This window comes from Pyrus communis, chromosome 10 (assembly GCF_041283825.1).
Source record: "Pyrus communis isolate YQ-2024b chromosome 10, ASM4128382v1, whole genome shotgun sequence".
Lineage (NCBI taxonomy): Eukaryota > Viridiplantae > Streptophyta > Magnoliopsida > Rosales > Rosaceae > Pyrus > Pyrus communis.
Genome location: NC_142574.1, coordinates 14,535,175 through 14,607,263, shown reverse-complemented (window position 1 = coordinate 14,607,263; position 72,089 = coordinate 14,535,175). Strand labels below are relative to the sequence as shown.

Genomic DNA, 72,089 nt, shown 5'->3' with positions numbered 1-72,089 from the left:
AAGTTTTTCAAGGCTTAGATTGAGTATGTTGAAAAGACTTTTCAGGTTATGCAGCAACAGGGGAATTTTCTAGCAGAATGATGGGTCGAAACAACAATGTGGTTTTTTCATAAGGGAGCAGAGTCATGGTGGGCTCATGAGTCATGCCCGTTCTCTGCATAGGATGCCATGAGCTGGGATGCTTTCATGAGCCTATTTGAGGCCAAATTCACACCTCTTGAATACAAAGATCGAAAGAGAGACGAGTTTACAGAGTTGAAACAGGGTAAAATGTCAGCAACAGAGTATCACCAAAAGTTCACTAATTCATCTCGTTATTGTCCTGCTATTGCTGAGAATCCTAGAGAGATGCTTCGCCAGTTTAAGAAAGGGACACATAAGCGACTTCGTTGTTTGGCGGCATCTAATCCATTCTCCACTTATTAGGAATTCTTTGAGATTCTGCTTCGTGTTGAAGTTCTGAAAATGGCCCCGATGACGATGATGATGAAGAGGATAATAGTAACACTCAGAAGAATAATAGAGGGCAGTCATCTTTTGGTCCTTGAAAAACTTAAACTTTCAAGAGAAGTGGTAACAGTTCTGGATTGTCTAACAAGGGTTCAAATTTGAATACAACTCGAAGGGGCGATAGATCCACTAACAATTCACGTTTTCATAATCAAAGGAACTCCAACAATTCTGGTGCTCAGTTCTGTCATAGGTGCAATAATCATCACTACAATGAATGTAAGAGGGGAAATAGTGGATGTTACACATGCAGTCAAATAGGGCGCAAGTCTAATCAATGTCTTCAGAATTAGAAAAATTAGCCTTCTACACTACCACCTGCAGTTCTTCTATAGCAGAAATTACTCACGGAACCTAGTGCCTACATGCAGACAGGTTATAGTGGTGATTTCCACTACCAGGCGACGTATCGAGCGTACCAATACCCATATGACGTTCCATATTACCAAGGCGGCCATCAATAGTACCAGGGAGGTTATACACCATATCAGAGTAACGGAGTACAGTGGTATACTGGAAGACAATATCAAAATCTGAATGTAGCTTTTAGCAGTGGTGACTCGGGTAGGCAGACAGATCAAACCAACCAGGGTTGAGGTATCAAGGATGTGGCAACCAGAATTAGGCAAACAAAGGTCGTGGAAGCAGGTAACAAGTGCAGGGTTGCATCAACAACATCACCAAACAAAATGCTCAGAGTAATCCCGACTTAATCATGGGTACGTTGAATGTTCTAGGCCACTTTGCTAGAATTTTAATTGACTCAGGTGCTACTCACTCAGTTATTTCCTATATGTTTGCTAAAAAAAAGACTCAACCTTACCCTACTCCTCTCGGTTATGATTTGGAGTTCTCGATGCCTAGAGGTGAAATTTGCTATGTTAGCTGGGAGTATTGAGGATGTCCCGTTCTCATCGAGGATGTAGTAATGCTACCTAATCTTGTTCCCTTGGATATCGTTGACTTTGATGTTATCTTAGGCATGGATTGGTTAGATTACAATTATGCCATGTTGAATTGTTGCCAGAAAATTGTTACTTTTCATCGACCAGACATGCCTATTGTAACTTTTATCGACGAACATAGTGGTTTCAAACATGGAGTTATCTCTGCCATGAGGGCAAAGTGAATGTTGAGAAAAGGTTGTCATGACTACCTAGCTCATGTAATGATGAATGATGATACTCCTACATGTATGGAAGATGTTTGAGTAGTTAAACATTTTCATGATGTTTTTCCTGATGATTTACTTGGCCTACTACCGAATAGTGAAGTAGAGTTCACCATCGACCTAATTCCAGGTACTGACCCTATCTCTTTAGCACCTTATCGTGTGGCTTCTGCAGAGTTGAGAGAATTGAAAACCCAGTTGCAAGAACTTGTTGATAAGGGGTTTATTCAATCGAGCACTTCCTTTTGGGGAGCTCTAATCTTGTTCATGAGGAAGAAAGACAAAATGTTGATGCTATGTATCAATTACAGATACCTGAATCGAGTGACGATTAAAAATCGTTATTCGTTGCCTCGTATCAATGATCTCTTTGATCAGTTTCCTGGTGCTTGAGTTTTCTCGAAAATCAATTTAAGGTCCGATTATTATCAGTTGAAGATTATAAGTGATAATGTTCCAAAAACAGCCTTTCAAACTCGATATGGCCATTACGAGTTTCTTGTGATGCTATTCGGATTAACAAATGCTTCAACAACTTTTATGGACCTGATGAATCGAGTATTCCGTCTGCATCTTGACAGGTTCGTAATTGTCTTTATTGATAACATTTTGGTATATTCTAAGAAAAAGGCTGACCATGCTAGACATTTACGTTTAGTCTTGAAGAAGCTAAGGGAAAATCAATTGTATGATAAATTCAGTAAATGTCAGTTCTGGTTGGATTAGGTGTCATTCTTGGGACACGTGATATCAGCTTAGGGTATTCTCATGGATCCTCATAAAGTAGCAGCAGTGGAAAATTGGGAGCAGCCTCAGACTTGCACTGAAGTATAGAGTTGTTTTTGTCTTACTGGCTACAATCGATGCATTATGAAAGACTTTTCAGCCATAGCACTGCCTCTAATAAGGTTGACCAAAAAATGAGTTAAGTTTGAATGGAATGATGATTGTGAATGGAGTTTTTAACAGTTGAAGTACTGTCTCACTCATGCACCTGTTCTAACATTTCCCGAATAACAGTGGGAATTTTGAGATCTACAGTGACGCCTCTCTAAATGGTCTGGGCTGTGTGTTGATGCATCATGGAAAGGTGATCGCGTAGGCTTCATGGCAATTAAAACCCTATGAAATGAGTTACCTTACTCATGATCTTGAATTGGCAGCTATTGTTTTCGCTCTAAAAACATGTCGAATCTTCACTGACCATAAAAGCCTTAAGTATATCTTTACTCAGAAAGAACTTAATCTTCGGTAGCGTAGATGGATGAAATTGATCAACGATTATGATTGCAATATTAAATATCACCCTGGTCGTGCGAATATTGTAGCAGATGCTCTCAGCAGAAAATTTCACGGTCAACTCAATGCTTCTTATGCATGTCGTGTTCCTCTTCTGACCGACCTAAGATCTACTGGAGCCATTTTAGGAGTGGATCACCAGGGAGCCTTACTAGCCAACTTTTAAGTGAGACCAGTTTTATTGGATCATTTTCTCGAGGCTTAGATGATTGACTCAGAGTCCTAAAACTTAAAGCAAGCAGTGTTGAATGGCAATAGGGAGATCTCAGAAATCAAAAGCCTAATGGTATATGCTCATGCAAGGTGACCGAATGTATGTACTGAACGTGGAAGAACTGAAGAAAGAAATCTTTCTTCTCGATGAAGCACATATCTCAGCTTATGTGATGTCTCCCAGGAGTACTAAAATGTATCATATTATCCAACCTTTCTATTATTGGCCAGGAAAGAAAAGAGAAATTGAGGAGTATATGAGTCGTTGTCCGATCTATCAACAAGTTAAAGCGGAAAGAAAGAAACTGTTCGGGCTACTACAACCATTTCCTATACCCAGTGGAAATGGGAAGACATTACTATAGATTTCATGTACAAGTTGCCTCGCACACGAAATGGCTATGACGGTATCTGGGTGATTATAGATTGGCTTACCATGTCAGCGTATTTCTTACCTGTTCATGAAAACTACCTGCTAAGTCGATTAACCAAACTTTTCGTCTCTGAAATTGTCAAGTATCATGGTGTTCCAATTAGTATTATTTATGATCGGGACCTTAGATTTACATTGCAATTCTAGGTAGCTTTTTAAGAAGCTATAGGTTCGAAATTACTCTACAGCATTGCCTATCATCCTCAGACTAATGGACAATCCGAGAGAACTATTTAGACGCTGGAAAATATGCTGAGATCTTCAGTCCTGTAGTTCGAAGACGAATGGCACAAATGCATACCTTTGATAGAATTTTCCTATAACAATAACTTTCACTCCAACATTAGTATGTCACCATTTGAGGTGTTGTATGGGAAACCTTGTCGTACATCGTTATGTTGGTCCGAGGTAGGCGAAAGAGTTTTGGTGGATCCTGAAATTGTAGATGAGACGACGCGGAATATTCAAGTTATAAAGGATAACCTGAAGGTAGCATAGGATCGACAAAAAAGTATAGCAGACAGACATTCGACATACAGGGTATATGCGCTTGTAGATTAGGTATTCTTAAAGTTGTCACCATGGAAAGGCGTACATTTCAGGAAGAAGCGAAAACTAAGCCCTCGTTATATTAGGCTATATCAGATTATTGAGTGTGTTGGTGAAGTTGCCTACTGCCTTGATCTACCGTCAGAATTGTCTAGAGTGCACAATGTGTTCCACATGTCTATGCTACGGAGATACATCTCTGATCCATCACATGTGATTTAACCTCAGCCGTCAGAGATTAGGCTAGATTTGACTTATGATGAGGTTCCAATGACGATTCTTGATTGGAAAGAAAAAGTTCTCCAGAACAAAACCATTCGTATGGTGAAAGTTTTATGGAGAAACCACTATGTTGAGGAAGCTACCTAGGAGACACAGGAGCATATGTAAGATCTTTATCCACGTTTTTTCTTTAACTATGATCTTCACCCGAAATTTTCTTAAGGGGGGGTTTGTTGTGACGACCCATGCCTAATTTTCCATATAATATCCTTCCTGACTGTATAAAATGATGATTATGCCCTTGTTGGCAGAGTAGAACATAACGTGGACGTTGTTATTTGTCTTTTAATTTAGTTTTCCTATTACTATAGTTAAATAGTGCTCGTTGTTACAAATGTGTGAACGCGAGTTAGGCCCGAATCTGATTTGTAAATATAAAGTTACGCTTAGTTAAAGTACGTTAACAACGGGTAGAATTGTACACGTGTGTGCTAATTATTTAGTCTTAGAAACACAATTTTTGATAAGGAGACGGATTTTGTGTACATTTTATATTGTATAAATATGATCTCTTTCCATTTTAAAAAAGGGACCCATGACCTTGTCTCATCCACCAATCAATTCATTCCCTCACTTTTCTCATCTAATTAGAAACCGTCTCTCTCTCTCTCTCTCTCTTCTCCTTCTTTCCTTCACGGCGAGTCTCTCTCTTCCCTCTGCAACAACTAAGAACACTCATCAAACCTCATGGATCAGACCTCAAATCACCACCATCATACCAACTCGGAGCTCCGAATTGGGTGTAGGTTCGACAACATTCTATTCGAGTTGCAAGGTTTTAGAGGGTCTAGATGCAACTACACAACTCCTTGAGGTCCTTAGCCTAAGTTTGAATCAAGCCAATGTGTAAACATGTGACTTTGGAACGTTGGAAATAAGGCCGAGACTTTCAAGGCATTTTGAGTACATTTGTCCACTTTTTGGACTTTTAAACGGTACAAACTCGTTCTTCTTTTCCCAAGTTTCAATTCCATACAAATTACGTCAAAAATGGTTGAGAAATGAGGAAGATATGAAGTTTTAAAGTTTTTACAAAAATCAAGCTAAATTTTCCATAATCTAATGAACCAGACGGCGACAGAGGTCTATCGGAGAAGAAGGAGGAATATTCCATTAAGTTAACGGAATATTCTGACGCCATTAAGGTAACGCCGTTAACTGACGTTGTTATATTTAACGAAATATTCCGTCAAATTTGGCAGAATATTCCCTGGGGATCTGTCAGCGCGTGCGTATGGCTGCGAGCTGGTAGTGTGTGAAGGCACGTTAGGGTGTATAAGACCTCGTGGCGGTGCGTGGTCAACGTGTACAGGTCCATTACGTTGCGTAGAATTTTTTTGTATATTTAAACCCTCCGTTTGAGCAAACTATGGGGGATTTTACTTGCCTTTTCGTGTATGTCCTAATTAATTAATTAATTACTATAGTTGTCTCGCATATAGGACAGAATCTCAAGGAGGTACGAGGACAAGAAAGGCTAGGAAGCTACAACCCCAGTACGTATTAGTGAGCGGGCATTTGTTTTTTTTATTTTATATATATATATATATATAATATATATATATATATATATTATATATATATATATATATATATTATATATGACACACCCCAATCGAGATCGGAGCATGCTGGCCGTCACATGGAAGTGACGTAGCCATGTGCACAGTGCGGAAGCTAAATAAAATAATAATAATAATAGTACGAATAATAAAAACTAGCAACACAAAGTAATAAAACAAGTGCTAGCGTAAGTAAGATACAAGTTCAGAGCATAAGCCTAAAGCAGTCCAAATGAAAATGTTGCGGCAATAGTACACCCGAAGGTGGCCCTACGCTGGTGATCGTCTGTCAGAAAAGCCGGAAAAGTCCTCTGGGGAAACCACAAAACCTGCTAGTCAACTAGAACCTGGAGGGGCGCAAAACAAAAGCGTGAGTGGGCAAAAACAAAGCTTTTCGAAAACCATTTAATAAATACTTTCTAAACCCTCGTCGTAAAACCTGTATACATCCCAGAAAGTAGACATATGTACATAAATATGTGTATACGAATCATGCACCAGGATATGGCATGCCAAAACTCAATATGAAATGCAAGTGCTCAGGTGAAAATCATAACAATAACATATAAACTGGCAGCCAGAGTCACCTAACGTGACCTGTACGGCTGCATCTAGAGCTCAAATCTCAATATCACAAACTGGACCTGCACACGAGTCGGAACCACCTATAGTGGTCTGTACGACAGGCCTGGGTGTAATACATATATACGCTCTAGTGCTACGATCACGTGAAGGTTGTGCGAATAATCGCGGGTCACCTACGAGTCGAAACCACCTAATGTGCTCTGTACGACAGGGCTGTGCACCTAACTTGGATCCAAGCTGAGCGTGTGGTGCGGGAGGTGAACATCACGTAAAGGACTGTGCCCTACTCTGGGCAGGAGCACTAACACCGGGGGTGCAGGTTATGAGCTCTCTAAACATCTCAAATCACTACTGAATATAAGCATGAATCACACTTACCTGGCACTTACCTGTGCGTCCACAGCACTCAATATGCGTATGTATATGTATGCAACTAGTAATGCGACTAATGGTGCATAAACAACGATAATATAATGCATGGCATATGGCAAATAACAATTCAAATCGATTTCTGGGAAAATATAAGTATATAGGTATATACGGAAAACCAAAAGTCCACTCACTAGTATGTGGAAGGATCGTAGCCCCCCTGCCTCGAGTGACCACGCTCGTCCTCGGGATAGGTATCACCTATATGCGAAACAACTACAAAAACGTCACTTTTAAAGCACATAAACAAATCTTTTGAAATAACTTCTCATACAATGCTCAAATGGGGTGTATGAATACACCAACGTGATCTACTCAACCTCAGGAACATCCCCATATTTTTAGAAAAATTTTCCACCGCCGCACGCGCCCCCACGCGCCGGCCAAGGCACGGCCACACGTGCCTGGCACGCTGACGGCGTCAACTGACACCGTAGGGAATATTCTGTCAGTTTTAACAGATTCCGTTAACGGCGTCAGGAATATTCCGTCATCTTCTCCGGCGAGCCTTTGGCGCTGTCGCCGGCGCCGGAAAATCGGGAATTTTTTAAACGTTGATATCTTCTTCGTTTTTCATCCAAATTTCACAAAATTGGTACCAAAATGAAGCTTGGAACTAGAGGAACACAATTATACTACTTTCAAGGGTTAAAAACCACGAAATCTCACCTGTAAATTCAAGCCAACTCCGGCCAACTTCGAAACTAGTGATCCCAACATCCAAATCCTTCAAACGAACCACCCCGAGCCTCCTAGGGACCTCACCAAGCTACCTACAAGCTTGAAATTCCCTAAAACGTGAGAAATCACGTGTGCATGAACAGTACTCGAAATCGGACATCGTGGATTCGACGTGAAAACAATGGTGTTCTTACCTGAAAATGGTATGGTTGGACTCCTACAAGCTTCACGAGTTCGAATATGGTCTTAGTTTCCTCGATCTGTGGAAGTTTAATGGGTTTTAGGTGTGTGTCCATACGTTGTATGGAAAATAGGAAGGGAAAGGGAGCTCGGGATAAGGGTACAGGACAAGGGAAAGTGTGTGGGTGTGTGGGAGTATGTGTGTGGCTCAAAACAGGCCAACAAAACCCGAAAACATAACGCAAAACGTAAAGAAATCGAACTAGGGGCAAAATAGTCTTTTCACCCGTACGTTTTAATATTTCCGGGACGGGCTGTCACAATATATATATATATATATATATATATATATTATATAAAGTTTTATAGTATCCACAAATGCTTTTGGAATGATATTATGCCTATCATGCCATGTTTTATTTAATTTTAAAAAGTGCTATTATATTGTTGAGATTTATAAATTGTCATGGCATCTTCATATACATTTTACCTACTCATCATGCATGCTTGCACCGGTGTAGTACTCGCCCCGGGCCAGGGCCAGGCTTCACGTGTATGTTCACATTGCATTGCATGCTCACCTTGGATCCATTGTAGGTGCCAGTCTTATCCTAGGTTGCAATAGGCAACTAGGACTCGTATGTGATGCGCCTATCTGAATGGGCTTATCTGAATGGGCTTATCCTAGGTTGCAATAGGCAACTAGGACTTATCTGAATGGGCTCATGTGTTAGCATAGATTAATGAGCACTTGATTTTCTTATGCCACAATTGAATTATTATTATTGAATTCCATTTGATTTCCTACTTATACGTAGTATGATTTTCTAAAAACTATACTTGTTTTACAATGAGGGGTTAGTATGTTTAGAAAAATAAAACCTTCAGTCTTTCACCCTTCCAAGACTTAGTTAGCTGAATCTTCTGTGGCGTACGAGGGCTCTTTAGCAATTCTTACATTCCGCTAAATAAATGTAGGAGCTTATTTTCGGTTATGTAAAAAGTACCTTAACTAGATTTGACTATTCTACTTATGTCGTATTATCATCTATGCTCTTACTACTTATGTTTATGGGTTCTTCCGAAAATTGTGCACTCTCTTTATTAGCTTAAATAAATGCTAGCTTTCGTTTAAATTTATCCATATTTTACACATCACCTTTCCTTTGGCTATGTCACCTTTGGGTGTTGGCCATCATGCCTCGATTCTGGTTGGGGAGTATTATCTCAGCTCTTTCTGCTTTTTAGAAATAATAAAATTGAACTTTTAAGCACCATAATTAACGTCTTTATTATTAATCCATTTTTCATCATCTGCAAAAGCAGAGTTAAATCACATTGACTACTTGGAAGAGATCAAGGTTATTGTAGTATAAATAGTTTAAGCAAAGTCGATCTCCACAATTTATGCTTAAATACAGTTCTTAGATAACTATTTAATAGAAGTTTTAAAAAGTTGGAATTTTGAATGGAAATAACAAGTGCAAATAAGTTAAAGTATTAAAAGCAAATGTAATAACAATAAAGATGTGTGTAATGGGATTCGGTCAATGCTCCTTTCTGGTAATATTTTTCGGAAAATTAACTATACCCATGTTACATTAATGTTAAAAGTCAAAGATGCTACGATGATGACTCAACTTCGCCCTATTAGTTTGTGCAATGTGTTGTACAAAATAATGGCAAAGGTCCTCAAAAACAGGTTGAAGCTTATTCTTTCGCAGGTTATCTCTCCTACTCAAAATGCTTTTGTTCCGGGGCGCTTAATCTTAGATAATTATTTGGTTGCTGTTGAGGTTGCTCATTATATGCATAAAAGGTCCTCGGGGTTTAATGGTCTTATGGCTTTAAAATTAGACATTAGTAGGGCTTATGATCGGGTGGAATAGAAGTTTCTAGAGGCTATGATGCAAAGGTTAGGATTCGCTGAAGGGTGGATCCATATGGTCATGTTGTGTGTTACAACAGTGACTTATTCTTTCAAGTTGAATGGGGATCCGGTGGGTTATGTGCACCCGAAAAAAGGAATACGCCAAGGGGATCCTCTCTCCCCTTTCTTATTTGCGTTGTGTGCAGAAGGCTTATTGGCACTTTTGTCAAAGGCTGAGATTGAAGGGGAGTTACAGGGGATTAAGGTGTGTCGTGCAGCTCCTAGTATCCATCATTTGTTTTTTGCTGATGACAGTTTTCTCTTTGCTCGAGGTACTATTAGTGAATGTTAGGGTATTAAACAGGTGTTGTGAAAGTATGAGATGGCTTCTGGACAAGCGGTTAATTGTGAGAAGAGTTGCGTTTCGTTTAGTCCCAATCTCAATATTTATGATAAGCAGTTATTGGCTAATAGTCTTGGGATGAGGAAAGTGGATTTTCATGATAAATATTTGGGCTTGCCAGTTTTGGTCCGAAAATCGAAGAAAGAAACCTTTGCGTATGTGAAAGGTAGGGTGTGGAAAAAGTTGCAAAGTTGGCGAGGTGGCCTTCTTAGTAGTGCAGGTCGTGTGTTGTTGGTGAAGACGATGGCACATGCTTTACCTACATATTTCATGCAGTGTTTTCTACTCCCTAAATCTTTTTGCGAGGAGTTGAATATGATGATAGCTAAGTTTTGGTGGAGTGGAGATCTAAGGAAAAGGAAAATACATTGGCTTAATTGGCAGGTGTTGTGTAAGCCTAAGAAGGAGAGAGGTCTTAGGTTTAGAGATCTTTATGCGTGTAACTTGGCTTTATTAGCCAAGCAGGCATGGCGATTCCTGCATAATTCAGGGGCTTTGGTGTTTCGTGTGTTCAAGGCCCGGTATTTCCCTAATACATATTTTCTTGAAGCTCAGGTAATATCTAATAGCTCATATGTCTGGCGTAGTATTGCTGCCTAAAGACCAGTTATCCACAAGGGACTTCGGTGGTAGGTGGGTAATGGGAAGACGATTTGTATTTGGAAAGACAATTGGGTGCCAAGGGAGTCCTGTCTTCGGATTTTGACCCCGCTACCCTTACATTGGACTGGGGAAGCCAGGGTGGAAGGATTGATGAGGGAAGAAGTAAAGCAGCGGAATGAGAGTTTGTTGAATGCACTTTTTCCTCAGGATGAAGTGGAGTTAATTTGAGGGATTCCACTTAGCTTGCGTGATATTACTGATTGCAGAGTTTGGCATTATGATCGTCATGGGAGGTTTACCGTCCGAAGTACTTATCATGTTGCTCGAGGGATACTTGTAACTAGTGGGAAAAAGGTTGCTGGCTCACACTCGTGAACTACTAATAGTGAGGAGAAGCTATGGAAGAAGTTGTGTATGGCTTGTGTCCCTGGGAAAGTAAAGATTTGTGTGTGGTGGGCATATTTGGATTCTTTGCCTACAAGGTTAAATCTTTGTAAGCGAAGGGTGCCAACTGAGAATGCATGTGTCGTGTGTGGTTGCTAGGTGGAATCCGTGGAGTATGTTTTGTGCGATTGCCATGTTGCTAGAGCGGTATGGTTTCGTGGCTTTGGTTTACGGGTGGATAATGGGCATGGTGTGAATTTATTGGAATGGTTGGCCAATTTGCATCCACAAGGGTCTACTGTGGGATTTGAGCTTGGGCTAATGCTGATTTGGTTATTAGGGCAACACTGGAATGAAGTTTTATGGAATGGTAAGCACTTAAACCCTGATGAGCTCGTCCTTCGGATGGAAGGGTGGTTGCAGGAGTTCCAAAAGTGCCATAAGACGAACGTAAGGAAGGGGACACATAAATTGTAGAAGTGGAAAAGACCCGTGGAGAATTGGGTCAAGTGCAATTTACATGGAGCATGGAATCACCGTCAGCACCGGGGTGGATTTGGAATAGTTTTACACAATCACATGGGGGGATTTCTAGGTGCTACAACAGGTCTCATTGACTACTCCACATCTACCTTGCATGCGGAGTTCTTAGCAGCTAGGCATTCTGCACAGTTGGTCAAAAGGTTATACTCAGCCGATGTCCAAGTTCAATTTGAAGGAGATGAGGTCATGGTATTGGCTGCAATGAAGGGGCAAGGCGAGGATAAGTCTACTTTTGGCCCCATTATTAATGACTTGCGGTGCTTCTGTATGGAATGGTCGAAATTGATGGTGAGTCATGTGCAATGGGAAGGAAATTCGGCAGCACATCGGCTTGCTCAGTTAGGGCTTACTTGTACCCAGGAGTTAGTGTGGTTGGAGGAACTTCCTGATTTAATTCATGATATTCTGTTTAAGGAAGGTTTGTAAGTTTGTTTGTTTATTTGAGGGTAGATCTACTGTTGTGCAGGACTGTTGACTCTAAAAATTACAAAACCTACGTGGCGCGCAGGCCGAGTAACTAATAAGCTAACTACGTCCTTCGGTCGAATGCGGGGCGTGCCAACTCGTCGGCCGAGCCTGGCCGAGGAGTAAAATTTGTTGATGTAGCTTTGAGCGCGTCGTTAATTTCTCTATCTTGCGATTGCGACCGAGGAAGGAACACTCTCGGTCTCTGGGTTCTACAGCCTAAAGACAAGGCTGCTAATTCTGCGGAGTTCACAAATCGTCCGAGCCCGATTCGGTCACTGTGATTATATTCGTAAGAGTATAAGCACGTCGAATCGAGACCAAACTATATGGGCACAGGTACTCAAACGTGATGTATGTCTTGATGGTAAACGTAGTTCGGCCGTCGGAATGCCGAACCCTGAAACTCACTTGTGAGTATCCAATCATAAAACCACTCGGCGTCCAGTACGCCGAGCAACGCAATTCGTAACACCTGACTATGCCGAGAAGGCTAGCAAGGTGACCTCTGCCAATAAAGGTTCGAAAACCCCTCTCGGTCGAGACTTAGATAGATAACCGGTCAACCTCGACGCAGTGATGTTTATCCAAACTGAAGGTGCTTCTCGGTCGGCTGATTCTGCGGCAGCAGTGCTGTTTATCCAAACTGAAGGTGCTCGCCGGGTGCTTCCACAATGCTGTTTATCCAAACTGAAGGTGTGTCGGCAGGAAAAGAAAAGGAAAAATCTCAAGGTGTTTGAGAGGTTTTGCGCAGGGCAATTGTATGTTGATTTGAAGGGGTTTTTCTGTTGCATGATCTCTTGTATTTATAGTGCCCCATTCCTTGAAACCAATTCTGATTTGGATTGGGAGTCCTTGTCCAATTTCACCTTTAACTCGAACAAACCTACTCCTACTGGGATTCTGAATTTTCCTTCTTTTCGAGACTCCATTCCTTGCCGGTCGAGAATCCTGGTCGCACTAGGACTTCCTCGACCTTTTCTATTCATCCGGACTACTTGGGATAGGATTTGGCCGACCCTGCCAGCTTGCCCGGGAGTTATTATTCGGCCCATAGTATTTATCATCACCTTGGGCCGAGCACATCCTGCTGCTCGGCCTAACAATAATATTTTGGGCCCAAACATTGCCCCCTCGCTTCTGAGGTCGCCAACTGTTAACTCTTGGTCGGGCCTCGGCCTTAAAGAAGCGAAAACGTTTATTTCTTTTTTGGACTTTACTTCCTTAATGACCGTTATTCCTGCGCATTTATAAGACATGATTGCACTTTCCTCGTTACCCCCAACGCGTGGCCACGTGTCGTTTCTCCGCTACTGTTTTTAAAACTCACTCATGGGCCTCGAAACCGTGCACTAACTGAAACGTTTTATCCTCATTAATGCATTAAAACTGACGCCGCACGCAATCGTGCGTCCTGGATTTTCGACTCCTCGATCCCATCTTCGCAGGTTCCCAAAATATCCGAAATGATTGGGGACTTTCCCGGTTAAATTTCCCCCCAATTTGAACCAGTGCTTTTCGAATTCCAGACGTTTGATCTTCATTCTGAAAAGCCTATAAATACCCACACTCTTGTCATTCGCATCTTATGCTTTCAGAAATTCTAAAATCTCAAATTCCTCATCCTTGTTCGTTCAAATCAAACCTTCCAGTTCTTCCTTCTGCAATTATTTTCTCCAGTGCTTCCAAATTCTCTCCTACCATCTCTATTAATGGCCTCCTTTATCTCGAAACTCTCTGATGAAGTCAACAAATGTAAAGATTTCATTGATCGGAGCGCCGTCAAGACGCTGCAATTCGAAAATGACATGGCCACCACCCACCAGATTCTGGGTCCCCTCTTCAGAGACGCAGTGCCGTCATCTATCACTAACCTGCTCAAGGAGCAGTGTTTAACACCCCTGCTGCAGGGGTTCGACTGGTCGAAGTGGACTCTGGCGCGGCCTCAGGGAGCCTGGCCCTCGACCACCACGGCTTGGGCTGCCTGGGTCGACCGAATGAGCACATTCTTCTCCAAGGAGTGGAAGACTCTCGGCATCTACGATGCCATTATTCTGTCAACCATGGAGATTGCCATGGATAAGGAGCTGCTTATGGCGGCCCTGAGTTTATGGTGTTCGGCCACCAACACCATGGTCCTGCCTTTCGGCCTTCTTGGCCCCACAATCCTCGACGTCTCGGCCATCCTTGGGACTTCCCCGACCGGCCTTCCTATTGACGCCGCCCTTTCCGGATACCCTTCTCCTCTCGACCTGAAGGCACTATTCGACGAAAGGGTCGTCGAAACGCTAAGCCGGGGTGATCGGGAGCCCTCAAGGGAAGAAGTTCAGAAGCTCCACAAGAACTTCTTCAACTACAACACTCTCATCCTTCATTTCGCTGGCCGAGGCGAAGAAGGCCTTAGGAAGGGAGAGCACGAGGCCTTTCTCTTCTACTGGTACAACAAATTCATCTGTTGTACCAGGTCAAATAAATGCCTGGTGGAGAACATGCCGGTGGCCCAGGCACTGGCTAATGGTTGCTCGCTGGCGCTCAGTCTAGCCATACTCGCCAACCTCTACCGTTGCCTGGCCGAGGCGACCATTGGCAAGATTGACCCGCACCAGAATGGACCCCTCTGGGTGTTCCAACTCTGGTTGCAGGTTTACTTCTCCACCCTTCGACCGGAGGTTCCTGCCTTCCAGCGAACGGCCGCCCTCGGCCTTCAACTGGCCTCTCGACCGGCGCCACCTCACCGAGCCGACGAGGTCTTCAAACACTTCCTCAGCCTCGACGTCTTCTCAGATGACGAGTTCCTGGTATGCCGGCGCCAGGAGTACCCTTCCTCGCTCAGGCTCCCTACGGCAGCATGGGCCGAGTCCGAGGATGCGGGCATCCGTCAGTGCTGGGGGTCGTTCGTTCTGGCTCGCGACCTTCCTCTTGGTTACAATGCCCGCCGAGCCAGCTGGGAGGTCTATCACCCCCATTTTGTCGCCCGGCAGCTCGGCGATCTTCAAGGCTGCCATGTCCCCCTGCTTGCTTCTCGGTCTCTCCTGAGTCGGGGGCGTCTTACCGGTTCCTCTGAAAGGGAATGCAAGACGTCGGACCAAGAGTTCCAAGAGAAGTGCAGGAAGTTTCGGCTTCGGCCGACAGTTCCTGAATCGCTGGGAACCGACACCTTCGGGAACTGGTGGGAGGAGTACACCGGCGACTTCTTCGGCACCTCGGCCGAAGATCTGGTGAGGAAGATCTTCGGCGACCGTCCCCAGTCAACATCCTCGGCTCAACCTAAGGAGTCGGCCCAAGGTAGTCTTTCCGCTTTTCTTTCCTCTCTTTTGTTTTATTTATTATCTTTGTTATTAATTACTTTGCTCTTCAGGGGGTCGCGGGTCGAGGACGGTCGAGGTGGTCGCTGCGGTGGCAAGGGTGAAGAAGGCGCCCACGAAAAGGACCCTTGTCACCGAGCAGGCGATCCCTGCCAAACCCCCCCACCGGGGGGCCGAGCTGGAGGATGATGCCCCTCGCCCTTCTAAACGCGTCAAGAAATTGGCGAAGAAGGGCGACCGGGAGATTCATGTCGTCCCCAGTGACACTACTGGGACGCCTGCTCCTGCCGGTTCTCCTCTTAGGCCGGCTGCCCCGGCTTCTCCAAACCCGACTCCTCCAACCGTCTCCCTTCCTGAGGCCACGGCCGAGCCATCGTCGCACCAGCTCCAGCTTTAAAGCCGGTCGTGGCGCCTGCCGTGGGGAAGTCGGCTGCACCTATCGAGGCACCATTTACTCAAACGGTCGTTTTGGAGGTAAAGTTCTACTTCCACTCTTGTTTCTTTAGGTTTCTAGTCGTAATGCTAAATGTACTCTTTTTGTTCAGGATGTCGAGATCGAGAGTGACGAAGTCCCGTTGGAACGCCGTCGTCGACCAGTCAACTCTCCTCCCGTCCATCCTCCTCCGGTCGTCGAGGCTACCGCTCGACCATGTCCTGCGGCGGATCGTGGCAAGAGACCTATGGCCGATCCTGAGGCCACGGCCAAAACGCCGATCCACCCGCAGGACGAAGACCCTCCCATTCTTCCACAGGAAGTCTCTTCGGCCTTTGTAAGTCTTGTTTCTTTTGTGTTGATTTTCTTTCGTGACACATGTTTTTTTTTTAAAAAAAAAGACTATTAAATGTCAGGTGCCCGAACATTCATTTCACCGGCAATTTTATGCGCCGATGGGCGTTGTCTATATTTCCTGGCCGCCGTCGTGGCCATCAAATGTAGATGACCTCCATCGGCCGCGTGAATTGCGTAGCGGTCTAAGGCACTAGGCTCAGCCATTAAGTTTCCTAGGTTCGAGCAATGACCCAGAGGGCATGGACGAAGTCTCCTCTCGGCAGGTCTAAAACAATCCCCTTTTTTCTTTATGCGCTATATCACGACGTCTTACTTTCCTTCACAAAGTTTCCCTTTCATGTGCAGCCATCGTGGGAAGTGGAGCTCGACGCTCTTCTTCAAAGCACGACCGGTGAGGCCGGTTCTTCTGCTGCTTCCGTCGAACCAGCCGGCGCCGTGCCCGAGGCCGAAGTCTTCGTGAAGCTACACGAAGTCCTGTCTCTTAATGCCTCCCAAGCTCTCCGATGCAAGGGCCTTGACTCTGTTAGAGAGTGTCTTAATGACCTCGCCAGCGATGGTCACCTGAGCCCGGAGGGTATCTCTTTCCTCACCGATCTCCTAGAGCGGACTCAGCAACACTTTCTCATCTTCGAGCGAGCCTTACAAGCCGATGACGACTTGAAGGTGGCCAAGGTCACGCATGAGGCTAGCCGAGTAGAGATGGAGGCAATCAAGGCGAAGAAAGCAAAGCTGACCGAGTTTGATCGTCAGATCTCTGACCTCCAACGTCAAATTTCTGATCTTCAACGACAAAGGTCGGCTGCTGCTTCCGAGCTTGAGAAGGACTTTGAGGCCAACAAGGCTCGGCTGACGGCCTTCGCTGCCGGCGCACGGCGTATCCAGCAACTGCAGTGCAACAAGAAGACGCGGCAGGCTGAGATAATTTTGAGCGAAGCGAAGTGGCTGGAGCTAAAAGCTGCCCTTGAGACTTTCCTCCCCTCGACCCCTTAGGAATTTATCATTGTATTTGTATTTGTTCTATTGTAATGATTCTCTTGTTATCAATACAATGGTTATTTTGCTATCAATACAATGGTCGTTTTGCTATCAATACAATGGTCTCACTCTTGCATTTCCCATGTAATTGGATAGTACTTCTTTAAAAACTTTCCATTAATTGGCAATTTATGAACTGAACCCGTCCGATCTCTTAGATGATATGCCTCATTGCCGAGGACTTTGTGAACGATGAATGGCCCTTCCCAATTTGGCGACCACTTGCCAAATCTGGGGTCTTTAATCCCAACAGGCAACACAGTTTGCCAAACCAATTCTCCTTCGCCGAACGTTTTTTGTCTTCCACGCTGATTATACGCTCGCTCGGCAATTTTCTTTTGTGCTACCAATAAGTTACCCGCGTCGATTCGACTTTCTTCTAAGTCTTCTAACTCTTGTCGCATCGCTTGACTGTCTTCAATACTGCACAAATCACTCTGCTCGATTACTCGCAACGAGCTTATACTCAACTCGACCGGTAACATAGCATCGTGTCCATAAGTTAACGCATAAGGAGTGGTTCCAGTGGCCGACCGGGGTGAAGTTCGGTATGCCTATAATGCTTCATTTAACTTCAAATGCCACAAACCAGGTTTCTCTTTTACCATTTTTTCAAGGATGCCAATCAACACTTTATTGCTTGCCTCGGCCTGCCCGTTTGCCTGTGGGTAGTACGCGTAGATTGCTCGAGTCGGATATTCAAACTTGCCGCGTATTCCTTAAACCTATCGGCCGTAAATATGGTGCCATTATTAGTTATGATCGTTTCTGGCACGCCGAATCTGGTCACAATATTCTCCTCTACGAAGTTGCATACCTCTTTAGCAATTAATTTGGCGTATGACCTTGCCTCGATCCACTTAGTGAAATAGTCAGTTGCTACAATTATCCACGCGTGTTTCGCTGCCCCCGATGATGGCGTGATTTTGCCAATTACGTCCATTGCCCAACCCGTGAACGGCCATGGTTTAGTAACCGAGTGTAGTAATTCGGCCGGGGCTCTCTGCACGGGTCCATGAATTTGGCATGATACGCATCTTCGTGCATATTCGATGCAATCCTTTAATATATTGGGCCAAAAATAACCGTGTCGCCGGAGCAACCAGCGCATCTTTCGTCCAGACTGGTGTGCCCCGCAAATTCCTTCATGTACCTCAGCCATTGCTTAGGCAGCCTCGTGTGGGCCGAGGCACAATAGTAGTAAACCATCCTCGCCCTTGCGATATAATTCATTTTGATACGACACGTAATTTGTGGCGAGCACCTTCGTTCTTCGGTCGTGTTTCCCATTGGGGTTATCGAGGTATCGTAACATCGTCTTTCTCCAATCATCTGGTTCTACTTCGATGACACATACTTCTATGGGATCTCCTCGTTCTAGTAGGGATGGGAGCGACATTACCCTTGTGCGTATTACGTGCGCGCGTTGGAGAGTTTGCTGATCGATCAAGGCGGGGTACGAGCGTTGACCCGTGGTCGCGATTCCCACAATTCGACCTAGTTTGCCCCCCATGAGTTGTGCTCCGGAGGCGATCTGGGCGAGTTCGTCGGCGTCTTTTAGTTTTTATTATGATTATGTGTAACTAGTCCTTTTGCTAGGGCGAGGCGATGTGCCTTAGCACGAAATGTGATTTTATTAATTTGGTTATGAATGGATGCATGCTTGCTTTGAATTATTGATCACCATGTTTAAACTATCTAGTTGTCTTAGTGATTCATGACCATTAGGATATTTAGACAAGTAATTTAATGCAATTTATGTTGGAACATCACCTTAAAATTGAGGAGGGCCTCTTGTGATTAATAATTGTAAGTTCACTTGAGGCGAACATTACGCTCTTAAGGGTTGCATGGTTTTTCAAAAGGTTGCATGGTTTTGCATGTTTATATTTGATCTGAACATCACAGACGAATTACATGTTAGATATATGTTTTTACTTGAACATCGCGAGGAAAATATGTATTAGAAATACCTAACCTTCAAAGCATGTACTGTGGAAATTCATAAGTAATTGATAAAATTGCATGGGATTGTTAGTGGTGATGGCGGAACTCTAGTGTTTAAATTGCTTTCTAAAACCTTTTTCTTTTGTTTTCTTTACATTTCTGATTTATTTATATTGTTTTTATTTAAATTCGTTTTTATTATTTTAGGTCATAAAATCAACATTTTTCAAACTTTGTTTTCAAATAATTAAAAGATTTGGTTTTTACACAAATTATTCAATCAATTCATGTGGAAAACGATCTTACTTGAGTCATTTATACTACAATTACTTTATTCTCTTGCAAGTATTTTTATCCCTATTTTTATAGTTGGTAAAAATCATATCACGGCACTATCTATCCGATAGCACTATCTATCCAAAACTTTCTATGCATGGACAGCTGGTTGCTCTTAGGAAAGGATATATATGACTTGGTCGATTCATATATTCGATCACGGAGACCAGTACTGCCAGTATTTGTAAAAAGGATAAAATAAACATCAAATTAAACGGGTAAAGAAGTTGCCTGGGCAAAAATAAGGCCATGCTATTAATCTTTGGCTTTTGCACACTTCACGTGAGGACCAATATAAGATTGGTTAATCCAAGTTCATGAAATAAAAGAGGTATCTGCCATTTACTTTCCCAGATGAAGATTAACGTCCAGGCAGGAAGGATCGATTAGTTTGTCTGACCCTAGCTCTGGAAAAGGGCTGAGAAGAAATTGCTAAATACATGATGTGTGCTATAGGCATGTAGTTCTAAACAACTGATATCACGTAAATTTCTTAGTCATTTTTGTCTTGTACAGTTTTTTCGTTGGAGCAGCTCGTTGGTTGGAGAATTCCTTTTCCAAAAACTGCCCGGTGTTCAAGGAGTACTTCATGTGTCATAAAATAAGTGGAGGGACACGAAAAAAATATATCATTTCATCTCTTGTATTATGACATGTAGAGTACCGCTTGAATAACCGGTACTTGAAAAAAGCACTCGGTTGGTTGCCCCATAAAAATAACTATTTGGTGCGGCCCTACTTAGCCTAGCCCATTATATTTGTTAGGCAATCAACAAGGACCCGTTTATTCAGACAAGCAAGAGCTCTTTTTGTTTTTGTGGAAGGTTTTGAGACGATGATCATTGATTGGCGGGTCGGAAGTTGAGAAATGGAGAAAGCATTGAAAATCTACGTGGAAGTTCTGAGATTGGTGAGGAGGTTGCCAAAGGACTCTCAACCTTACTACGCCATGTACGCCCGCAAGAACTTCGTCAATTACAGAGAGGTCGAGGCTAACGACGACCAAGCCCTCCACGAGCTCTTCCTCAAGGCCTACAATCACCTGGGTCCTCAGGGACACAAAATTGTCCTTTTTTTTTTTTTTTTTTTTTTTGTGTTTTCGACGCTTTCATGTGAGTTTCTGGTGAACCCAATTGGGGTTTCTTTCGGTTGCAATACTTAGTGGACGAATCTGCAATCGATAAGTTGAAGAAAATATGCTCCGTTTAGCGTACCTGCGTGTACGATGTGATGCCCGAAAGGGTTTTTAACCACTTCATTTGAAGTTTGGGTTTCTCGTTTTGGTTGTTTGACATGCAAGTTATGTCCTGATGATGTTTTAATTTACTGTTTGAACTGAGTTTTGTACCAAAATGATAATAATTATACCAACAATAAAAAAGTTGGGTGTTTGACAATAAAAAAGTCTAGTACTTTAGAGCTCGTTTGGATATACTTTTAAAACTAAAAGAATGTTTGGTGAAAATATTTTTGGAACCAATTTCTAATAAAAATGCAAGTAAATCTTAGAAGAAGCACATTGCAAAAAGTAAGGTTCTAAAAATCATTAGACGCTAGGCGTGGATTTATGTAAATTTATTATATATCTTATAAATAAGTATCTATTTATACCTAAAAAAAAAATTATACTTGTATGGATAATAAAATAATGATACAATGCAAAAATAGAAGTAGAAGAATACACAAATTATATACATCCAAAACGTTCAATATTTAAAAAACAGTATGCATAATCATAATGAGGAGGATTTGGATGATAGACTGAATTCTTCTTGTTCATGAATCATGATCCTTGTATTGGATTAGACATAGACTAAATTATTTAACCTTATTGTATCAAGTTTATTTCTTTTCTTTGTATGTATCCCCTCAAAAGTGCTCCAATTCGTTTCACTATTGGATGAATTTGTAGTAAATCCATCATTTGCAAATTAGGTACACCATTTCCATAAGTATGCCACCATGAAACCAAAAAAGAAAAAAGCAAACAATTAATAAAAATATATATATATATATATATATATATATATATATATATAAGAACCGCCTAGGACCGCCTAAGTGACGCCTAGCTCTCCGCCTAGGAGCCACCTAGGGCCTCCTAGCTTCCAGTCAATTTTTCCAAACGTGTTGCCCAAAATCAGGATGGGGCTCCACCGCCCAGTGCCTAGGTGACCACCTAGGCTGATTTTTTAAGTGCTTTTGAAACTCAAAAATATTTTCTCGAAAAACATTTTCAGTCATTTTTAAAGCATTTCTAAACGAACCTTTAGTTAAAATGACTAGGCTTGTTCATCAAGTAATTGCATAGATGCTCTATGCAAATTGTAGGAGAGTATTTAACCATTAGAGATGCTCTATGCAATTTTAACATACAATATAATGCATTTGTTGAAAACCTATCTATTGTTGCCAATTTTGGCATCATGGAAACACTAGTTTAAGTATTTCTTTATCCAGTTAGAGTTGCCTTATGTAAGTAGCTATGTCACAAGGTAAAGAAATGCTTATGTAATCACATATGTGACTCTAACCAACTCTTAGTGCAACAGTACCATACTTTTACGTACGAGAATATGTTCAGAATTTGAATTGAGTAAGTGATTCAGATTCAACCGTTAAACTCTTTTAAAATTTCAATGCACAATAACTCTAAAAATTTCAATGGACAATCAACCGTTAAACTCATATGTACATGACATACATGCACTCCAACATTCAACATTTGTACGTATATGTAAATCTAAGAGCAAGTCCACCGGAGGGTATAGCCTGGTGGATAGGGGACCAAAAAAACCCAATAGCCAGCCTTTCTTGCTCCAGCCCATGCGGGCAATTGGGCTAGGGGTGGGCCCGTGAGAGAGGGGAGGCAGGAATCAACAGTCTGAGTGTCCAAGGGCGCTGATGCATCCTGACGTCAGCCACATTAAAAAATTAATAAAGAAATGTAAAAAAATTAATTAAAAAAAATGTATAGAATTAATATAAAAAAATGTAAAAAAATTAATCCAAAATTAAAAAAAAAATGATTTAATTTTTCTATAAATATCTTATCATTATCTTCCACCTTACACCAAATTTTATATTTTCTCAAATACTTTGGGTTGTAATTTCTTATTTAATGACACGTGGCGCAACGAGACAGATTAAAAATCCTATCTAAAATTACAAATAAAATTATATTTTATTATTTTATAAAATAAAAATACTAATATTTTATTATCTATTACCATGATTATTCAGTTTAAAAGTAAAGATGCAAAAAATAATTACTGTTTATTAAAAATAATCACAAAGAAATTTAATAAGCAGTTGCCTGAGGGCCTTCCACCACTGGAAGTTCTCTTAGATGACATCGGTTATGTATATATATGGAGGGGAGTCATAGGCGAAGCTGGTCCATTGGCTTGTAATGCTCTCTGAGTCTCTGACCTGAAGTTCTGACAAAGGTGACGAAAGACGAAACGTTTGAGAGTTTTGAGGTCAGGCAACACCGCGTTGGAGCTCGAAACCACGGTTTTCTCGGGCCCGGTGGGTTTGACCAAGAGTCCCCGAAAACCAAAGCAACTGCCCTCCCTTCCTCTTAGCCCACGCATCCCCTCTCTCTCTCTCTCTCTCTCTCTCTCTCTCTCTCTCTACAGTGTAGACACTCTCACTCACAACCATAAAGCAATAGAACAAAAACAGAGCACCCTCTCTCTCTCTGCCTCTCTCTTATCAGCAAGAAGCTTCCGTTGTTTTCTCCTAAAACCCCCTTTGTCACTCTCTCCCTCTCTAACTTTCTCTCACTAAAAAGCTCAAAGCTTTTGGGTTCGGTGGGGCTGAAATGAAAATGGCGGAAAATGGTGGGTTCGAGGGGGATCATTTGGCGGTAACAGAGGGCCCCGGTTTCTCTCAGCTACTCTTCCCGGCTGACGAAGTCGTGAACCTTGCCGTGGACTCCGACCAGACCTTTAACTACACCCGCCCGTCTACTTATCCCACCCAGATTAAGCCACCCAAAATCCTCTGCTTCGGAAACTACGACCAAACCCACGGAAACGGCGTGGAAATTGGGTTTTTGGAAACCGCCAAGAAATCGGCCGCCGCATGCAGCGAGTCCTCATCCGTTTCTTCCACCGGCACCGCCAGCATCAACGCCTTGCCCAAGTCCAACAATGTCAGTTATTAATCCTCTTTTTTTTTATAATTTAATTCGAATTTGTTTTCCAAATTTTCTGACTTTTTTTTTTTTCTTTGTTTTCTTGGCAGAAAAGGCAAAGGGGTTCGGCTCCGATCAGCAGCACAGCTACTCCTCCAACCCAGAGAGCCGCTAAAAAGGCGAAATCCGAGAATCCCACATCGGCCGGCAACGGAAAGGTCCAACCCTTCAACAAAAACAGAACTCCAAAAAGTCATCTACATCTCTCTCTCTCTCTCTCTCTCCCCTCAAAACCCACTCTCTGCATGCTCTGCTCTCTCTCTCTCTCTCTCTTCTGTTTCTGCAAAGCAGAACAACTCCCTCTGTCATTTTACACATGGGTTCTGATTTTCTGCAAATTTACAGAGGAAAGAGAAGCTTGGAGAACGAATCACAGCGCTGCAGCAGCTCGTTTCACCATACGGCAAGGTGAAATTGCAAAACCCCAAATCAACCAACCCCAGTTACATTTTTTTCAACCATATTTTTGTAAAATTCACCTAAAAATCTGATTTTTTTTTTTTTTTTTTTTTTGTTCTTCTGGGAAATTGGACAATTGAGTGTCTGCAGACGGACACGGCATCGGTGCTTCACGAAGCGATGGGATACATCAGATTTCTGCAGGAGCAGGTTCAGGTGCTGTGCTCGCCTTACCTTCAACGCCTGCCTGCTTTACCTGTCCACGTAAGTACCAACCAAACGCACATCTCACTTCCACGTTTTCATTTTTATTTTATATTAGGTGTATTTCCACGTCATCTTTTGACGGACGTGTACTTGGACGGTAGTCTTAGTGTGGGACCCACAGTGATAGTGACTTCACTGACTTTGGTCAAGTCATGGTAAATTTTAGTCAAAGGAGTGACTGCCAAAATTGCCATAATTCTTTCAATTTTTCTCATTTTAGAAAGGGTAAGGTCATCTCCGATCGAATGATTCAGATGATCAGAAGGTCGAAAATAGTTCAAAAATCATCTCCAATCAAGAGCCATGCCAAAAGATTAATGAGTCCAACTGAACAAACAAGGGCCAAAGGGCCAACGGGCCAACGGAATAACCCAAATGAGCTAGCCAGCCGGACCAAAATTCAAATTGCAATGGCCAGCTAACTAGTATCGGCTAGGTTTTTAAACTATTAAACATTACATAACATTAAGTAACATGAAACAACATTAAACAACATAAAAATTATACACCATAACAATAAAATATTTAACAACATAAAATTTAAACAGCATTTTAAAAACATCTAACAACATAAAACTTAAACACCTACTCCATACTTCTTTTGGCCCAAAGATTTGAATTTAAGTTGTAGTTTTAAAATAATAAATTATGTTTTATCCTATGGTCCTTTAGCTCTCTAGCTCTCGATTGGAAATGATTTTTTGTGACAGGGCTAAAACAAGTTCTATGGCCTTTGGCCCTCTGTTGGAATTGGTAAGAAATATGGTCTCGCATTGTTCACAAAAATATTAATTTCTTGGAGGTCTAGAGGGTCAAAACGAGTCATTTGACCAGCCTTCGATTGGAGATGGTCTAAGTCAGAAGACTAAATTTTTTTAATTAAATTTACAAATTATATGATGTGATTTTAATAAAAAAATTAACATGTTAATATTTAAATAATAATTTAACTATCAACAACTATAACCATTAAAACTTGACATAACTCTGTTGTAACTTAATTTCAAGTACCTAATCTCGCTCGAAGAATCGTGTTCTAAAGACTGACACCCGTGCACATGAATCCCATGCGGATATCGAGTTATACAAATAAGGATTGAATAAAGGAACTCTTGAACGTTTGGTGACCTGAGATGTGTCGATATCAATGGTAACTCATCATTTTAGAGAATCATTTCTTCGAATACCAAGAAAGATGTAGGGTCTAGTGAGGCTAGTACGAAGCATTTACTCATGGGTAGGGCAAACTCTTGACGAAAATTGAACATTAGACCAAAATTGGAACTAGAAGTAAATGGCAAGGGTAAAATGAAATATAGATAAAATTGCATTGACCATTTGTGAATTGTGGCCCTTTCATGTTGGTCACTTGTTTGCGTGTTTGAAATGTTTAGGGTGGAGAGGTGAAACAAGAAGGAAGAAAAAGCGAGCTGAGGAGCCGAGGACTATGCCTGGTCCCAATGGAGTACACAACGCATGCGGGGAACTGCAACGGTGCGGACTTTTGGTCACCGGCCATGGCCAACATTTATGATGTGTCATCTCCATCAACCAAATATTGAATGGAAGACTAGTCGAAACTAGAAAGAAACAAGTATGTATAGCTTATGCTAGTTAAGCTAGTTGGTAACTTGTCTTTTGTACATGGTCGGTGGCCTAGTGAGAGTGAGAGTGCTCGTTTTGGTATTTTACAGGCCTATGATATGACATGTTAAGTTTTGAGTAGAAAGGTGAAAAGGAGAAAGACACAGGAAGAAGAGGAAAAGGGGGGAAGCAGGGAAATTGAAAAATCACATGGATTCTGGATGGTAGTGGCTTTTTAGAGTTTAGGGAGGAAAGTGAAGAGTTGTAGGTGTGAGAAGGGTTTTTGTTTTTTCGGAATTGTGGAATCGTGGAAAAGAAAAGAAAGTGGAAACAGGAGGAAAATGTGGCTAGTTTATGGCATGTCTTACACCTGTAAATATCCTTGGGTTTACCAATTAGTAATCACCAATGCTATCTTGTGTAGATTTCTTTTCGCAGTTGTTGATTGCTTTTTCAGACACAAATAACAAATTAGAGCATCTCTTTGGATGTCAAGATCTTAGGTGAACTGACATTGTGTATGTCTGACATCAAAAGTTTATCCAACCAGCTAACTAAATTTGAAAGTTTTGTGATTAAAGCATCTTCAAATGAGATGTCAAACTCTTAGGTGGAATGTCACTGTACATATTTGACATCAAAGTTTCTTCAATCGAAGTGTTATTTGCTGACTGTATTTGAAGACTTTATGATTTGGAGTCAAATTTTGACATCAATGTCAAATTTATTTTTAATTCATTTTAATAGTGAGTCCCTTATTCCACTAACATTTCAACCAATAAAAATTTTGTTTCAACATTTTTTTAATAGTTTCAACCATTAAAAAGTTCTATTTAAATAATAAAATAACATTTGACAATTCGGTTAGAGAAGTACAAATTTGACATAAAATTTCAGATTGCTATATCAATCATCAATTGTAATTTGACATTTTCTTTAGAGATTCAGTCTTTAGAGTCAAATTTGACATCAATATGTATATACACGTATGGGTTTTCTTTCCATCACAACACACATACCTACACGAAACTAACTGCCCAACCCATAGAGAAAACATCCAAAGCTTTTCTTATCCTTTTAAACATCCTTTGTGAACTTTTATCCTTTTCAACATCCTTTGATCTTTTGTATATCAACAAAAGAGCAAGTGTACATATTCAAACAATTCTCAAAGAGAAGATTAGTATAAATTTATACGAGAATTAACAAGACTGTGAAGAAGTAAAAGCTTTTTCTTAGTGTTATTAAACACCCCACATTTACTAGAAATGATAAAGAAGTTTGGCATAATATATTAGCAGCAAGTAATAATACTTTAGAGAATTTGAGAGAAGAAAGAAGAAAGAGAGTATCTAAGAAATCAGTTAGCAATAACTTTAAACAAAGGTAAGACTTTAATTTATGATAGATTACCTTAATTTAGAAATTAGTGAACAACAAAAGAGAAAAATTACGCTAGACCAATATAGTTTAGTTTGTTATTTTCCATTAAGAAAGTATAACCATATTTTGGATAGTTAAGAAAATTCTCAAGCAAATACTATTATAAATCTTATTATTAGTCAAGTTGAAAATATAAAATTAGAAAATAATAAGCATAATAATTTATTAAACTAGTTATTAGATTATTTTCAAAAAAAAATTGTAAATATTCAAAGATTTCCTAGTAAGAAATAAAAGAGCTCTTTAATATTATAGATAGTAAGCCAAACAAGTAGAAATTAGATCACTAGAGAAAATTAAGCAACTAAAATTAGAAGATAAAAAAAAATTAATTGATAAAAAAATTAATTAGTAAAAAAAAATAGCAACTGAGCAAGTAGATAAATTGCATAATAAAATAAATAGACTATTAGTTTGATGACCGATTCCCTAAACAATAGAAATATATTCAAGCTTTGAAAGAAATTAGTAAATTAGATAAATAACTAGTTGGTTTAATAGATTTTGCATCATAAATAGCCAGTAGTAATATTCCAATTAAACAAAATAATTTAATCATCCAAATTTATCCGAAAATTAGATCAAGTTGAATTGAAGAAAAATAGACTGACAAAGGGAGTGTGATAAATCTGAAAATGACTGCCTACATATCTCCGAAAAGATGAATCAAAGCACTGATGTAGTTCAAGAAAGATAATATAATGTAATAATTGTCATTGGGGGATCAACTTTGACAAGTAGCTCATGGTGAGGCGAGAAGGAGATTAGTTCTCCAAGGACCTGTCTACACATAGTTAGGGGCATTTTAGCATAGTATCGTTTGAGCTCGGCGGTGTTCCATTGTCTGGTGGTCAGAGTTCCATCCATACATTCCAAGTTGTAAGTTCCTTTGCCTTCTACTCCTACAATCTTGTAGGGGCTTTCCCAATTTGCTCCGAGCTTGCCTTTTAGGTATTTTAGTGTTCTCGAAGACTTTTCTTAGAACTAGATCCCCAACCTAAAGGTTTCGAGGCTTGACGCCCTTGTTGTAGTAAGACCTAATCTGTTATTGTTAGGCTGCAAATCATAAGCACATTCTCGACACTCTTTCACGAAGTCAAGATCAAACTTCAAAATTCCGCCACTTTCTAGGGTAGTCCGTTCTTCGGTGTATAGGTTGGGCGTCACAGTAACTTGGAATAGGATGGCAACTTCTGTTCCATAGGCCATAAAGAACGAGGTTTCTTCGATTGCTTTTCTAGTGGTTGTTCAATATGCTCATAAGACTCCAGGCAGTTCGTTTGGCCATTTGCTCTTTTTCTCCAACCTTATGTTCAAGCATTGTAGGAAGTTTTTTTTTTTATTTATTTATTTTTTTTAAAGCTTCCACTTACCCATTGCCTTGCATGTAGCACAGGGTGAAGGTAAGATGGCGGAGGAAAACCAAATTCCTTATTGGTGTCTGTGACTTTGAAACGAGTGAACTGTAGCCCGTTATTTGTAAGTATTATAGGGGGAATACCGAAATGACCAATAATGTTCTTTCAGAAAAAGGACTTTACTCCTGCCCCAAGGATTATGTATAAAGGCTCTGCTTCGATCCGCTTAGAGAAGTAATATGTGGCTATTATCAAGTATTCCTTATTTTTTTGGGCTTTCTTTGGTGGTCCGACGAGATCGATGCCCCATTGCATGAAAAACCATGCCCATGTTAGAGTATTAAGTTATTCGGCATGTTGACTTTTCATAAGGGCGTACATTTGGTATTTGTCACAAATCTTAGTGCAACCTGTGACATTCTATCACATGGTGGTCCAATAAGTATCCATTTGTCAACGCCTTCTATGCGAGTGATCTTCTGCCAGTATGGTTCCCACATATGCTAGAGTAGATGTCATTTAGAATTGGTAGGGCCTTCTTCGGAGTAACAAATAATGTGTGGGGTCCGGAGTAGTAGTGTAGGTAGAGTCTTCCACATATGACCTTATACCTCGAGGCTTTTTGGACAAGTTTCCTAGTCAAGTGGCAGTAGTCGATGATCTCGTCCATCCAGTTCTCCTTAGTGTGATAGCGGCTACTACCTTTGGTTTGGGCTGATGAATGCTTGGGGTCGCAAGGTACTCGAATGAGATCGTTGTTGTGTTCCTTTCATGTGCAAATATAAGGATGGTATAATGGCATAAGTAAGGGTGTCGAACCAAAAGGACTGATTAGACCTTTACAAATTACTAACTTTGTGTGAACCCTAACTAAACAATGCAAATAACAAGTTGAATTTGATTTTTGAATTGGAAACTAAAATAAAATAAAAATGGCAGAAAGATAAAGATGAATGATAGGTTGATTAAGAAACAATGGGAATGGAACTAGGGATATCGATTTCACATTACAAGCCAATTCCATGTTTATTAAGTCAAAATGCATACAACTCTCTAATTTGCAACTAGGGTTCGTTTTATTATTTATGATCATCCATTTGATGTGTGGTTGTGATCAAGTACCCCTAATATGCAACCTAGTTGTGATGTTCAACTTAGATTAGATCAAATACTCCTAATATGCAACCTAGTTGTGATGTTCAACTTAGATTACCAATTAAGAATCCATTAAGAACAAGAAAACTTCAAAGAAACAAAGAAATCACATGGCAAGATGTTTGCATAGTAGTTTCTTCATTCATTCACATGTCCACCAAGATTAATCATGATGTGTACTATAACCTTGATCAAATAATTCATAAGTAGCCCTAATGGTGATCAAACATTAAGATTAACAAATAAATTAAACAATAAAATCAATGAATGAAACAAGAAAACAAATTGGTAATTTGAAAACTTTAATTTAATAACATAGAGTAGTTTTGCGAAGCTACATCAAAATCCCCTGCTATGAACTTAATTACACAACAAGATCACATAATATATAGATATGAAGAGAAACATGAGTGAAATTATATCCATAAAAGAAACCCCCTAAAGTAATTCTAATATGAAACTCCTTCAAGAACAACGTGTTTGCATGGTTTCTTTGGTGGTAGCGGAAGGTGAACAGGAATAGGGTTTTGTTTTTGGAAGAAAGGCCAAAGAAAAAGAAGAGAGAGAGCTCTAAGCGTCCCCCCTTGTGTAAAAGTGATGTGAAACCTTAGTATTTATATGTTAAATAAGGCTGCAGCAGATTGCAAGGTGGTCCTAACCATTAAGCTAAGGTTTTGAACGTTTTTCTTTATTTGGCTCCTCAAAATTAGGCTAGGGATTCCAATTCCTTTCCCATTATGCACTTGGTCTTCTAATAAGCCAGATTCGCTTTGGATTCTTTATTTGGGCTTCAAAATAGGCCACCAAACTTCTTTCCACGGTTGAATAAGGGTTGGCTCCAAAAATGGCATTTTTTCACTTCTTTTGACTTCAAATTGATCCTAAAGCACATGAAATTGCACACTAACACAAAATAGGGTAAAACACAACTAGTTTTAACTCTAAAACTTCACAAAGAGACTAGAAATGGGTTGTATAATATATGAAATATATGAGTTATCAATCGTTGACCACAATGCATAATCGACGATTGACGCGATCTTTGCTAAAGCATCGACGTGTCCATTCTCGCTTCTGGGGATTTGTTGAAATTTTGTACTTGCTAAAGCCTTTGAGTAATGCCTTGGCTTTGGTAAGGTAGAGTCCCATCGTCAGATGATGAATAGCGTAATCACCATTGACTTGATATACTATCAGCATGAAGTCGCAATGAACTGATGGCTTATTGACTTGTAATCTCGCCGCGATTTGTAGCCTGACTAGTAATGTCTTCTATTCTGCCTCGTTGTTATTGGCCTTGAACTCTAGCTTAGTACATATTTGTTAGTTAACTAAACACAAATCTATTACTCAAACTTAGTTTACTACAAGTTATCCTAGTCAAAAACAATTCATTTTTTACTCATAATATGCAGTGTAAACTTTGTCACAAACACATATCAAATAACAACTCATAGGATGCATATAACATATGCTAATAAATAAGATATATGGACAAATTTAAGTAACAAAGAACACAAGAAGTTTCTTATAGGAAAAAAAACCCACATCTAGGTTAAAAAACTGAAGACTCCATATAGTCCAATCGACTAGTGCAAATAAGGTTCATACAAAGTACCACATCAAGCTCAATCCTAGATTTAATCTATGGAGCAACTTTACCTTTGTGCAATGTTACTTTGCACAAGATGGAGACCTTTTCAATCTTCATAATGAGGCAACTCCACCCTTGAACTCTTCTCCTTGTGGCACCGAGAGCAACACATCCAACGCAAATGATATTGTGGTGTATATGATATGAAATGTGGATTAACGACCAGTCAGTCTCTCCAGTCAAACAATTGAAGGAAGAACACCAATGCGAATCCAAACTAGGTCTATTTGAAGATTTGAAACTTATAATACTAGACCATGTACAAAGCAAACCTTAACTCAGAAAACATGTGCAGAGTTGCCACAAGTTTAACGCATGAGAAAATGTTATGCAGCTAGGGTTTCAAGTGAAAAACATGAGAAAGGTCAAAGCTTTTTAATGCACTCTTAAAAATCTAAAACTTTCTAGCCCAAAACAAATGAGCTTTTAAGAAGATTTACGCAAGTATTTTCATGGAAGTTTTATAAATATTCAATGAAGAACATTACCCAGAAAAATGCTTGATGCTACTAGGGGATCTGAGATGGAGATAAAGACTCTATATAAAATTAATTGATCTCAACCAAAAAGAAATGAATTCCGCCAACCCAATTAAACAAAACCTTTGATTGCTGCAAACAAAGTAAAATAAGATACTTGTCAAATGTAAAAGTAATCTGAAAGACCAATGGTGAAAAGCTTAGTCCCGTATAAAAGGTGTCAGTTAGAGCATGTTGGCTGTCTTAAATTGTGTGCTTACCTCGCTAGAAAACAACAAGCAATTCTGACAAGACAAGGTCACTAGTTGAAATGCAACAGTAAATTAAATGTGAAATGCATATGCATGAGCAAACCTTTGAATTGAGAGAATCGATTCCTTGACTAGATTTTTAGCAGCAACACGCCTTAATGGCATAGTAACCTAAAAACTAATTAAAGCAGGTGTGGTACATTTACAATCTTGACAAGAAAAGTCAAACACAAATATTAGCCTAATTTGTAACGACACATCCCCAAATATTTCGGTTTTTATCATTTTCAAACGTGAAATTATGAAAAAGCCCTTCGAGGATAAAAACGTTGACTTTTGTTGTCGCGTAAGGTTATTTTCCTTGGTGTGTCCTTGTAGTACTCAGCGTTATGGATGTGTCGACGCAAGCGAAATTGAATTTGGAGCTAAAACGAAGATTTTATAGGATCGGAACGATAAGGGTATTTTGGTAATTTTTCATTTGGAGATATTTCTCCATCCATCATGGACCATTTGGGTGGCGACACGTGGTAGATTTTCTCCTCATTTTTGGGGTGTCCTTTTTCTCTCATCTCGTGACTCATCTCTCTCTAAAACCTTCTCCCCTACCTCTTTTATCTCAAACTCTCACTCTCATCATTCTCTTCCTTTCTTCGAGCACAGATGCACACCACCACTCACCACCGCATCTCCAGCGAGTACCACCACCATCTGTGGACCCTCGCTCCTCCATTTCTCACCTTTCTGCAACCTCACTATCTCTTTCGACATCACTATGTATTTCTTCTTCCTGACGAGTTGCCATGGAATCCGGTAAGTTCTCCATGATCCCAATTAAGGTAAGCCTTGGGACAATCCAAATGCTTCTTTTAAAGACAATCCTAGTCCTAGATTTGACCCTTGTGCTTGGTTTAGAGGAAAATGGATGCAGAAAACACCCATGGAGCTTAACTCAGCTCTCCGGTGATAGACCCGCGACCTTGCAGGCTTTTTTCCAGCCATTTTCCGGCCATGACTAAGAACCAAAACGGTATAACTCGAATTCCTACCCTCCTAGCTTCATTTTGGGTTTCAAATGGTGAATTTTAGTTGAGATTTGAAGTTAAACGGAGCTTGGGAATTTCCTAACAATTTTTACAAAATTCGGCGACCCATGAGCCCAAACAAGTCAAACTCGACCAGCAACCCATAACTGGGCCCAATCTAATAATCGGACCCAATTCAATAACCTGGCCTAAACCCGATTCGAGTTTCGGGCCAAATCCATGACCTATTAACCTCAACCCAAAACCAGGCCCAACCCAAAACCAACCCAACCATGCAACCCAAAACCAACATCCGACCCGACCCGGACCTAATCCTAGTTTCCAGGATTAGCAGGTGGCCCGCACGTGGGTGTGCGTGGAGGGCTGTCATGGCTAGTACATGAAGCACACGCGCCTCTGCCGAGGTACGGTGCTCCACCATTGTGGATGGCGGCGCCGACGAATTTTCTGGCAAACCATTTTGGCGTGTAAGGGAACCCGAGGTCTTTTCTTAGGTTTCTCGACATGCCGAATCCGAATCCGCAATCTATTTTCTTAAATTCTATTATTTTAGTAGAGTTTTATTAAATGGTCTCTATTTGTGTTTAGGTGCGTCGGTTAGAAATGATACCATCTTCTCTAGTTCGAGCAGCTCCCCAACAATGGAATATTTGTGAGTGGACCCCTTCTTAAATTGCATGTTTTTACAAAATATTAGGCTTGCAATCACAAAAAGCATGATTTCATGATTTTACGTTTTATGCATTATTTATGATTTATCAAATTTACGCTTTACGAAAGGTTATGAGTTATTGGATTTTTGTATATGAAATTCTATGGATTTACGAAAATGATTTATCATGGATTTATTAGATGAGGCTTTGAGCTTTTGAGCTCCAGTGATTTAATATGAGATTTTGAGATATGTTTTTAGTGCTTATCTAATGGGTCATCATACATCACATACACACAACATGAGTATGTAGACGTCTATGGCCATAGGACACAGTTGAGGATATTTATGTCATACCCCCAGCTTCACTAGTGAAACTAGTGTCGAACAGCTTCATTAGCCACGGTTAATGTCGATGTGTTATGTATATGTTTCTTCTCTGGCGTAACCTAGAGTCATACAACTTCATATTCGGGTGATAGGGCCTACTATGTTTCTTCACTGGCATAACCCAATGTCGTACAGCTTCACCTTCGGTTGATGGACAGGTTATGCCTTCAGGCGACTATAATACCCCTAGTTGAGTGCATCATTAATGTGATTTACAGATATTTTATGAATTTGCCTTCGAGCGACTATATTACCATTATTGAGCACTGGTTTACATGTACATGTTTTACGAATGTTTTTCATGGCATGCTAGAGTTTTTTAGAAAACCTATTATGTAGTACTCTATATGTGTTTTCAAAACAGGGGGTTAGTATGTTCAGAAAGAAAATAGTTTTCATATTTTTAGTATTATTATTATAAACTTTGGTCCACTCACCCTTTGTTTTGCACCCCCTTCAGGAGTTAGAATCGAGGCATTCGATCCCGGCGTCAGGGCACTTCTGCACAGGTACCTTCAAGTCTTCTCAGTGCAGGACCCATTCCTTTGTTTGTACCTTTTTATAATAGTTCTTTCACATTATTCTTGATTAGTTGTATACTCTGAACACGTTTCTGCATTGACATATTTCTTGCTAATTACATATTTTATTAGTATGCATGTTTGAAATGGCTTCGTCACTCTCGGTTGTCGGCCAGCACGTGCCCATCCTGGTATACGAGGATATTGGTGTCGGGGCATGTCATAATTCGTTCCTGACCACCCCAATTTGCAACAACTATTTACTTTCTTTTTACCAATTAGTACTGCGATATAGTGGTATTTTTCTTCATATAGTACAAAATCGCTAAAAACAATTGTTTACTTTAAAAAAAAAAATTATTTGTGATATTTAAAGACGAGGGAATTGATCACAACACCTTTAACTTGGGTGAATGTTAACTAATTGAGCTACAAACAAATCTTGTATAAGGAGAAAAAGTATTTTCAAATAACCATAAACCTTCAAAATGCTTATAGTTTACAAAAATAAGAAGTGTATTTTCTGGCAAGCACTTGATTTTTTTGTAAAAATTATTGTGCTTTTAATAAAATTATTTCATAAAAAATGTGTATTGACATGCAAGTGTCTCCCACATAAACGGTCTCAAATTAGACAAGCCTCTCGTTTGTGGACTCATGTTGTGTTTGCTTTCTTTTGTCAATACTCATGTTTGTGTTGATAGTTTCAAATCTAAGTAATATTTAGATTTACATGAAACATAATCACGTGAAAATTAGAATATCATTGTTATTGGCCCTAAAAAAAATAAAGAAGTCCAAAAAATTAAAAAGAGTAAAAAAAAAAGCCGGGAACCAGGCCGGGTCTTCACCGTTAAAAAAAAAAAAAAAAAACCCGGTTACCGACGACTCCCACCAGACATACAAATACAGTTTCTGATTTTGCCGCTTCGAATGATAAAATCTAAAATCCACCAATAGCTTCTCCAACACTCTTTCCTCCGTAGAAATGAGGTTTGAATTCGTCTCGCTCCGCCGGCTCGTCCGGCCAGCGATCCAATTCCAAGTGGAGCTTCAATTCCAACTCTTCGAATAGTAACTCCAAGAAGAAGCAGCAGCGGACGACGGCCAACCAGAAAACCCTAGGCGCCTCTTGGGGCGCCAATTCTCTCTCCTCCTCTCGCTCCTCCTTCAAAAAAGCTCCCTTCTCCGATTTCAGCAGGTACTTTCTCTCTTCCTCTTTCGTTCATTGCCGTCAATTTTCAATTTTTGTTGAGAAATGCTTGGGGAATTGGAAAAATTGGAATTGGATGAGATCAGTAAAACTAGTTTTGTTTAATTTTGCATTCAATTTTTGAACCAGTGTACTTGTTAGCAATTTGGAGTTATATTCTGATTGGCCTTTGTGAAATTGGGTGCAGTTACATGGTAGAGAAGAACGGAAACTTCATAATCAGTTCGGTGCGGAAGCTTCAGCTTCTTCACACAGTGGTTCAAATACCGGAAAAGATATTTTTCGCGGGGTTTCGATATTTGTAGACGGGTACATGGTTCCTCCCAATCAGGTTTGGTTGATTTCTTGTGATTTTCTGTTTGCCATGGTTGGCTGTTGAGAACGGATGTGATGTACAAGAAATAAAAAGAAAATGGAAAAGGAAAACTGAATCGCCAAGTTCATTAACGTTCCATTTATAGCATTAACATTTGTTGCAACTTAGTAGCGGAGAATGTATAATTTGAGCTTCCTTTTCTACTGATTTTCCTCAATGATTTGTGGCAACGATAGGGAGAGGAGTTGTTTCATTACTGCATGTAGGTTTTCTTTGACCTTGAGTTGTTGACGATAATCTGTTTCAGGAACTTCGAGGCTACATGTTGAACTAGAAAATATGAGAATTATTTTTCTAGACATCGTGTCACACATCATTTGCAGTAATCTTCCTGACAGCAAAATAAAAAATTTGAGGTTTGTATTTCTTTAATTAGTTTCAGATCAATAAAATCGTGAATATCGATATTGAATTACTCTCCAATAAGTTTGATGTACGGCTCCTGATCCTAATACAGGTCTTTTAGTGGAGGGCTCCCAGTGGTGAAACCCTCCTGGATTTTAGATTCAGTTGCTGCTAACAAACTCTTGAGTTGTAAGTTCATGGGCCTTTTTCTGTCTTTTCTTCTGTCTTATTTTTCTTAAAGTTTTAATTTGGTCTTCTTTTAACTGATGAGATTTAGGGCTCAGCTAAGCGTTACTACCATGTACTGACTAAGTATCTTGATACATGGGATAATTATATTAAATGCAACAAAAAGTAGCAGTTTGAAATTGGACGAGGGGTATTTGATTGAAGGAATATTTTGTGTTGTAGCTTCTTACATGTTTCCCCTCAGTATAATTGATCAGGCTTTGATGATGTCTACTCACAGTCATCTATTTTTGTTTTCGAATGTGTGACATGAAGAGCTATATATATTTCATTAGTCAATAGTTTAATATTTTAATTGTGAGGGATTTTCATTTTCTGATTCCAGGGGTTCCTTACCAACTTGAACAGATTGCTTGCAACCAACCAAGGCTGTCAGCCTTCTTTTCCCCAAAAGTAATCCCAGACTGTGGTGATCCTTTGAGGGATGCTGCTAATCTAGTAACATATGAAAGTGAGGTTACATCGTTGGTGGGAGCCATAGTGGAAGATGCTACCGGATCTGAAGTGGGCAGATCCACAGAACACGAAGGGCAAACTAGTGGAGAATCTGATAACATTATGTTTGAGAACGACAATGGAGAACCTGGTCAGGAGCCATATGTAAGTAGTGAAAAAGATTGTGAAGTGCAAATTGTAGATATGACTACTTTGGACGCAGAAGAGGATGACAATGTAAAAGATGAACTTCAGTGTAGTACCCACCAAACATCAGCTTCAGATTGCAGCTACCGCTTCCCAAGCTCTTCAAATGTCGGGTCTATTAGAAGTCATTCAACTCTTGGGGATCCCAATTTTGTGGAAAACTATTTTTTAAGGTACTGAACTGGAAAGTAATTGTGTGCTCTCTCTCACTAGTGCCACATTTTTTAATCTTGGTTTGTGCCATCAAAAGCTATTAATGCCTTCACCTCTTTTTTTTTTCTTATGATGTCTTTTGTTGAGAAGGGTATATACTTTCCACTGACACTTGTTGGCATACTCCATGATTCTTGTTGGGTACATACTTTCTACTAATATTGATCTTATGCCATTTTCAAAACCAATTATCCTGACATAGTTACCAGTTAAAACTTCACGAGGTATCTTTCGGAGGGACCCATGGAATTTGCTTATGGTGGGCAGTTCGGGCTTTGGTTGAGATGATACTTGTATATTTGCTTGTACAGTTTCAGAACTTTCTGATGTTGAGTTATATCTGTTATGTCGTTCTAAACTTCTAATGGATGTTGTATAATTGTGAACGATCAGTATTTGGCTCCTAATCCTATTTTGTTGTACTAGTTAAACTTACTTGCAGTTTTGCTGCTAATGCTATTTTGTTATTCTAGTTAAACTTATTTGCAGTTTTGTTTTACTATCATGTTGTGTCTTTGGTTACTGCAGAGCTCAAGGCTGCACTTCATAGGAATGTGGAGAAATTGGTATCGTAAGCGTTTCCCAAGTTCCTCTAAAGGGTTTAAGAGCACAGAGCCTAATCTTAATGCTTCGATGAGTTTTCAAAAGGCTGCCATTATATTGACATGGTACCTTCCAAATCCAAGGCTGTTAAACCTGAATTTTGATTATTATATCCTTATACTTGTCTGGTAATTACTGGTCTCCCTGTGTTATCTGCTAACCAGATGGGCCTCCCTTGCGTGTTTTAAATTTTGACTTTCACTGGCCATGCTATCTGTTGAAAATCATCACTGTTGTCTTCTCCACTATTGGCCGCATATACCTTTATTATCAAGACGACTGTCATTCTTAAATCTTGTACTACAAATTCTCATCTCCAACACCAAAGTCATTTTTATTTTTCCAAACCCTTTTTAAGTTTTAAATTGTATCTTAAGGGCCAAGTTGAAAATACATGATTCCTATAATTTCATTTAATCCCGAGGGATGTTATTGATGGATTAATTAGAGTTGTAAAGTTGATTGACCTTATAGTAATATGCAATATGAATATCTTGGAAGAGATGAAGTTTTCTGTATAACTAAGAATGTAACTGAGAGATAATATGCTCTTGTAGGACTGGTTTTTTTGTGTCAGTGGTCATCAGGAAACACCCTGAGTTTAAGGATAGGCCTGTGGCTGTATGCCATTCTGATATTCCAAAGGGAACTGCTGAAATTTCATCTGCAAACTACCCTGCTCGAAACTATGGTTGGTTTTGGTGACAAGTGTTTATAGCAGGGTTTTTCATTTTTGAATTTTATTTTGTCTTGGGAGGTTATATTTTGTCTTTAATAGTTTTATTTCTAACTTGCAGGAGTGAAGGCTGGGATGTTTGTTAGAGATGCCAAGGCTATTTGTCCAAACCTTGTCATTGTTCCATTTGATTTTGAAGCTTCTGAAGAGGTATGTTTCTGGAAGATTCTCATTGTTTTGGCTTAGATACTTTTTTATAGAGACAACGCTCATTTTGTCATTTGTTTGCTGTATTTTACCTTGTTGACTGGGATTTTATAGGCTATTCGATCTGTTTTGTAGGTAGCTGATCAGTTCTACGACGTCTTGCATAAGCACTGCAATAAAGTACAGGTATATTTTCTTTTGGAAGCTAATTCTTAAAGTACATTGAGTTTTCAGTTGCCTTCGTGTTAATATTGAAGTTCTTGAATTTAGGCAGTAAGCTGTGATGAAGCATTTTTAGATGTCACCCGACATGGAAGGGGTAAATCCTGAGGTGTTAGCTTCAACTGTAAGAAAAGAGATCTTTGAGACAACTGGATGCTCTGCAAGTGCTGGCATAGCCATCAATATGCTTATGGCTCGCCTTGCCACTAAAATTGCTAAGCCAGATGGACTGAAAAGGTGTGCTCTTTCTTCTATTCTTTTGTGTTATTGTTTGCTTCATATTTAAAACCAATGTGGAGTTTTTTTCTTCAAATGTTTCATGTATGCCATTGTTTTTAGCCATCAACATTCAAATGAAATTTTGAATGCATAGGACATGGAAACCTGTTGTTTTCCCTTGCCCATGCCTGTGATGGTTTTGTTTTGTCTCATTTGATGATAACATCTTGATTTCTTTTCCCACAAATGTAGATATTCTTTTTCTTTTCTATATTTATATGTGTATAAGGAAGACTGTAGACTCCTTGTCATTATAATCTCCGTGTATTAAACACTCACGCATCAGCCACAAACCTTTCAATGTTTATGTTTATGTAGCTCTTTCTGTTTGTGTTGGTGAAAAGTAGGAGGACTTAGATGCTATATACCTTTTAATCCTAAGTTGTAACAGTGATTTTTCATTTTAACTTTTGGGCTTTTGTATTGAATTTCAAATGACTATCAGTTTGTAACAGGGATATGGACAGCTCATGGAATACTCTTTCCTATACACACTTACATTGTTTTTTAGTACGTCAGGTGGATGATTATTTACATCAACTTCCAATCAAGGAACTTCCAGGTATAGGACACACTTTAGAGCAGAAGTTGAAGAAACAAAATGTTCAGACATGTGGACAGTTGCGTATGATTTCAAAGGTTTATTTATTTATTTATTTATCTGGGTCTTGATTTTCTTTCTTCATATACTGAGATGGTTCAGTTGTACTTTATCAGGAGTAACTTGCAATATTTAAATCAGCTTTTCTGAGATGAGAAGACCATGATCTCAATGGTTTTAGTTTAATTTATGCTTGATGTTTTGTTTTCTAAGTAGAGGAAATTATTAAAAATGGTTATGGAGACAGCTAAGTATACTGTATACATGGAAGTATAAACTTTATGAAGGGCAATTATTTATAGAAGACTGTTTCACACTACAATTCTATACAGCAAGGAAATTCTTGTCCCAATATTCTCTCTAACTTTAGACAAATTTTTTTTTTTTTTTTTGTGTGTTTTAACCACCATACCATCATTGCTTACGTGTGGTTTTGTGCAGGATTGCAAGTCTATTGGTGCTGAAGAGAATTGGGGTGTGAGGTTCAAGGATTGGAAAGATGTCGGTAGTCTGTTAAGCTGTTTTAAAAGGGAACTATTCCTGACATTCTAAATATCTAATTGTGCACTCGGTATTCAAAATCCAGTGCTAAATAGTCTGTCTAGTGGTGAACCTTCTCTGGACCAGGTTTCTGAACCACCACCTTTATGTCATCTTGATTTGGGAGTTATTGAGAGTCTTCCTCCAGAATTATTTACGGAACTAAATGGAATCTATGGTGGGAAGTTAGTTGATTATGTTGCTAAAAATAAACGAGAAAATTCCAGTGCTACTGTACCACATGAACAAGTACATGGTAATGTTTCTTTTATTTTTCCATAACTGTCTATTCATTGCAAACTCCATTATATTTCCCTTGTCCTGATATACATAATGGCTTTTCTACTTAGGTGCAAGGAGGGGGGTTGAGAGACCACTCGTTAAGGATGTGGTCCCCAAGAACGAAACAGCAGTAGAAATCAGGGTAAATTTTGTTTTCCAACTTTTTCTCTTTCTTCTGCAGTTCTATTTTGCCAATGCTTCATATATTCAGCCAGTATCTTTCATCAGAATTACGTAAAAGAAACCTTCTCTGTTGGACTTCAGATTAACTATAAGTTGACTTTCTATTTTACAAGCAATCTAGCTGTTTGCTCAGTTTCGATAATAATAGCTTTCGGTGATATGGCTGTAGTTGTGATGCAATGTTAAGTTTAGATAACATTCCTGCCTTGTTTTGGACAGTACTAAATCAAGTTGTGGTTGGATTTTGAACTTTTTTATATAAGAATCCCTGTGTTTTTTTCTATCTGTTGCAAATGCTAAATGAAGGCTCACTTGGTTTATCTTGTTCTTACGCCCCTTCTTTCGATGCCTATGTTTTTATTCCAGAAAAAATATATTGTTATTGAGAATCTCTTGTTCTAGTTGTCTATTGTATGTCCACGTTTTAGACTTCTATAGTTATACAATTTGTATCTCTCCTCATGTGATATAGCATACAATAGTAGAAGAAGAAGCAATTCCTTCTGCTGTGGTGGGAGGGAACCATCAAGTGGAAGTTTCTACATGAGGTCTTGGAAACACTGATATAATGCCGTCATCTTTAAGTCAAACAGATACCTCAGTGTTGCAACAGTTGCCTCAAGAACTGAGTACTCGGGCAGCTTCCTGCACACAGGAAAAATGACATATCTTCAAGTGCTTCCTTGGGCCCTCCTGCAGAAAAGCCTCCGGAATTATTAGGTCCAAGTAACAAGGATCATTCGGGACCAAGTGATCCTGCTTTGAACCACAAACTTTGGATTGGAAGTCCTCCTGGGTGGGTTGATGAATTCAAATCCAGCAAGTGCATGGTGTTAAATGTTTTTGCTGAGTTGTATTACAAATCAGGGTCAAGTCAAAATTTATCCGCCATTCTGCGAAATACTATTTTGGAATCTCAACATCCTCCGGATCCAAGTTCTGACAGCTGGATTGAAGCTGTATACAGCTTCTCTGAGCTTCTCTGGGAGTATATTAACGTAAGGATTGACTCAGATATTGAAGAGTTCTATGTTTGTTTTCGTCTTCTTAGAAGGTAAATATAGATGCCGATTGAGATCTATGTTTCTTTGTGACCTGTTTTTGCTTGCTTTTATATTTTTGAACGTTAATTAGTTACTTTTAACTGATTGGAGTTTATATGTTCTATCAGGTTTACAATGAATTCAAAATTTTTCTTACAAGTTTACAACGATGTCTTTCCTTACCTTCAGGTGAGTAGTTATGTTTACATTTTGTAGTGCATTTATGGAAACAATCAAATCTTACTGTAGAGTCGAATATAATAATTTCTTATACCCAAAGTCCATGTGTTTCCAAAATCATAATTCTCAATATCTGTTTTCCTACGACAGTAGCATCTGCATACAGATAACATTTTTCTCTGATAAATACTAGGGCTGCCACCCTACCTGGGATGAGCTAGAAGTTATGGCCAAGAACAGCTAACTTCAGACTAAAGAAAAAACACTAGCCAACTGAAGTATTTTTTTTGTATTTGACATGAGCGATGCGACTAATTTATTCATGTACTGCATTTTTAATCTGTTTAATATTGTCAGACCTATGATTTTCCTTGTCATCCACCTCGTGGTTTGTAGAGTTTTCACTGTTAAGTATTGTGATCCACTATTTTCATGTTTTAATCTTTCCTGTGTTCTGCTAATTCTTCCTCACGGTTGTCTTGATTTAATCTTATAGGCGTCTGTCGCTGAGAGTTGTGGAGGAAACTTGCACATATAGCTAGACTTGTGCTTCTTGTCATTTGACTACACATTGTACTGATTTTAACATGCCTTCCATTTCTCAGCAAGGTGTACCTTGCAATCATAAGTTCGACGTCCAGGTTAGGTATTCACATCCGTTTTCCATCAATACAGGTGAGATTGCATTCCTGTTGCTTCAAAGCTTGTATGTTTCTGAGGATTGTTTACGTCATTGATACCTGTATTAATTTGATTCCGTGATTAACATAACCTTGCAATCATAAGTATGACGTCCAGATTAGGTATTCACATCCGCTTTCCATCAATACAGGTGAGATTGCATTCCTGTTGCTTCAAAGCTTGTATGTTTCTGAGGATTGTTTACGTCATTGATACCTGTATTAATTTGATTCCGTGATTAACATATGACCTTGGTAATTTACGTGTGATCACAACACGATGTGAGATTACGGTGATGAAAAATTATGAAGGGCCTCTATCCAAAGATTTTGGGAAGAGAGAAGGAGAAGGAAGAAGCTTAATGAAAGAATCTATCTCCAGTGGGCCTTCGTTTCCTACACTATGGTAATTGGCCTTAAACTTAGGGCTGACAGCAATTTTGGTACACAATGACAATATACAGTAACATTGAAGAATAGTGCTAATGGACCACAAATTTGTTTGATACCTACTCGTTATCTTGATTCTCAGACAGGCAATGCTTCCCTCCTCAAGAGCGATTGAGTTCGTGAAAGACTTGCAGAGGCAAAGTAAAGGGACTCCAAGATGAGCTTGAACAGAACTCAAATGATGAAGGAGCTTCTGAGATTTTTGTTCCTTGAACTGCATCGTTTGGTAAACTACAAGGTCAAGTTTGGGTCAATCAAAACTACATGGACTGAATTGAAACATAACTTTGGCGACCAGAAGTGATATTTGGCCTAATTGGTATATGGCTACTAGCCTCTTAGTATAAGGTTTAGGTATTGTAATATTTAAGTATATGGTGGCAGACCTACAATGAGGTCAATAAAGTGAATTGACTTCGATGCTTTATTTTTGTTAATCTACAAAAATCTGAGTAAATATGCAGATATGGATATAGTTATATTGCCGAGCAAATGTTTTCCTCTGAACTCTTTTAAGTTTAAATCTCCTCCGTCCCTCGTTTTAGATTGATTTTTCATTTTATCACAAAGGTTGAATTTCATTAAGGCTTTTTAGCCAAAATGGTCCCTCAGATTTGCATAACACATTACATTGGTCCTTAAGATTGAAAATCAATAGAAATGGTCGCTAACATTGTCCACCATCAATTATTTTCGTTCTTCCGTTAAAAACTCCGTTAAGTGTCCTGAAGCTCTTGGCCAGAAGTTTGGGCAATTTTCAAAGCTTCGTAACTCAATTGTTCCTTAACCAAATTCGACCCATAATATATAAAAATGAAGATAGGAAAGAGTAGAACAAGATTATAGCTATTTGGAAGCCTAATGGTTGCTGGAGATGGCCGGAAAATAGCCTGAAAGGTGACTGTTCCGCGGCAAAATTGGAAAACTCATCGAAAATTGGGTAAACTTTAAATGTTCATAACTTCTTCAATACTCAACAAAATCGAGTGATTCAAAAATAAAAATCATACTTCTCGACAATAGGAAGAGCATGGTATCTTTCTCGATGGCTAGATCGCTGTGGTTTGGCCGGAAAACAGCTTGAAAGTGGCTGTCTTGGTCTTGAGTTAACCACTTTCGAGCCATTTTTCGGCCAAACCACGGTGAATTAGCTGTCTATAAAGGTACCATTCTCTTCGTCTCATTGAGAAGTATGATTTTTGTTTTTGAATCACTTGATTTCCTTGAGTATTGAAGAAGTTATGAACGTTTAAATTTTACCCAGTTTTAAGTGAGTTTTCCACTGCGGACCAGTCACCTTTCAGACTATTTTCTGGCCATTTCTGGCAGTCATTGGGCTTCCAAATAGATATAATCTTGTTCTACACTTTCCTATGTTCATTTTGATATATTATGGGTTAAATTTGGTTAAGAAACGATTGAGTTACGAAGCTTTGAAAATTGCCCAAATTTCTGGCCAAGAGCTCCGGGATACTTAGCGAAGTTTTTAACTGAATGACCAAAATAATAAATGGTGGACAATCTTAGCGACCATTTCTATTGACAATCTTAGGGACCAAAGTGATGTGTTATGCAAATCTCAGGGACCATTTTGACTAAAAAGTCTTTCATTAATAAATGGATGGTTATAAGAGAAAAGGGTGTGGCCTTATTTAATTTTTTTTTTTTTTTTTGAACAAACGATATTATAATAGAATTTTACGGGATAATTTTCATTGTATTACTTCCTTGAAATATATACAAATACAATCCTTGTTCTATATGGAAACAATAATCAATAAAGGACACAACAATTAATCCTTCCTAATAAAGGACTCCTAATATTTACAATATATTTACATATTTATTTTTAATGACTCACTTTTACACTTCCCCTCAAGTTGGTGCATAGATATCACACATGCCCAACTTGACAAGTGAGTCACCAAATTTTTTACTACACACTACATGAGTAAGAACATCCGCAAGTTGCTCCTTTGAATTCACAAACGGTATTGATACAATCTTCTTTTCAAGCTTCTCTTTAATAAAATGCCGATCAACCTCCACATGCTTCGTTCTATCATGCTGTATTGGATTATCAGCTATATCACTTGCTAACTTGTTGTCACAATAAAACTTCATGGTATCCTTCGTTTTAAACCCAAGTCCCCAAAGAAGTTTTCATAGCCAAAGGATTTCACAAATTCCTTGAGCCATACCTTTATATTCGGCCTCAGCTGAAAACCGTGACACCACCTTCTGTTTCTTACTTTGCCATGTCATCAAATTCCCTCCAACAAAGGTAAAGTACCCAGAAGTAGACTGTCTATCAGTTACATCACCTGCCCAATCTGCATCAGTAAACCCTTCATTTCCAAGTGCCGACTTCAAGTATGCTAAGATATGCATAACAGCAACCATATGATCCACACTCTATGAATGTATGAATTGACTCACAACACTCACAACATAGGCAATATCAATTCGAGTATGTGCCAAATAAATCAGTCTCCCTACAAGCCTCTGATACCTACCTTTATCAACCAGTTTCTGACTTAGATCCAAACACAAATGATGTTTCTCAACAATAGGAGTCTCTATCGGCTTACATCCCAACATACTAGTTTCTTTTAATCAATCCAGTACATACTTACATTAAGACAAGAAGATACCTTTAGACGAGCGAGCAACTTCAACTCCCAGAAAATACTTCAAATCTCCTAAATCCTTCATTTCAAATTCGACCGCAAGGTTTCCTTGCAACTTGGACATCTTGTCAACATCATCTCCTGTTATAATCATGTCATCTACATAGATAATCAAGCTTGTTACTTTATTTTATTTACACTTCACAAATAAAGTATGATCAGAATGACTCTGCCGATATCTATTCCTTTTCATGACTTGAGTAAATCTATCAAACCATGCACAAGGTGATTGCTTAAGTTCATAGAGTGACTTATGCAACCGACATACTCCGGTGTTCCCACCATTACTATATCCAGGAGGAAAATCCATATATACTTATTCCTCCAAATTCCCATGGATAAACGCATTCTTCATATCAAACTGTTTTAATGGCAAGTCCATGTTTGCAGCTAAAGAGATAAGAACACATACCGTATTCATCTAGGCAACCGAGGAGAAAGTCTCTTGATAATCCACCTCATATGTTTGGGTATACCTGATGTGAAAATTAACTTAACACACAAATTAACCCTCTTTTGACAATTGTAGCATATAAATAAGTAGGGATCGTTCTTAAACCAGGGATTATGAGGGATTGCTAAACACTTTAAACTGACTCGAATAAATAAAACAAAGCTTTTAAACACTTAACTCAACTCAAAAGACGCAAAACAAGTTCACAAGACTCACAATGAGCTGAAAACACTCAAAACTGCCTAAAAACACAAACTGGGCAGATTTGACTCTAAACACAAAAGTGGACGAAAATTGGTTCTAACTTGACTCAAAACACTTGAAAACACAATCTAAAACATATTCTAACTATTTGGACACTCTAAAACAAATGGGGATTTGGTTTTGGACGAAAATAAACAAAACAAAACAAGAAATTAAACTAGGCAGATTTGGACGAATTTGATGGAATTAAGTGGATGATGGGCTAGCTAGGAGGTTTTTCTCCACACATGGCATACTTGCATACAAAACAATCTTCAGTTGCTTATTCAATGAATTATGAACCTCAACACCCCAAGTTAATTAGGTACGCTTAAATTAACTATCAGATTTCCCTTTTGTCATTGAATTGAATGGAATTAGCGCATTGCAATCAAATTATTCCTTAAAAGTTTTCTATATGAAAGCGCATAAAAGAAAGACAATCAAAGATCATTAGGTTCTATGGAAATCATAGGTGTTGACGAGGCATTCGTAACTATGAAAGCGCATGATAATTATGCCAAGAATTTACTTAACATAATTGTGACCAACAATCTTAACTACTCACGAATATAAGCTCCCAACGATTAGGTGAAGTTTCCTTATACCCTAGCATCATATTTATGCATGCAAATTAAGTGTGCACTCTCAATTCATATACATAAACACGTTTTAATTAAAACAGATAAGTAAATTGAATTGATCATTCATGAAATCACAACTGAAAGTAATCAAATCATCATGCAAATATAACCATGGTTTCGAAATTCCCCCTAGCCAAAAGGGGATTAGTTCCTCATGCTTGCACAACAAAAAGTATTGAATTTAAAAATTGAAATCATAAGAAAGATTACACCTAAACATTTCAGCAATTCCAAGATGGATTTGATGCACGGCTTGGCTCCTCTTCCTCCTCCTTGCTGCGGCACAAGGTGTGTGTGGTGGAATTGGGGGTTTTGGATGGTGTTTTCTTGTTTGGAGGGATGGAGGATGGTTGATTATGGTAGTAGGGGTGCGGCAGATGTGTATGGATGTGTAGAGAGGTGTATGGAGGTTGAGAATGAAGGCTAGGGTGTTGTGGCAATAGATTTCTGAATAGCATAAGGGGGTGTACGAATTTTTGGCTGAATTTATGTTTATATAGTCCTAGGGTTAATTAGATTAGGGTTACACTTAACAGATTTATTGGATTAGGGCCCTAGGGTTTAGCACAAGTGAGTTAAATCCACTTAGGAGAGGGTTTGGCCCAATTCGTTTCATAAAAGAATTTATATAACCCAAATCCATAAGGAATGAGGCCTAATAAATTAGAATCCAAAGGTAAAAAAGGTCTAGGAAATTCGTCCAAAATTGGGCCTTTTAGAAACTAGGTGTTTTGTGGCTGATTTTGGGTTTTCTAGAAGAGATAAAGGGGGAAGGGTGTGGCACCTTTTTAGGGTTAGTTAAGGCTTCTAGAAATCATGTTTTTAGGTCCACTTGCAACTAGGATTAAGGTGGAACAAGATAAGGTTAGGATAAGATAGGATGAGATAAGGTTTTGGATAATGTTTTGGATAATGTTGGATAAGGTTTTAGATAAGGTTTTGGATAGGGTTTCCTCTTTTGAGCTACTTCCTTATCCACTTTTTCTTGAGCTTAGTTCCTCTTCTCGTCATATTTCTAGCCTCTTGAACTCCAAATTCGTCCATCCATGTTGGCCCATATGCAAGCTATCCACATAGTGTCCAAAGTTGCTCCAAATTGCCCCAAAATGCACTTCCTTGGTACTTTAACCCATAGGACCTACAAGCACACGAAATTGAGTTGTAATATGACATTAACTAAGAAATAATAGCACAAATGCACAAGAATAAGCTAGTTAAGTCGCCTAAATATGCTCCTATCAATACCCTTTAGCCACCAACGTTGCTTTGTATCTATCTACCGTTCCATCAACCTTATATTTAACTGTAAATACTCATTGGCATCCCACTGTCTTCTTTTCATCCCACTGTCTTCTTTTCTGCGAGTAGCATCACACCTACCAAGTATTATTTTTTTGTAATGCCAACATTTCCTCATCCATTGCTTTTACCCATTTTGGATCTTTTAGAGCTTCATCCACTCGAGTTGGTAATTGAATAAACTCCATATTACTCACCAAAGTCTGATGTTCTGGTGCAAGCTTGTTGCATGATACATAATTGGCTATCAGATACTTCACATTCCCTTCAGGAGAAAACCTATCAGGAGGCACACCTCTATTTTCTCTTGGTGGCAATTTAGAACTACTCACATTATTACTTGGATTAGTTACACAATCATTTACGATACTTACCTCAGGCATTTTCAATGAGGATGTATTAGGCGGCACTTCGGAACTAGAGAGAGAGGATGTATTGGGCTCGGCAAGGGCAGGTGTAACGGGCTCAGCAAGGGACTGCTGAACAACAGGGCATTCCTCAGCAATAGCTAGCCCAGACTCTTCTATAGGTTCAGTCAGATTCAACCGTAAATCACCAACATCAGCCACAACACTTCCTGCCGAGTTGTCTCGGTACCCACTCTACATTCGACACCAACAGTTCCAAGTCTTACACGCTGTTCAATAATCACATCTCCCCCTAGATCAAACCAACATAGATTACCAACAGTGTTCTCCCCCTGGTGACTTGAAGTTGAAGGTACAGAAGTGTAGAAATATTCCGTTTCAGAGAAGCTCGCATCCATCGTTACGTACATATACCGAGTTTCAAGATGGTAAAATTTATATCCCTTTTCGTGAGAAGAGAAGCCCCATAAAGACACACTGTAGTGCACAGATCCAATTTACTACGATGTATTTTCTGAATATGAACATAAGCCACACAACCAAAGACTCGAGGAGTAAGAGTATTACTTGACACCATTGGAACATGTTGTATGAGGACTTGAAGAGGTGTTTGAAAACCAACCACCAGAGAAGGCATACGATTAATGATATACATAGCATAGGTAACAGCTTCAGGCCAAAAACGTTGAGGAACTAAGGCCCCAAGTAGCAAGGCACGGGTTGTTTCCAAAATGTGGCGATTTTTACGCTCCGCAACCCCATTTTGTTGTGGAGTATGCAGACACGTGGTTTCATGGATAGTCCCTTGATTATGTAGAAACTCTAACAACTCAAAATTGATGTATTCTCCTCCGTTATCAGAACGGAGAACTTTGATAACAGAAGAATATTGTTTCTGAATCTTCTAAGCAAAGGATCGAAATATAACCCTAACATCTCTTTTATTTTTCAACACATAAAGTCATGTCATACGAGTGCAATCATCAACAAATGTAACAAACCACTGAATTCCTGAACAAGTAGTAATTGGAGAAGGCCCCCAACATCGGAATGCACAAGATCAAACGGAAAATGTCTTTTATTCATACTAAGAGGAAACGAAGCACGATGGCTTTTAGCAAGAATACATACTTCACAATGTAAGTCTGATTCATTTATTCCACTAAATAAACGAGGCAACATATGCCTTAAATATCTAAAAGATGCATGCCCTAATCGACGATGCAATAATCATACTTTTTGTAGATTACTATCACGAAACACTCGTGCTGCATGAACTTTACCAGGAACGACATCATCAACATAGTACAACCTCTCTTTCCTAGTGCCACGCCCAATTATCTTCTTAGTCTGAATATCCTGAAGTAGACAAAAGGACGGATATTAGAACAACACAATCCAATTGTTCAGTAACCTGTGGTATGGAAAGTAAATGATGTGATAAAGACAGAACAAGTAAGCATCAGTGTAAATGGAGAGAGGTCGTGAGATACACGGTGCCAGCACCAACAACAGGGGCATGAATACCATTAGCAGCGACAATATATTCCCTATGAGATGTTGTCATATATTGAAACATATTCTTATCGTATGTCATATGATCCGTTGCACCAGAGTCCAAAATCCAACATGTATAATGCTCAGTATTGAAGGCCAAAAGAACATGCCCTACAGTACCTGCGGTGGAGGACGAGTCACCATGGGTAAGACGAGTAAACAAGGTTTGACTTGGGTTATTGGAAATAGTCTCGGCCTCCTTAGCTTTCGGTGGAGCAGTAGCTAGGGAGGCACGATCTTCATTATTTCCGGCACTTCCACGCTCCTTTACACACAGTTTTTTCTTCAATTCTAGAAACCAATCAGGCACCCCATGCTTGGCAAAACTTGTATCCTCAGTATGACGGGTTTGTCCACAGAAAGTACACTTCAAATCATCTTTATTTTCTCGAGTAAAGGGACGAGAATTTAAAGATTGATTAGAATGATTATTAGGATGAGGGGCAATAGCTGGCTGAGAGACCATGGCCATGGACGGCAGCCCTCCTTAGTTGTTACTCCCACCCATCATAGTGGCATGTCGTTGTTCTTCACGCCGAACAACAGAAAACACCTCTTCAACAGATGGTAAGGGTTGAGTATGTAGAATATCACTACATACTTTATCAAAGATATCATCCAAACCCGCCAAAAAAGCATACACACGATTAATTTAAATTTCTTCTCTAAGGGTCTTGAGATCCCCAACACACTCCATCTTAATTGGTCTCCTTTGATCTAACTCCTACCAAATGGACTTGAGGTCAGCGTAATACACACCAACTGGCTGGCCTTCTTGATGGAGTCTGAAAGATTTAACCTTCAATTCATAAATTTGAGAAATATCTGAACCATCATGATAGGTCCGAGCCATTTCTTCCCAAACTTCTTGGGCAGTACACAGGTGACTAAAAAAACCCATGATAGCAGGTTCCATGGAATTGATCAACTGCCCTTTTACTATTACATTCCCTGTCTCCCACATCTCATACTTAGCACTATCCTTAGCAGGCTCCTTGGTAATCCCAATCACAAAGCCCTTCTTACCTCGTCAAGCGATGTGCCTCTCTAAAACCTTGGACCAAAGAGGATAATTTGATCCATTTAGTTTCACGGTGTTTGGTACAGCAGACGCATCGCTCTGACTAACGATAGGATTCAATACTGGATTATTAGTTGGGTTACGAACACTACCCTCCAATTTCAACATGCCACTGCCTTCGCATACGCCATTCTACTTTACAAAAATCTGCAAAGCCGACATTGTACTTACATGTTGAATTGATGATGCACCACGCTGCTGCACACATGACAATATTACACACACACACAACCAAATTGAGTTCTTTGAGAAGAATTGTAGAAAACCAGTCGACTGAGCACAGCTGAAAAAACTAGGGTTACGGCAGCCTTGGCTCTGATGCCAAATAGAATTTTACGGGATAATTTTTATTGTATTACTTCCTTGAAATATATACAAATACATTCCTTGTTCTATATGGAAACAATAATCAATAAAGGACACAACAATTAATCCTTCCTAATAAAGGACTCCTAATATTGACAATATATTTACATACTTATTTTTAATGACTCACGTTTACAATTATCTACACTAAGTGGGTGGGGGAATGGTTAAGCCTCACAATGGGCAGCAAATAAGGGGTTCAAATTCATCTTTGGCGAAAATCATACCTAAGACCTCTCACATACAAGTGAAAATGAATATTACTAAACTGTAGTACTAAGTGGTGGGTGTGGCCTTATTAAAACCTTGCCATAACAAAACCCATGAAGAAAATCTGGTCAAGAAAAAAAAGTACCAACACCTCCACGTAGCATGTACAATCAAAAGCCTACATCCGAAATGATCTCAGACATCAATAAAGTTGGCTGATCTTTCTATTTAGAGCATGTTTACTTAATAAAAATAGGAAAAATGAATGGACCAGAAAGCTTAATAATGCAAGGAATGAATCAAAACTCGTAGTCGATCTGATTTTATATTTTCTTTTATATTTGATTACGGATTTAAAGAGAAAATTTGTAATTTTTCAATTGTTTACACGTAATGAAAAGTAGGAAAAACTTAAGGAGTGAAATGATTTTCTTATCTATATTTTAGCAAATGCATGTTAAGAAATCAAAATAATTATAATCCCTATTTATGGGATTGGGTGAATCAAACATCACATTTCGAATGCTTGTATGTATAAATATTCTTGCCTATTTTATAGAATGACGTATGCTTGCAATATGTTTTGGTTTATCTTTGTTTTGTCGATAAATGAAGCGTTTTTTTTAAATGATCAAAAACGTTTTTGGAGAAAATATTTTTAAGCTTTAAAAACACTTAAAGTGAATTACAACTTCTCCTTGTAATTTTAATTCTTTTTTTTTTTTTTTTAACAAATAATAAGACAATTACATTAAATTTATTTAAATTTGGGAGGTGACGATCCAAATTGGGATACATTAAATAGTTCATAGCTCAGCTAAACTCATATATGCTTCTTCGAATAGTTTATAGCTTTATAACATTTTGAGTTTGAAAAATGCAATTGGTCAAATCCAAATGTCAGCCAAGCGGACTAACAGTGCATTACAGTATCGTTGGTCTCCAATGACACGTTTGGTGACATCCAAAAGGGACAGAGATCCCAGCCGGATCTCATCCCACCAAATCTTAAGAATTCGGAGATCTGGACTATTAAAATTTGATCCAACGACTACAAACAAGAACCCTTCTGAAAAGTGATAATAATTATAGTTGTTAAATCAAATTTTAAGGATCCGAATCTTCGGATTCTTAAGACTTGATGGAAGAGATCTGGGTTCTCTGTCCCCCAAAAGGAATCACCTTTCAACGCCGAGACATGTTCATACATTGCCTGCCTGGTAAGCTGTTTGCTCACTTTGCAGGGACAACAATATCTGTTTAATTAAAATAATCTCTTTTTTTTCTCTTCTTCTACACCTATGTTTAATTATGTTCATTGTATCTCTTTAGTTTAATCAATCCAGCAGACATATATAAAGAGCGGTGGTAATGACAGAACCATTGATATCTAGAGGGATACGAGGATAGGTAAAAACAAGAGTTGAGCTCTAACCATAGATATAAAGGTAAATGTTCTATCATGAATAGAGCAAGCTTCAGTGGAAAATGATTTGTACGCACCATGTTTGTTCTTCTGCATACACTTGCTTAAAATGGTTCATTTATTTTTGAGAACTTTAATGAAAAACTCCTGGTACTGTTCACTTTAACGAAAAACCACATTTTTACATTAAAAGGTCAATCCTTATACTATTTATCATTTTACCCTTTACTTTATCTTTATTTTTAAAACTCAAAATTTTCAAGCTATTTTTATTAATTTTTCTTTTCCTTTATTCGATATAAATATCAAAACTATATAAAAGTGTGCTTGAAGAGGAAAAGGAAGTGTGAAAATCTTTTCTGCTATATACCTCCGTATCTAGTCAAACATGTGGTGCTACTAATTAACTCCTGCCTTTGACCTGGGCATAATTAAAAAGATTAATTGGATTTCCATTTTCCACCGACTTAAGCTTTTTTAAGATTATGGACAGTTGCAATTGGTAGATTACCTTTGTCGTTGGTCATTCTTCTTGAATTTACTGTGTTGCAAATTCAAACCCTTCTTGTGCCTTTCGTGGAGAATATTGTAATGAGCTGATTGAGCAGTCAGTGAGGTGCGAGTCTGTTTTGAGAATGAATCCGATATTAATGAGAAGAAGGATTTTACATGTGCTTATAAGTAGTTAGGTTATTCCTCATATTTCTAATTAATTTTAATGTGTAACCTAAACTTTCTTCATGATATCAGAGTAGGTTGTCCCACGTGTGAAGTTCAACGGCCATACGTGCTCCACTTCACTTGAGTCGTGTTGTTCACGCATTGGACTTGAAATTCTCCACACGTAAGGGGGCATGTTAAGAATAATGAACCCAACATTGATGAGAGGAGAAACTTTCTATGTGCTTATAAGTAGTTGAACGATTCCCTATATTACCATATGATTTTATGATACAGCCTCAACTTTCTTTGATCTAAAACTGCAACAGACCGCGGAAAGTGACCGACTTCAAACGACTTGAAAAGTTTGAGGATGGAGACCATTTCAACTTTTTACTCCGATTGTATGTGTTGGCATGGCACATGTTCCTGAGTCTTGCGGTTCATATGCTTCAATTTTTATTTTTATTTTTTGTGGTCGGCTACTTCTTTGAATGATTTCAATATTGTACCAATTGCTAAATAAGTGTATATAGTTGAATTCACATGGTCCAAGGAATTACCAAGTTTTTCTTTGAAAATTTTGCTTAAACCTTACTTTCCAAACAAGGTTCTAAAAATCGCTAGGTGCTAGTCGGGTGGCAGGTAGGGACCTCGCGTCTAAGCAGCTAGGCAGGGCCTAGGCGGATTTATGTAAATTTATTATATATCTTGTAAATAAGTGTCTATTTACACCTAAAAAAAGACTATACTTGTATGGATAATAAAAGAATGATAAAATGTAAAAATAGAAGTAGAAGAATACACAAATTATATACATCCAAAAAGTTCAATATTTAAAAAACAGTAAGCATATAATCAGAATGAGGAGGATTTGGATGATAGACTAAATTCTTCTTGTTCATGAATCATGATCCGTTTATTGGATTAGACATAGACTAAATTATTTAACCTTGTTGTATCCAGTTTATTTCTTTTCTTTGTATGTATCCCCTCAAAAGTGCTCCAATTTGTTTCACTATTGGATGAACTTGTAGTAAATCTATCATTTCCGTAAGTATACCATCATGAAACCAAAAAAGAAAAAAATCACAATTACTAAAAAAAAATATACAAAAAATTAAAAAAATTGCCTAGGACCGCCTAAGATAGCCTAGGTGCCACCTAGCTCTTCGCCTAGGAGCTGCCTTAACCCGCCTAGGCGCCGTCTAGGGATGCCTAGCTTCCAACCGATTTTTCCAAATGCGTTGCCCAAAATTGGGGCGGGGCTCCACCGCCCAGCGCCTAGGTCGATTTTTAGAATAGTGCTTTCAAAAATAATTGTTTTGGCTCTTTGAAAATAAGTATTATGCAACGTATAAAATTACAAAGCGAAAATTATGCCTCAAAGATTGCAAAATAACTTCTTATTTTTAGAGCACTAATAACATATTCATTTGTAGACTTTTTCAAACAATGTATAAAAGAATTTGGCTTTTAAAATATGCAATTTTGGAGCAGACGACATTTATAAAGGATGCTGTAATCATCTCACCTAAAAGTTTTAGCAATAGTTAAAAACTTGATTTATGCTGTCATGTAAGGGTGGATTCGAAAAACCAAAACAATAAAAGCTAGCCGAACTAAAGTTGGAAAAAACCGAACTCAAGAAAAATCAAACCGAAATCTCTTTAAGCGATGTCATTTTACATGTTTAGATCTTAACCCTAATACACACCCGTGGACGAAATTTGCGATGTTCCATTGTTCCAAATTCATAACCCTCACCTAGGTACGCTGGAGGACCTAATCAAGGGCCTCCCATCTCCAGCTCATCGGCGAATCCGCCTTCCTCTCCAATAAATTTGATTGACTTATTGTTAATATTATAACTTTTAATTGACTGTATACAAAATCACCCTTATTTGTATAGCTCACTCTACAAAGTAATTTATCGATCTATTTGTCTATTTTTTAGGTCTTCTTTCAAATATTATATCTACAAAAAACTATCTTAATCCGAAACATATATATGAACGAAGGGGTTTTTTGATATGGGTCCAAAGTAACTAAAAATTGGACCTATTTCAAAAGTCAAAAGTCACTAAAAATTGGACCTATTTCAAAAGGTAGTCTATAAAATTGGACCTATTTCAAATTTTCCCTTGAATTAAATGGTAGTCATTTTAGTGTCTTTTTGAAGAATCGTATTCGTCTTTCTTTTTCACTAACGTTAGATGTCTTAATGGTTTTGAATTTGATTTTTTTTTCTTTTTTTTTTTCGTAAAAATGATCTATAAAATTTATTATAAAAAGTTACACAATGAGCACCACAGACTATTTGAAGAATCCCTTAATACAAGTAATTGATATGTATTCTTCGTTGCAATACAATACAATTATAAATATGCTTATGTGGTAGCTAAATAGGAGTTTACTCATTATATTTTCTGGGCAAATTACCTTTAGACCAATGTATTGTCATTGAAAAAATTGTACACATGTGACACCGATTGTGATTATTTTTGTTGATCAATGAAATATATCCATCGCTTTTTAAAATAAAATAAGAAACCTACCAACTTAACTAAATATTATCCGACAATTGACCCATTCCTATTTCTGTATTTAAAAAACATTGGGGCCTCGTTTGACAGCTCGGACTGTATTAACTATTTCAGTCGAATAGTACTGACTAAATTAGTCAGACGTTTGATGTTGCTTCAAATTAATAGTCAAAGGCTGAGGTTAAGATTTTCAAACTTTAAAGTCATAGCACAGAAAACACAATCCAGCGGCAGCCCGCAATACCAAAAAGTCAATGAATAAATAGCAAACCAAGCTACCCTAGCTAGTAGCAAGTCTCTATATAAGCAAACTAACCAGCTACCTCTCATATTATATTTGTGCCTCCAATTCAACCCAACATCTTTTGAGCCTCACCCAAACCCCTGTATTCATTAAAATGAAATATCAAAATTCTCTTCTGTTCGCTTTCAATGCCATTTCCATGTTCATCATCTTCGTTCTCCCACTCTTTTACTCTGCGCATGTTGAGGCCTCGAGACCTCTTATAGGTGCTCAAGATAAACGTACTTTTAAGTCCATAAAGAGTTTCCTTGTAGCGCAAGCTTACTCCGGGCCAAGCCGCAGGGGACCTGGTCATTGATCGATCGATGGAAGCTGCTTCTGCTCAACACATATTCTTATATAACTTGGAGACTTTGTTGAAGAAGCCAAGCTGAGAGGTTAAGGAAAATTTTGTGTGAGAGAAGTCATTAGAAATTTAGAATAAACGTAGTCATATAGCCTTGGTTCCTCGTATAAACCTACACAAACAAAATATTGCCCACAGTACATAGTAAATTTTATTTTATTGTTTTTTAGCCTGTGGAAATGACTATTGTCGAGCCACAAGAAACATTTTCCGTTGATTATATTGTATAGGTTTAATTTTGAATCTTCGATGCACATCAGTATAATAGTTAGTGATTATGGTAGTATTTTGGTATATGAACTGATAATCAGAAACTATATTAATACAACAGTTCATGCAGTCTTTGGGTATTGCCAGGTTGGAAAGAGCTACATATTAGAATATTGCTCAAATAAAAAGTACGCAGGACGTCATGTTTGTGTTTATGATTTTTTTTAATCTCTTGTTCGTATTTAAGGGTAAAACAAAAGTGACACAACATGAAATTGATATGTAATTAATATGAAATGAAGACATAATATAATAAAGAGAAATTTTATTTGAACCCAACTATCTTATCTTTATATCCAACTAGAAAAAATTGTCTATCAAACTTCCACAGTCACCCTTAAATAAATAAGGAAGAAGAAAGGGTTTTATAAACCCAAACACAAACATAGAAAATTTCTCTCTCTACACCCATTTTATCTAATCCGATGAATCTAACCCTAATGCCGGCAACCCTTCTCCAAAATCGTCGACACCCACCATCCCCTTACACTTTTTTTTTTCTTCTCTCTCTATAAAAAGGGTTGAATTCAACAGATTAAATAAAAAGGGTGTAGAGAGATTATTGTTGTTTGTGTTTTAGGGTTATAAAATTAGTTTTTCATTTTTATTTATTTAAGGATAAATTTGGAAGTTTGGTAGATAAATTTATTTAGTTGGGTGTAGAGATAAGAAATGTGGGTTCAAATAAAATTTCACTATAATAAATTTGTATAGCAGTACTCATACAAGTGGGATGTCTCATTTTCCACAAATATGGACCACGTGTTGAATACTTAATTATTAATTTTCTTTTCCTTATTATTACATATTTGTGTATTGGACGATTAAAATGTATTTATATAATTGTAATGCTTCATAACTAAGTAAAGGACAAAAAAAAAAAATGATCAAGCAAAAAAAAGTAAACACAAAAAAATAAAAATAAAAACTGGTTGTGGTGGGGTGGGACATGAAGTTTAACTAAACTTCTCATACAATGCTCAAATGGGGTGTATGAATACACCAACGTGATCTACTCAACCTCAGGAACATCCCCATATTTTTAAAATAATTTTTCACCGTCGCACGCGCCCCCACGCGCCGGCCAAGGCACAACCACACGCGCCAGCCACGCGCAGGCACGTGCCTGGCACGCTGACGGCGTCAGTTAACGCCGTCAGAAATATTCCGTTAACTTTAACGGATTCCGTCAACGGCGTTAAGAATATTCCGTCCAAACTGACGGAATATTCTGTCGTTTTCTCCGGCGAGGCTCCGGCGCCGTCGCCGGCTCCGGAAAATCGGGAAAATTTCAAATCGTGATATCTTCTTCGTTTTTCAACCAAATTTCACAAAATTGGTACCAAAATGAAGCTTACAATGAGAGGAACAAAATCATACCACTTTCAAGTGCTAAAATCCACGAAATCTCGCCTGGAAAATATCCCCAACTTCGGCCAACCTCGAAACTCATGATCCCGACGTCCAAAACCTTCAAACGAACCACCCCGAGCCTCCTAAGGACCTCACCATGCTTCCTACAAGCTTGAAATTCCCAAAAACATAATAATTTACATGTGCATGAACAGTACCAAAAATGGGGTATCCCGAGTTCGACGTGAAAACGAAGGTATCCTTACCTGAAATGGGTATGGTTGGACTCCAATGAACCTCACGAGCATGGATATGTACTTTGTTTCTTCGATCTGTGAAGATTTGGGTGGTTTTGGAGTGTGTCCGTACGAAATGGATGGAAATGAGAGGGAAAGGGAGCTCGGGACAGTGTGCAAGGCAGGGGAAAAAGTGTGGGGTGCAGGAGAGTGTGTGTGTGGCCCAAAACATGCCAACAAAAACCCAAAAACAACCACACAACGAAAATCACACTAGGGGCAAAATCGTCTTTTCACGCGTACGTTTTAAAATTTTCAAAACGGGCTATCACATTAATTCTGTTTCATTGTTTCATTGCGTGATTCAAATAAAAAATGACACTTCCTATACCAACCAACATATATTTTGACTTTTTCTTGGCATAGTATAAAGTAAAATGGACTAGCCAAATTTCCGACTTATATGGTGGAGTAGAAACATTGTCTAATAACGGCTGGGGTTTCAAAACGGCTGGGGTTTCAAGTTGGCAGAAAAGCTGAAGTCCAAGTCAAGGTCAATGGTATTTACAGTAAGTTGTCCTTATTTATATTCGGGAAGAAAATGAGATATATATGTTAATATATCTATTTTCGTATTTAAAAATGAATCAGTTGGTGACTTCGTCACGACAGTCTACTTTTTCAAGAAAAAAATTTATAGAGGCATTTTAATCTTCCCTAATTAGAATCATGCAAGATAGAAACTTAATTGTACACATCCCACAAGACTAACTAAACTAGCATGTAAGTATTCAGATTTGGTTCTTGATATGTCTTCAGATTATTGTTTGAACTTTCAAAGGTAAAAGATTGACAGAACATCCCAAAAAAAAAAAAAAAAAGATTGATAGAATTTGTCAATGCCACTTGGTAATTGTCTCAGGCCAATGACTTTTCTGGTCATATCTTATCTCAAGTTTACTGCCCAATATCTTTATTGCAGCATGCATTTCTTTACAATATGAATCAACAATTATTTTTTGTTCCTGTTTGGTAGCCTTTTATTTTATATTTTATTTTTTTTAGTGCTGCTAGGGTTTAGAAGAAATGTTGCTTGGGCTAAAGTTCAAATTATCCATGGGTTGCAAGTCTTCAATGAGGCTGATCATGACGAGTTGGCTTGTAGAACACGCATATACATGAGTAAATGCTAGTAGAAAAGCTATATAAGATTCATTAATAATCCAGATGGAAGATGATGATGATTGTATTAATAAGAACAAAAAGGTAAGTGCTAGTGGAAAACATACATATATGTAAAATACAAATTCGGCTCACAAAATTAACATACGTAAGATTACTGTTTTATAAATACATGTTCAAACTCATCGAATGCTATCGAAGTTGGAAAAAAAATAAAATATGCACACAAGTAAATTCTTCTATGGGTAATAAAAGAGGTAATTCCTTTCGTATTATCACTAAACGATCAGTTTTTCTTTTCATTAACTAGTAAAAAAAAACAACTTGTGCAAAGAATTCTTGAGCGATGAAATGTATTTTGTCACCCAATGCGTTTTGGATGATGAAAAAATGAACTTCGCTGTGCTCAAACTTAAAAAAATAAGCCTATTGCGCGATGACATTGCATCTTTGCGCAGGGAACCCTTAGTCACTCAAGGACTATTTGCGCAACTGTCCTTTCCATCGCACAAAACCCCAAATGTTTTGTGGTAAACTAGGGTTTGGCTCCACTATTTGCGTGACGACAATGTACTTAGTGTGAGAAAATATTTGTAAGGTTCTAAAAAACGCTAAGCGCCAATCGGGCGGCAAGTTGAGGTTAGTGCCTAGACGGCAAAGCGAGAGCTTAGACGGTCTAGGTGGATATAAATATATATATATATATATATATATATATATATATTATATTATATTATATTATATGAATAAGTATCTACTTATACAAAAACATATCATTGTATTGCAATAAAAAAAATACAAAAATATAAATTAGTTTTGTAACATTGCAAATTGCTTTGGTACACATCTGTAAAAAGACCCGTACAAATTGCATTAAGAAACCAAAAAGCCCACAGTACTACCCCAAAAAAGGCCTACCAATTGTAAAAAAGGCATGCAAATTGCAAATTGCTTTTATATCCAATTAAATTAAGTGAACTTTCATGAAAAGAGTTGGATTAAGTTTATTTTAACCAAAAATCATGCTATAACTTTATTTAATAAAAAAGACTTAAATTTTAATGAAATACCCTTAAACTTTAATAAAAATGACAAAAGAACTTAAATTGTAATGAAAAATACATAATTTTAATATTAAAAAAATAATAAATAAAAATTGGCGCGTATGTGACAATCCATCCCTAGGGAGCAAAACGTAATTTTTCGAGGATGTATTTGATCCTTGTATTTCTGTTATGTTTCTTGACATATTTGGATAAAGCTCGACCTCACGATACCGTCCGTGAAATGAAGTGATAACGAAGGAGTTATTAATGAGTGAAGTGGAGGGCAAAATAGATAATTTACCATTTAAATGGAAGGCTAAAGAAAATCTAGAGCAATGGGATGAGCCACGTGTGTGGCTAAGATTGAAAAAGGAAGTGTGAGATGGACGGTTAGGATGAGAAAGAGAGAAGGAGGAAAAAAGGAAAGAAGGGAAGGGAGAATGAGAGAATTGGCCAAACCCGGTTTCTCCACCCGACCAGCCAATTTGACCCGCTCATATCTCCTTCATACGAACTCCGTTTTGGGTGATCTTGGTGTCCATGGAAAGCCCTTGATGAGTCCCACATTTCTGTAGTGTTAGATTTCCCAATTTCTTTCCCATTTTCTAGTTCAAAACCACAAAACCCACGGCCTTTCCAGTGGCTTTAATCTTTTTCCGGTGGTTTCGGCGAGCTTCATCATCGATGGCCACCACCAAAAGACTTCTTTCAACTCTAGGAGCAAGGCCCAAGCTTTGGATGAGGCATTGAAGTTCGTTTTGGTGACGAATCAACAACTACCCAAATCAATTTAGAGCCTTTTCTAGCCAAATTATACCTGGCTTTACTCATTGAGATATTCACTCCTGTAAATTTTGGTAATTTTTTGAACTAGTTGGATTTTCCAACGAGTCGGGGCAGCCGACCGCCACGTGCGGCGACGCATGGTGGCAACATTTGGGCTGAGGTATCCCCTGACCTTCCTAGGCTAAATTTGATACCCCCAATTCCATATGTGAAGTCTGATTGATGAAATTTCATCGTTTGAACATAGTTATGATAGAAAGCGTCACTTGATCCTTATATGAATTAACGATCCAACGGTTGGATCATCACCAAAGTTTAAGCTCGTAATATTTGAGGATAATAGAAATTAATGGATCAGGAATCTAACATACAGATCTTCCCGAACTGAATTTGTTTGTAAAATAAAACATCGGCAGCCACTTAGTTCTACCAATTGGCGAAGATCTGACAGTCGAATCGTAATGAAATTTTTGTATGATGTTCTAGAAGCATAATGTGGATCTTTAGAATTTATGGATTGGAAATCTGAGGTGCGGATCTTCTGGATTGAGTTACGTAGGATTGTAGACCCAACCGTCGACTTTTGACTGACGGTTGACTTTTGGTCAATGGGTTTCAAATCATTCTAAAACGTCCTTAGGGATGTATTTTATGTAAGTTACGTGTTCTATCGATAAGAATTCTGAGACGTTATTTGATAATTGTTCTAGGCGATGATGGTTCGTAACGTCTCGATATTCGTGCTAAGGAATTGTAGCGCAAACTTCAGGTGAGTGGGTCTTTTCCTTTTTATAGTATATATATGATTGATAGTTCTGCAAATGCTTTTAAATTGATTTATGCATTTTATGCCATGTCATATAAATATATTTTAAAATACTATGATATGGTTGAGTTTTAGATTACATCATGGCATATCCATATGCATATTACTTGCATATAATTGTTGTGAATGCTTGGAAGTGCTAAGGTGAACGCAGGACGCACAGGTAAGTTCAGTTGAGTGTATGGTGTTATTTGAAATGATTGAGTTATGGCATGACTATATTTATGTTTTATGCAACTCCGACACTATCATACAAGTTGCAATTACTTGCATATAAATTGATTTATGCATTTTATGCCATGTCATATAAATATATTTTAAAATACTATGATATGGTTGAGTTTTAGATTACATCATGGCATATCCATATGCATATTACTTGCATATAATTGTTGTGAATGCTTGAAAGTGCTAAGGTGAACGCAGGACGCGCAGGTAAGTTCAGTTGAGTGTATGGTGTTATTTGAAATGATTGAGTTATGGCATGACTATATTTATGTTTTATGCAACTCCGACACTATCATACAGGTTGCAATAATAGGCGACTCCGACACTGTCATACAGGTTGCAATAATAAGCAACTCCAACATTGTCGTACAGGTTGCATTAGGCAACTCCGAATCGTGTGTTATCATAGATTGATTTATGAGTCGTACAAGTTGCTTTAGGCAACTCCGACTCGTGTGTCAGCATAGATTGATGAGCACCTAATTTTATTATGCTGCTGCTGATATGTAGTGATTTGGAATATTTCTAGATTTACTGTTGATTTGCATTTGATTTCATACTTATACGCAGTATGACTTTCTGGAAACTATATAGGTTTTACAGCGAAGAGTTACAGTGTTTTCAAAAGGTTTTTATTAAAAATTTATTTTCAGACCCACTCACCCTTGTTTTTCGCCCCTCCAGGCTTTAATAACTGAGCTTTCTTATCGACGAGGATTCGTGGCAAATCTTGGTATTAGAGATTATCTTCGATGGTATGATTCTCAATCCACTCTACTGTACTTTACTTATGCTCTGACATCACGTGTGAAATGGGTTCATTCCCGCTCACAGCGCACTCTTGTATTTAGGCACTTTTAGGTTTAAATCCATTCACATTTTCCACGTCACTACACTTTCTGGCATCATCACCTTTCAAGTGTCAGCAGTACAACTCGAGTCGGAGTCCTAGTTTACAATTCAGGTCGAGATGTGTTAGTGCAGGTCCTGCGTGTTGTCACACATACTATTTATGAAACTTAACGGTACTACACTGTTTGTGAAACTTAACGGTACTGTACTATTTATGAAATTTAACCTTAAACTTTAATAAAAAGGACAAAAGAACTTAAATTGTAATGAAAAATACATAATTTTAATATTAAAAAAAAAAAAAAAAAAAAAAAAAACTGGCGCGTAGGTCCCGCGTGTCGTCACACATGCTATTTATGAAACTTAACAGTACTACACTGTTTATGAAACTTAACGGTACTATACTGTTTATGAAATTTAATGGTACCACACTGTTTATGAAACTTAACGGTACCACACTATTTATGAAATTTAATGGTACCACATTGTTTATGAAACTTAACGAGCACTGGGCACACGTTAATATTTTATGTTTTTTTTTTTTTTGGTCATTTTCATTAAATAAAGTTATTAGATGGTTTTTTATTAAAATGCAAAGTTTTGAAGCTCTTTTCATTAATTTTTCTTTAACACGAAAGCTTGCTAAGTTATTCACGCAGGTCCTCCACAAAGTCATAAGCCTGCACCTAGCAGCAACAGTGAAACACAATAAAAGAATTTAAAAATAAGTAAAAGGGAAAATGGTGGGGACCATCTTAAGGGTAAAATCGTGCAATTAAATAGACAAAAGGGCTTTATCTCATCCCTCGTGCGCGACATGGGGCTCTACAACAAAAAAAGTTCTTGATTTTGGCGCTCTCCACATACGCCCGCCTAGCCCCCCTCCAGCCTCGCCTAGTCCCGCCCAGGCTTCCGCTTATTATGCTTTCCAATTTTGTGACCAATTAGGACTTAATCACGGCGGTTACTGATCGTTCTACACCTAGGCACCACTAGACTGATTTTTTTGGAACACTGGATATTTGTCGCATAAGGCGGCTTTCTACGATGAAAAACTAAATTTTGTTGCTAAAAAACCTTTACCAAAAACACAAAAAATTTAAAACAAAATTGAGCCACTATTGTAGGCATAATTTCCTAAACAATTATGGAGACCAGAGAGAGAGGGTGCAACACATAGAGAAAGAAGAGAAAGATGTGTAATTGTTAGGTGTGTTCTATTCCACCCCATTGTGCCATTATTTATAGTCGTAGGGAAGGTTAATTCCTTACCTTTTTAGGATTACAACTCTAATAGGATATTAACTACTAAAGTGAATATTCAAAGATATCCCTGGATACACTAGGATTTACAGAATCACATTCCTAATTTAATAGGATTACAACTCCCCCTTGAGTGTGTACATACTCAACTAAATGGCGCATCAGGTCTTCAGCGATAAAGTAAGTACAATTGATGAAGTCATCGACACAATGAGCAAATGCGAGCCTCAAACTAACGGAAGAATGCATAAAAGGTAAAACTCACAAAATCTCGCTATAGTAAAACCCAAGGTAGGAGAAAAACCCATAGACTAAGGAGAAAAGTGAGAAGTTGCATTAAGTCAAAACTATACGTCTTTTGGACGCAAGTAGAAGAGCTCACAAGGGTATGATCAGCCTAGGATGGGTGCCTCATCAAAACCTAGTTAGGTAGCAAAAACCCAGTGGGAAAATGCTCCTAATCGTAGGAAAAAAGAGTACATTAAGATCAAGTGAGTATACTTCTGGATACTCCCCCTGAGTTTGTCAGAACTTCCAAATGAGAAATACAAGCATTGCATACGAATAGTTAGGCATACCAATTCCTCGGACAAGCTTCTGGAAGGTTGACTTCAGTAATGACGTCATGTAGAGGTCGGCAAGGTTATCTGGGATAGGCTTGCATGACTTTAGTCTCCTGATGCTTTGCTGAAGTAGATGTAGACGTAATATGTCTTGGCGTTGACTTCGGTGATGTATCATGTCTTCGTCGGGTTGATACATATGGCATAATCTTCATAGATCGTCGTTAGGACTTAACAATGGATGAAAAATAGCAAGTACTTCAAATATACTCAACAAGAACTCCTAATCATGTCTCACTTGTGGCGTAGTGAAGTGAGGTGAGTCTTGGAACGTTTCGAAGATTTCGCAACTAAGGTCATATTGTGGACATCCAAGATATTGTAATATCCTTTAACAGTAAAGACATCACCGTTCGGGGATGTGCCTTATGCAGGTCTGATAAGTAAACAGCGTCAGCATAACAAACAAGGCAAGCATTATTCCAAGGATCAGGGGGATCAGATCCGCTCAAGATGCGTTGGGATTTGCCCAAATCCGTAGTATCTTTAGGATATGTCTTTAACACCAATTCAGTGGTTGCGTGTAGGCGTAGTGCTGCATCTTTACCAATAAATCAACAGCGAAAGAGATGTTCTGTCTAATACAATGAGCTAAGTACAACGAAGCACAAAGTTGAACTCAGATATGAAACTTCGGATTCCATAACCTCTTCAAAGGTCTCGTTTGCATATAACGTATGGACGATCACATGTATACTCGAAGGTAACAGCTTCAGGGTGTAGTTCAACTAGTAAACCAAAGTACTGTCAGAACAACACTTGAACTTCAGGCCAAGGCATAAACGAGTTTTCTCAAGATCCTTCATCTCAAATTCCGTCTTCAAGTAAGAGGCAGTTTTTTGAAGCTCTTCTAAAGTCGTAGTAAGATTCATGTCATTAACATAAATTGTAACTCTAGCAATTCGGAATAAGACTTCATAGTTTAACACGCAAGGGCGTTCATTCATATCCCTGACTTATCAAATAATCACTTAGACGGGTATACCATATTTGCCGGATTGCTTTAATCCATAAGTGAACGCCTCAAACAAGTTAAGAGGGTATTCCGTGGTTTGGCACTATTTGAACTAATCCATGTAATTCTTCGGGAACTCACATGTAAATCTCCGTATCAATATCTCCATGGAGAAAAAACTAAACACATTTCATAATGCTGCTATCAATCACAAGACGTTTGAGAGAAACCTTGCGTCGTAAGACGTTCATCATATCGCAGTATTTCATTCATCTCATTATGCTTCCTTTCCTACTTGTAACATAACAGGGTTACCTTGGACAGTGTAGAAACGATAATCCAAAACACACTTTGGTAAGGAATTTGACCTGGATTGTAATTTCAGTTGTCCAATCAATTCTACGTTGTCACTTAATCAACGGAACACGGTTCAATATCGTTGCTTTTTATTTATGTCAGTAGCTACCATATAAATGAAAATATCATCGATGGTAATCTTATCTTAATTCCATTATCTTATCCAAACTAGTATACTGGACCAAGAACTTCAAGTCCCTAGAGTAATCTGGATTAATCTTAAGAGATAGAAATGATTTGAGACAGCGATCGAGTATAGATTCATTGTTGTGTCATGACCTTCCTTTTCTAAGGAAGTGAATCCTATGAACTGATTCATATGTCGTGCTTCAGGCTAGGATAGATTGATTGGCTATCTGCCAGTGTATCAGATCATCCAAAAAGGGCGTCCAAACCATCCAACAAGGATGGCACACCCTTCCGGGATCTTGACTCAACGTCTATTAAGTACGTCTATCCTTGCAGACATGTTTGCAGCTGGTATATAATCTCCTCACTTTAGCTAGATCAAAAGAATGCATCTGGAGCAACATTCTGAAAGCTAGAATTCATCGTACTTACTTATCACATTTGTACGGTATAGGGATCGAGATGAGACATAGTGGGTAACGTTCACGCAAATTCGCATCATTCTACAAGAATGTTGACGTTCTTATATCCCTCTAACAGCGGGAAGACTGTTTCATTGAAGTGACAATCCGCAAATGAACGGTAAAGAGATCACATGCAAGGGCTCTAAGAGAGCTAGTGTGACGGAGAATCATAATCAACAAACATTCACATCCTTCTTTTGAGGAAGCATATTGGTACGTTACGGCGGTGCAACTTGGCACATGGAATGCATACCCAAATGCGTAAGTATGAAGCATCAAGTTCGTACCCAGTAACCAACTGTAATATCAAATAGGTTGGGTGGCAATGGGCCTCAAGGTGGACCAATATAGTTGTGTACAAGATTGCATAGCCCTAGGCAGAACCCGAAAACTTGGTTCGTTCACCAAGGTTCGGGCGATCATTTAAATTGCACCTTATGATCACTATGCTAGGCTATTTGGGGTGAACATGGGAATTCAATGTTCAATTATAAACCTAAAAGACATGCAATACTTTATCGAAAACCATCAATATAAACTCTCCGGCATTATCCAGTCTCCCAGACTATAAAGGATAAGTAGGATGGTGAACCCTTAATCGGCCAAGGGGTTTAGCAGCAATGTATGTGGACAAACATGTGACCAATTTGTCATCAACGAAAACTATAAGTATTTATATAGTCCGCATTTTGGTTGGATTAGTCCACATATATTCCCTTGAATCCATTGTCAAAAGAGGGTCGTTTTGTATCTTTGCGATGGATGATTTAGAAAATCAATTTTCCTAATAAGCAAGCTTGGCTAAGTGTGCTTGTAGGCACAAAATCCTTACTTCAGGTAAGGATATGCATTGTAGCATCATTATTCGACCTAAGTGTCTAAAAGGTCATGCCAAAGCAAGTAAACTACTCAATCACCCACCTCCAAGCTAGCCACATGTGGCATGTTCCCAGTTAGGAGGCAGCCCATTGGCCCTAAATTAAAGCTTCAAGCTCATTTTTGGAGATGGTGCAAAGATATTTTACTCTATTTTCTTCAGTGGTTTTATTTATGATCATTGTCCTCTTGAATATCCTTAAGACTCAACGACGTTATTCCAGAACTGGGAGAATATAAGGTCTCTAACAAGGTAATTCAATACCATTTATACAACGAGGAGCATGCTAATGCTCTTAATCAAGTTGGATAGACCTGAAGTCGTTGCTAGAGATGTGATTTAGGTGTAAAGTTAGTCTACGTAGTATCGCATTCATCCAAACAACTAACTTTTCCACATTCCTACCTAATCACGTGTTTAATTGAATTCAATCACATGTTTTAAGAAACATGATTCAATTAACTTGTATTCGAGGACAATATCAATAAGGTTATCCATATCTAAAACAAACACCAAATGTGAATCCAAGAACATGGAAAAATGTTAACAAAGTAAACCAAAGTCACTAAGGGGATTTAGCCAACAAGGTCATTCATGTCAAAATTCTTCTCTTCCAACGATGTTCGGTGGAGCGAAATTAGTCCCACATATTGACTACTAGAATGGTACTTCTCAACAACATTGGTAGGGGCACGAACAAGTGCATAACCAATGATTTATTCCATCAAGACGGAAGTAGATTCTGCAAGGATAAAGTTTCGGAATACCATCCCTTATTCTTAAAGTTTTAGATTTTAGGTGCCAAGGATCATGCTTCGAGCATGATACTACACCTTGGCAAGCCCTGATTCTGTCATATGTCGTTAAAACAAACTCAAAATTGGATTATGATAGAGACAGACCCAGAATTGGGTTTGGTAGGCTCCAGCCGAAGTTGGAAGGGTCAGTTCAGTAGGCCTTTACGGAATCAAAGCCTACCTTTCGATGCATATCTGCCAAAGTAGGGCATCATCATTCGGTACGCTTTGACCAAACTGGTTTGAGCCATTCGGTAAACTCTAGCCAAACTGAGTCTATACCATTTGGTAGACTCCAGCCGGACTGAGTCTATACCGTTCAGTAGACTCTAGCTAAAGTTAGGTTTACACCTTTCTTTCATGTTTGTGGTAGTAATCAGATCCGAGAATTTTCTAAACTTCCGTTTTTTACGCTGCTATTTCATGAGCGAGTTAGAAACATGGAATGACTAGAAAAATATTTTCCAGTCAACATTCGATTGGATTTATAAACTTTAAAATCGTACTCATTCATGGACGTAATCATGGCCTGTTTCAAGCAATGTCTCGCATGATCAGACTATCCGTAAGAGCGAGCCAAAAAGCCATGGAATCCTCATTTGGAAGGTACTTTTGTGGGTAATGCTTCAGGCGTAAGTCTTCGAATAAAGATCATAGTGGAGGCTTATTCAACTCTTCCATGCCATTGTTGGCTACAATGGTTTCTCAGCCTCTTGATAGTCAAGTGGAGATTCACATCTTATACCCACTGATAGGAGCATATTTACGCACCTTAGTTTAGCTTGTTTTTGTGCATTTATAGTGTTTTTCCTTAGTAAAGTAGTCTTTTAAGCTAGTTCTATGTGTTTTCAGGTTTTAAGGGCAAAGTATGCAAAAGGATGCATTTTGGAGCCTTTTGGAGCAAATTAGAGCTTGGAATAGACATCATATGCTTGGAGCCAAGATGATGGACGAAATTGACGATTTGAAGATGATGTTTCCTACTTGAACAAGGTTTCCTAGTCGAAGTAGGAAAGCGCCTAATTAAAAGATGAAATCCTAGTCAACGAGGGATTCCTAGTTGAAGATGGATTCCTAGAAGAATGAAGATTCCTACTCAAATAAGGTTTCCTACTTGATGAAGGAAAGTCAAAATTCAAATGGTCTCAAGTGAAGCAACAAAGAAGTTTTCCAAGTCCAAAAAGGAAAAGGAGTCCAAGATGAAGAAGGAATGACGAAGACAAGGTTTCCTAATCCTAATAGGCAAAGTTTCCAAGTTCAATGTGGAGTCCTTATCCATTTAGGGCACTTTATCCATTTAGGATACCTTATCCTTGTTCTAGAAACCTTATTCATCCTTGCCGTGAGTTTTCCTTGCATTAGAGGGTTTCTAAAAGCCCTAATCTGCCCTATCTTTTAGTGTCGCACCTATCCCTTCTAGAAAGCTGTTTTCCCTTGCCTTGCAAGGCATTCTAGAAGCCTTATCACCTCATCTCCTTACCTGCTGCACCTAGGAAGCATTATCCCTTTTTATTTCTGATTTCTAAGCCTATTTCCTTGTGGATTTGGGTTATTCAAGTCCATATCTGATTACCCTAGGGTTTTAAGTGCCTATATATACTCATATTAACCCCTAGATCAGAATACGACCTCTCATACACATTCATTCATTCCAGAAATTCGTCCAACCCTCTCCACACCCTTGCCGCAGCC

The 72,089-nt window shown here is 38.6% G+C and overlaps 2 protein-coding genes and 1 pseudogene across 4 annotated transcripts; all 3 read left to right on the top strand.

Annotated features, from left to right (window-relative positions):
• Positions 1-22,889: 22,889 nt before the first annotated feature.
• Positions 22,890-26,451, top strand: LOC137730255 (uncharacterized). 2 transcript variants are annotated; one of them, XM_088677294.1, is made up of 5 exons: positions 22,890-23,734; positions 23,827-23,968; positions 24,122-24,184; positions 24,326-24,439; positions 25,837-26,451. In XM_088677294.1, exons 1-5 carry the CDS (start codon positions 23,402-23,404, stop codon positions 25,974-25,976), a joined length of 792 nt encoding a protein of 263 aa, XP_088533420.1. In that variant the 5' UTR covers positions 22,890-23,401; the 3' UTR covers positions 25,977-26,451. The 2 variants fall into 2 exon arrangements, with proteins under 2 accessions (XP_088533420.1, XP_068325416.2); XM_068469315.2 differs by having other exon boundaries at positions 22,911-23,734; positions 23,827-23,934.
• Positions 26,452-33,169: 6,718 nt separating this feature from the next.
• On the top strand, positions 33,170-44,452 carry LOC137728170 (translesion synthesis protein REV1-like; annotated as a pseudogene). The gene is made up of 18 exons (XR_015952442.1): positions 33,170-33,179; positions 35,969-36,176; positions 36,376-36,519; positions 36,812-36,920; positions 37,022-37,098; positions 37,484-37,973; positions 38,542-38,681; positions 39,174-39,307; positions 39,414-39,502; positions 39,635-39,685; positions 39,770-39,958; positions 40,520-40,639; positions 41,043-41,397; positions 41,492-41,565; positions 42,079-42,660; positions 42,778-42,838; positions 43,326-43,915; positions 44,042-44,452. The product of XR_015952442.1 is annotated as a translesion synthesis protein REV1-like (transcript).
• Positions 38,566-44,120, top strand: LOC148693554 (translesion synthesis protein REV1-like). The gene is made up of 13 exons (XM_088678047.1): positions 38,566-38,744; positions 39,174-39,307; positions 39,414-39,502; positions 39,635-39,685; positions 39,798-39,958; positions 40,889-40,946; positions 41,043-41,106; positions 41,188-41,397; positions 41,492-41,565; positions 42,248-42,660; positions 42,778-42,838; positions 43,435-43,535; positions 44,042-44,120. Exons 1-13 carry the CDS (start codon positions 38,566-38,568, stop codon positions 44,118-44,120), a joined length of 1,674 nt encoding a protein of 557 aa, XP_088534173.1.
• Positions 44,453-72,089: the final 27,637 nt, after the last annotated feature.

What these genes read in the sequence shown, in the direction of transcription:
- LOC137730255 (XM_088677294.1), top strand. Translation starts at nt 23,402, where the DNA reads ATGAAAATGGCGGAAAATGGTGGGTTCGAGGGGGATCATTTGGCGGTA. An exon ending in CAAAAACAGAACTCCAAAAA is followed by an intron (nt 23,969 to 24,121) that starts GTCATCTACATC and finishes GCAAATTTACAG; the next exon opens with AGGAAAGAGAAGCTTGGAGA. An exon ending in TGCCTGCTTTACCTGTCCAC is followed by an intron (nt 24,440 to 25,836) that starts GTAAGTACCAAC and finishes TGAAATGTTTAG; the next exon opens with GGTGGAGAGGTGAAACAAGA.
- LOC148693554 (XM_088678047.1), top strand. Translation starts at nt 38,566, where the DNA reads ATGTGGAGAAATTGGTATCGTAAGCGTTTCCCAAGTTCCTCTAAAGGG. An exon ending in TGTTTTCGTCTTCTTAGAAG is followed by an intron (nt 42,661 to 42,777) that starts GTAAATATAGAT and finishes ATGTTCTATCAG; the next exon opens with GTTTACAATGAATTCAAAAT. An exon ending in TTCCTGTTGCTTCAAAGCTT is followed by an intron (nt 43,536 to 44,041) that starts GTATGTTTCTGA and finishes CTTGATTCTCAG; the next exon opens with ACAGGCAATGCTTCCCTCCT.